The sequence below is a fragment of the Micropterus salmoides genome, unplaced genomic scaffold (assembly GCF_014851395.1).
Source record: "Micropterus salmoides isolate LMB-PRFRI ecotype aquatic unplaced genomic scaffold, ASM1485139v1 Ms_hic_scaffold_9, whole genome shotgun sequence".
In the NCBI taxonomy this organism is placed as follows: domain Eukaryota; kingdom Metazoa; phylum Chordata; class Actinopteri; order Centrarchiformes; family Centrarchidae; genus Micropterus; species Micropterus salmoides.
The window spans coordinates 6,419,465-6,480,412 of record NW_024044681.1 but is presented as its reverse complement, the minus strand read 5'-3'; the positions used below and the strand labels follow the sequence as shown (position 1 = coordinate 6,480,412).

The following is a 60,948-nucleotide window of genomic DNA, read 5'->3' as shown; positions in this document are numbered from 1 at the left end:
GAAGCGTCATCACTGAGGGATTTGCTGTATCTGTGGCCTTGAATGTTTGGTACAAACAGTGAGTTGTGCAACATGGTTTAAGCCTGCAGACAACAAACAGGAGAGTTTGAGCTCCAGCTTTCACAGAGTTGGCATCATTTTCTACCACCAACCATTTAAGTGCTGCCTGGACTTGTCTGTATGTAGAGCTCATCAGAGCTCAGGAATGTTTTATACGAAGACTGCAGTTATTTTAATTAGCTCTTAACTTGTAATACGTCATCTGACTGTTTACGATCATAAGAAATCAGGTACAACAGAGCTTGGTTGAAGATACTCGAAGATGTTTTGTCTCTCATCCGAGAGGGTTCTTCATTTCTGACTGACTGGAAGGGAGTCCAGCTATTTAACCCCTGTGGGCTCACAGCGCTGCCAACTTTCAGTTTAGTTTGGAGTGAGATTCAGTATCACTGAGTTCTTCTAAGACAGCAACCCCCGCAGGGGTTTGGGTCATCACTCCTCAATCCTCAGGAATTTTGTTTAAAAAGTTCTGCAGTCAAATATATATATATATATAGCGTCTTTACACATAATTGCAGAGACAGAACAATAAAAAAAAAGTAATTTAGGGTTGAATGCTTTTTAAAAGAGGTGGGTTTTTAGAAGGTTTTTGAAGGTGTCCAGAGAGGGAGCATTTCGGAGGGTGGGGGCTGCGACGCTGAAGGCTCTGTCCCCAAAAGTCTGCAGTCTGGTGTGGCGGACAGAGAGCAGGCCCTTGTCGGAGGACCGCAGGTTCCGTGAGGGGGAGTAGGAGTGGAGATGGCCCAGTAGGTACTGGGGGGCAGTGGCATAGAGAGATTTATAGGTGAGGAGTAGGATTTTGTAGGTGATGTGGAATTTGACCGGGAGCCAGTGAAGCTGAGTGAGGATTGGGGTGATGTGCTGCCTCGACCTAGTGTGTGTGAGAACCCTGGAAGCCAAGTTCTGGACATATTGTAGTCTGTCCAGGACGTTGCTGGGTACCCCATACAGGACACCATTACAGTAGTCCAAACGGGAGGTGATGAAGGCGTGGATGAGAGACTCTGCCACAGAGTCTGAGAGTGATGGTCGAAGTCTGGAGATGTTTTTGAGGTGGTAGAAAGCAGATTTGGTAATAAGTTTGACATGTGACTGGAAGGAAAGGGTGGAATCCAAAATGACAGCAAGGTTGCGGACTTCTTGGGAAGGAGAGATGGAGCAATACTTTGAGGAGTAGATCACCTACCCTCAGGAGCAGCGGCGTGGGAGCCACTACCATTAGCTCTGTTTTGCTGCTGTTCAGCTTGATTAGATTGGATGACATCCAGGTTTTTATTTCAGTCAGACAGTTAACAAGTGACAGAGAGGGAAGCTGAGTGGATGGTTTGTCATCAGCATAACAGTGGGAAAAAAAGTGACAAACTGTTCCCTTTTGGAGAGATATGACTAAAACCAGGAGAGTGCTGAACACATTCAGATAGACGGTTGAGAAGGATGGTATGGGAAACTGTGTCAAAGGCTGCTGAGAGAAGAATGAGGATGCTGATATGTCCAGAATCAGCGGCGATGAGGAGGTCATTAGTGATTTTGATGAGGGCGGTCTCAGTGCTGTGATGTGCTCTGAAGCCAGATTGAGGGGTTCATAGAGATCATAGAGGGACATGTGTTGATGAAGTTGGGCAGCGCTTCCAGGATTTGCTTATGAAGGGAAGGTTAGAGATCAGACGGTAGTTGTTGAGGTCATCCGGGTCCAAACTGGGCTTTTTGAGGATAGAAATGAAAGAGCATAAATTTTGGACACATATAAAGTTGAGGGTCTGGGGGTTTAACATTTTGAGCATGCATTCTGGTGCCTTTTTTGTATCAATATATGGTCTTTATTTATTTATATAAAGGGAAACAAAAAATTCAGGTGGCAGGTGATGAATCTTGTCTGATCTCATTGTCTTTATAGCAATTATACAGAATCCCTCTTACCTTCATGTACTATACTTAACTTCAACATGTTCATTTATTCAATAATATATTGCAAAACACTACCAGCTACGTTACATAGCTGTCTGCGACTCACAGCGTCAGAGTGGGTCCACTTGTATACAGTGCTTGAAGTGGGCTGGAACGCCCCAGTACGCCGTACCGCCACCTTGACACTTTACTCTTTGGCGTACCGTGACATTTTCCTGTGTACCGGGACTTCTCCCAAGCTGCCGGTCCTCTCCTCTCCATATCAGCTTCTCTGGGCGCTACGTGACGCTCACCTGTTCCTGTTCTCTCTGCCTGCTAATCTCTGTTGGCGGAGAGAGACGGGGGAGAAGAGAAGCTCGGGGCCTGTGCTGAATGTACTGGCACCTGTTTTTGTGCACTTCATACTGTATACTACCATGGCGTATGCCGGTTTCACATGAGCTGGGCGAGTTGATTCACGCCACCAGTCGATGTTATCAGTTATACTTTGTTTTTCACTGTGTGAGAAAATTAATGTGTGGCGTAAGAGAGTGAGAGAGGAAAGTGTCAATTTGTGCGAGTCTCAGGCATAATTCATCCTGAGGTGAACATGAATTATGAAAGTGGTGCAGCGCCCGGCGCTGACTTCCACAGACCAAGAACCGAGGATGGCTGAAAACATCGGGAACATTACCGTTCAAAACTGCCAAAAGAACAACAGAGGACTTCATGGGAGAATGCTGAAACTGAAAAGCAGAAATATTCCTTATTTGCAGACTGCATGTCACTCTTCTGCCAGCCTCTGTCAGTTTTTTCTGTGCTTGTTTTTTCAGTCATGTACAGACATCAGAACAACTGTCAGCATTTCCACATTGAGATGAACTGCTTCCTGAAAACAAAAGCTTCTGTGTCTTGTCTATAACAGAATCTGCAAACAGCTGCATTATACCGTTGCTCCCATGCAAAAAGACGCTGGAGAAATTAGATTTATAGTTTTTTTCTGTCACGTGAGGAGAAACCACAAAAACTTCATCGGTGTATTCAGAGATTTATTGAAATTCACTCATCTGGCTTTAAGTTTCTTGGCTCAGTTTTAGATGTATAATCATTTCTCAGAAGGTGGAGCAAAAGAACCAGAACTACAGACATTTTCTGACAGTAGACTAAGAAGTCCAGTGAATAAAGAAAACAGAAAACCATAATTGGAGTTGGGCTCAAGTTAGCAAACTTAGTAGAAAAAAGTAGAACACAGAGGGTCTATGCTTCATAATAAAAATACATTTTCAATTGGCAACACTTCAGAGTCCTGAAGCGCCACAAAATACAGTTTTTTGGTTGTTCTCTTTTTTGTGCACAGGATGTGTCTTTCAGAACTTCGCAGCTGAGTTGCTCCAGTGGTGCTTTAGAAAACCAAATTTCATACAATACTGAAAAACAGTCAATCCCATCACATGTCATAAAATATAATAAACAAAGGAGACTGAAGTTAGTTTTCCCCGTGTGAAACAAAAAGTCAACATTGATCCTTTTAAGTGACATAGGTTATGTTACTTAACATTGTTATTTTAACCCGAACCGTAACCTTTCCCAAACATAACCAAATTTCAACCTTTTGCACAGTTAACCACAAGTTTTATTTTGAAAATCTACCCAGATGTTGCTTATTTATTCTTGCTAATTTAAACCACACGTGCAAATACAACGCTAAACTGTACCCAGGGCGTTAAAAAGCCAAACGTCCATATGAGATGCCCGGGATGACAACTGGTTGGGAGACTCGGACCACTAGGGGGGTCACATGACACAACCGATGGTGTCTGTAGGCTAGTTTTTGGTAGCCTTGTTAGCTTGTCTCCTTGTTCTAAAGAACAATGAAAAAGCACACAAGTGTCCTCTACAACATAAAGAAAAACAACCTGCTGCTTTATTCTTTCACCTTCTTTTAGTTTTGACCAATTATGATGATTGGGACGAGGATTGAGAAACAAATGCCTGCGTCAAAAACACGACATATTCATAATGAACATTCATGCACACAAAACTGCTACTTCCTCAGATTTTGAGAACCCTTCACAGTTCACAGTATTTTTAATAATGTGTGCACCTTTCTCCCAGAAAAAGACTACCACCGATGTAACAAACAAATAAATCAACATCTGCAAGCACGCAGTAAGTGTTGTCTAAAAGATCACCGAAGGACTCGCACATTGGTCAGTAGGTAAGAAACATGCTAGTAGGTTTGCTTGCTAGCAGCAGTGCTAACTCTACTACCTCCATAATTCTCAATTTGCAGGTCGTAGGTCGGTCGAGTCTCCCTGACCTGGCTCAGACCAGACCAAGGCACCCAGAGACCTTTAGATTTGTATTGGATGTCCTGGCTGAAAGGGTAGTTTCAGAGTAATTATGATTCTCAGATAAATTCATCCACTCACTCCCCGGCTCGTCACATGGACGCATGGTCAAGACCCATCGGTGTCGGTTTGTAACGCACTGGGGATCCCTATCGCATCATAGCTCAACCCCGTGGGGAAGCCCTGTAGGGTCAGATTTTGACGGTAAAGGCAGGTATATGATATTTAACACAAAAGACTGAGTAACGAGGTGGGGTGGATCGAGGGCCAGAACCCCGACTTTGAACCAGAAGGCCGGGGTTCGTGTCCCGTGTGAAACCGAAAGCTACATAAGTAAGTGACGTTAGTTAACTTAGTGTTAACTGACCTACATAGTTATTTTAACCCAAGCCATGATCTTTTCCTAACCTTCACCAAGTATTTTCTGTGCCTACACCTAACCAAACTGCAACGTTTCACTTTAATAACGTGCTGTTACAAAACGGCGATGTTTCGAAACGTTTTATTTTGAAAGTCTAACCGGACGTTGCATATTTGTGGTTGCTAAGCGTTGCTAACTCGACCGCGGAGCCTTAAACGTCTAAAAATTACGCTAAAGGGGTAGCCAGGGCGTTAAAAAGCGACGCCAAAGGGCTCTGACCAAGCGTCAGTATGTGAGTTGGGAGTGAGAACGTGTTGCCCAGAGGCCATCTTTGCTCATTGCTGGAGCCAGAAACCCTCAATTTGAAGCATAAAGAAGCTAAATGTAGGCTGCTAGCATTTCATAGGAGTTTCATTCACTTCAGTTCAGCCAGTATCTTCTTAGGTTTTTCTCAAAGGAACTGCAGCGTATCAAGTGTAAGCACCAAATTCAACATTTTAAAAGTGGAGGTGGTTGGTTTGGCTCACTGCATCATATAAAACAGCATTTTCACCATAAATGTCACAGTAAATAGATCGTCTTATGTACAAAAACACCAGTTATCCCTTTGGAAATGTTCAGTGGGGGAAAGTAACTGAGTACATTTCCTTCAATACTACTTAAGTGCAATGTTGAGGTATTTGCACTACTGAGTATATCCATTGTATACCACTTTATACTTCTACACCACCACATTTCAGAGGGACATATTGTACTTTTCACATTGTCTGACTGATTTAGTTACTGGTTACTTGCAGATTCAGATTATTGATACAAATTATCATCAAAAAATTGTGATGTGTCATTATTAAGATTAGCATTATGGTGATTATTATAGATGAAGCTACCCAGTAGTATATAAAGTAATTAAAATGTTTTCACATGAAAGCATGAAAAATAATAATCCCATAATAGCATATGTCGTTTTTTTTTTTTACTACACTGTGTTATTGCTACATTACTACTTCCACCACTGGAAATGTTAGCAGAGCATGGATATAAAAAAGTACAATATCAAAAAGTGTGTCAGCCTCATTATACAGGCTGACTGGTTCTTTCCACAGAGGGCAGCAGAACCACGCTGAGTAACTCGCGGCTTATGTAGCGTGGCAGCTTCCACGTTCCTTTCTGTCCATGTAAGCAAACTTTCAGAACTCTTCCTTTTTTCTCCTTCCTCAGCCTCTGCATCTTTCTTTCCCTTCTTCCCTTTGTTGGGTTTCTTCAGGTCTGCACTTTTTCTTTGGTTGAAACGATCTCGGGTGCTTTCTGCTCCTTCACCAGCTCGTACCCTCCTTTGCTCTCTGGCTGCGGTTCCTCCAGTCCGCCCCTCTTGCGCAGGACCACAATGGTCAGCAGGAAACAGAGCAGCCCCCCGCACACAAAAACCACCTGCAGACCCAGAAACCTGCACACACACAAACACAGATACAGCCGGTCATGGTCCAGGCTACCGAGGAAAACCCAGGACTTTCCAGAGTCGCGACCACACAACGAGCTGTTCCTTCAGCATGTTGTCACTATGACTCCACCATGTTTTCTACATGTTTCTCAGATGTAACACAGCGTCTTCAATGTCAACGGCAAACGGCTGCTGCTAGTTAACCTTTGCAATGAGAACAGTTCTCTTTAGAACACGCAGAGAGCTCCACTGGTACATTTTCATTTACAAGGCCATTCTTGGTTTGTTTCCTTCTGATATCTGTTCAAAGTTTTCTCCCATGCAGAGTACATGTAATTTAAGATCTGGTGCTAGACTGTGCAGAACGAAGCTTATCTGTTACGGCCCCTGGTCCTGGTACGAAGTTCAATCTAAGCTCAAGATTGGCGTACCAATCTGTTTAGAGGACATGTAACGGTCGCATGCACTTGTTTTTAAACTTGATCAATTTAACTTAAAATATCTACATTTAGTCTCTCTCATTTATATATTTATAACTCATTGGATGCTTGTCTCCATCTCGGCTGGCGGAGCGTGAAATCACCAGGGACAACGATGGGGATAAGTTCATCAAAAAGCAGAAAAAAACCCGTCTTTAAAACAGATACTGTACTTTCTGATTCACCACTGATGTACAAACGAGTTTCCAATAGTTTAAAAGTTACGCATCAGACACGACAGACCGCTGTCCGACTGGAGCTTTCGGTGTGTTTAGAGTCTGATTGGTGTGACAGACGGTCGGCCCACCTGTGGTCAGTGTCAGGATGTGAATCCATCTCCAAACAACTCACCTCTGTCTGAAGTTGTCCAGGTTGTAGTAGAGACAGGAAGTCTGCTTGCTGCACTTGTTACCCCACAGGATGCAGGTCTTGTCGATGACGCTGCCGTACAACACCGGGCCGGGCATGAACGCTGCACACAAACACACACACACACACACACACACACACACACACACGGGTTTAGGATGGATTAAAGGAAGATGGATATTTTCTGTAAGCAGCTGACACAAGACTTTTTCCACTAACTTTGTTTTCACTCTAGTTTTGGTCTGAGAGATTAAAAGAGGTTCTTCGTGATTTATACATCTGTGTCTGGTCTACGCACGTAGCCTGCATTTATACTTCTGCATAGGTGTCTCCTTCGCTCTGCCATTACACCCCCGAACACTAGTCAGCAGCAGCGCTACAGCGTCCACTGTGGTGACTTTTGCCGGCTGAGCAGGCTAACTTCTGGTTTAGCGCTCCGCTAACGTGAATGTGGGTAAAATTGTAAACGTGCGGCTGGTGTAGCCTTTTAAAATGTTACCGACCGAATGGTCTGATAGTGAAATGAGTCATTTTGCTCGGGTTGTGACCAGAGGACTCGAGTCCAACTTAAGTCGCACACACAGTGACTTCAGACTCGACTCGGACTCGAGGTGCGGGACTCGTGAACAATGTTTATTTTTAGGAAGCTTCTGATGAGCGTGCCGTTATTCCCTCCCTGCGTTACCTATAACCTGCCTACGTATCACGTAGCAACAAACACCGGCAGCTGCTGAGCCGTTCATCTTAAACTTTGGATTTAAAACTTGTCGAGACAACAAAGAAGCGCTGAATGCAAACAGGTTAGTAACCTGAGGTTAGTGAACATTCTTAGCTCAGCATTGACCATCTAACGTTAGCTTGTTTGTTGCTTCAGCTACGACCTACTGGAGGTTTACTCCCAGAGTCGTTTGTTATGAAAAGATGAATGAGCGTTTGTTTACTTGCCAAACTTGCGGTGGTCAATTAACGTAATCATTTCCGTCCAGCTGGCTTCCATCACGTTAATTATTACCGTTGGCTAGAAAGAGCTTACAGGTTTATTGTTGATCATGTGACCTTACAGATTTATTTAGTTAACTTTACACTGGGTTTGAGAGTCTGCGGTTGGTGTTGACTTACAGGAGTTAATAAGCTGTCAATAATTGCATTGCACATCACATGGTTGTGCTCTGTAAGTGAAAAACAGTTACAGTATTCCTTATAGCTACACAGTGTTATAAGCAGCCTGGACTGAACGCAGCAGCTGATACAACATTCATTATAACCACAAGTTACTTGAAACTTGACTTGGACTCTAGCTCAGAGACTTGTGAACATCTCTGGTTGTGACGCTCAAATATACCTGACTAGATCTAGATCACGCTACCTGGAGACAGCAAGTAATGGTTACAAGCTGTATAATGTGACATCAACTCTACAAGTCGTGTACCGAAACATTTGCAGACTTTCCGAGTTATTGTTGTGACTTCAGGGGGCGTTCAAGTTAAATTTCCCATCCAGGGACTCATTTTTCCGATTAATCTGACAGCACTTGAATGCAAGCTGTGTGTACAAACGTTTTTATCCCGATGATGAAACTAAAAGGTCAGAAAGTTCCGGGCAGACTCTGCCCGCAGCTGAGCAGTAACATTATACATTTCCACAGTCAGGCTTTCAAGTATGACATTCTCATACTTTCACTAACTTTGTTAACGTTTAACAAACTTGCTGCAACAAAATGAGCGAGCATTTCTTTGACTGTATATCCATCTGTCTAAACAATACAGATGATGATGATGATGATGATGATGATGAGAGTCCCCCATTATTACAACATTTTTAATGCATACTCAACATTTTAAACTGATGATGGAAGAGAAACAGAAGAATCAGGGCAGCACAGATGTGAGATCAGTGGACTCACCGAGCACTCTGAACAGCATGTACTGAACTCCCACCGCAAAAGACTTGTCCTCTACGGCCACCGTCCTGCAGCAGGGACACAAACATCACATTCACAATGAAAATGATGATGATGTTTATTTTCAGTGGGAGGATGTGCATCCATCCGTGTGTGTGTTTGGTTTGCTGACATGTTGAAACGCAGCAGCAGCAGCAGCAGGAATATGTCCCCGCTGTAATCCATCTGACGGCTGCTATGATAACAAGCAGGTAAAGGTTTATTTTGGTCCTATGTGGTTTGCATGGTGTTGCAACGACTCAGCTCGTGGAGGTCTGTAAGGTATCTTAAAACAAGAACTCCGTCACAGTCGTAACTCTGAACACACACGTGTGACACAGAAGACATCATTCATCAGGTTCAGAGACTCAGGGTGCTCAAGGGTTGCTCCACCCAGCGCCCCGGGCTTTTGTGAGGTGAAAACAGGTTTTAAACCTTGATTTAAAGATTTCAAGTGTGTGGTGTAAACAGGTCAGATGTAAACGATGGTGCAAGTCCATGCGAGGCCTTAGGACTTAAAAGAAGAAGATTAAAACCAGCTCTAGCTTGCACTGGTTACTGATACTGAGTGTTTATGTGGTCAAAGATTCCAGCTGCTGCGGTCTGAACAAGGCTTCAAGCAGCACAGCTAGCAGGGCCAGAGAAAAGTCTCTGAAACTCTCTATTTTCTCCATGTGTGTCCATCGACCACAAATGTTCATCAATCTGCTTAGAAATCTAAATCTAATTAAAGCTGCCAGCGGCGTTGGCGGGCCCATGTTGTGGGTGATGTGCAGCGGCAGGAGGTCGGAAGAAGCACATTCTGTGTCCCCTAGTGGCGCTAGACAACACCCGCTCATTATTTGTTGTGTAGCAGTAGGTGAAGTTGGCCCACGCTGTGAAAATGTCATGTAAATCACATGATTTGTCACAAAGGGCTTACTTCAAAATCAAAATGGCTGACTTCCTGTAGTAGTACAGGACAGGTAGACTTAAAAAATATCATGAATTCCAATTAAATAACGACGTCTGTCTCGTAATATTACGACTTTTTTCTCGACATGTCAGAGAACACAGATATTTGGGAGAGATTCTAAATGTGCAGAAAGTTTTTGAAGTCCAGGAGTTTCTAACCTGAATTAAAATCAACTTATTTGATGTGAAAAGCTGCTAACGGTTAATTCAGCATGATTTTATGCCTCTGTTCCGTCTGAGGTGTTTGGTTGCGTCAGCTCTGAACTTCAGTTTGAAGTCAGCTTTAATTTGAGGCGGTTACATCCGCATCAGATTAACAGTAGAACCATTAAATAAAACATTTAAGATTTGCTCTCAAATACTTCACAGTGAGTCGAGCTGCAATTAATCATAATTTCCATTATTGATTATTTTAGTTTAGGTACTTCTACATCAGAAACTTGACTTTCAGTCTGTCTCTTATCTGGCTGTCTTGTCTGTGTATCTAAAAGAGGTGGACTGACTCACACCTCACAGCTCAATTACTCATTGTTTCATTTGAAATCTGGTCTAACCTCACAGCTGGGAACATAAATGACAAACTGTGACTGCTGCTGAAACAGGAGGCTGATTATCAAATGAGGAACAGGTAAGACAGCAGGGTCAGGGGAGGCGGGGTCTGACAGAGTGTCTGAACTCTACCAAAATGAAGAGCCTTAAAATGCTCTCCTCAGCTCTAAATCTCAAAACCCTCCTTTCATTTTCATACAGCACTAAATCAATCTGCAGCTCTTTCCCAACCATCTGGAATTTGTTTAATGTGTTGCAGCTGTAAGCAGCTACTCATTCGTGCTTTGTGGTAAACAGAGTGCTTTTAGCGTGCAGGTCGGACACATCATTTAAGAGTTTCTTTTCTTTCTGTTTCGGCTGCGAGGAAACTGACCATCAGCCTTTTATCACAGCTCCTCACTGTGTGATCACAGAGATCATGTCATGCTGATATGGTCTCGGTGTCTAGAGAGAGTTCCCTGGTCCTCATGGCTCGGTTCTTGGTCTGATAAGAACTTAGAGCGTTTCCACACAGGTGCGGCTTTCTGAATCACGCCCAATCAACTCAACTTGCCACAGGTGGACTCTGATCGTGTTCTACAAAGAGAAATATCTCCAGAGTCATGAAATCAAAATGACAGAACACATTTTGTGGAGCAAATAAATAAATAAAAGGGTTAATTTACATATTTTATACACTTTTATTCTGGTGCTTTCCTACCTGAGTATCATCATGTAGGAGGGCGTCTGTGAGAAGGAGGCGACGAAGCTGGTGAGGCCGAGCAGAGCCACGAAGGGGAGGAGGAGGTGGGAGCATCCGCTGCCGCAGGTCCCGGGGGAGGCGGAGCCGAGACCGCCGACACACCGACACTGAGTGTAGTTCTACACAAACAGACACATTATCAGGAGGTCAGAGTCCAGGCGTGGAGAGCGCCCCCCACAGGCTGTCATTTATACTGAGCCGGCGGTCGATGTCTTTAAACACTTTAGTTTAGAGAGAACGTTGCTGCTGTTTCACCGCTGAACAAATACGCAAGACCACAAATTTATAAATATTTGTAAATTTTAGACGCATGATGCTTTTAAAGTCAACGGAAAAATAAGACGAGCAAGATTGAAACAACTTACACAAAACGTTTCATTACTTTTATTAATCCCCAGGTTTTATGAATCCACTGGAGCTGAAACAATTAGTCAATTAATCGATTAGTCGACTTGCTGAAAATTCATCTGCAGCTGTTTCGATAATCAGATAATTGTTTTTTAAGCAAAATGCTCAAACTTTATGTTTTCAGGTCCTTAAGTTTGAGGATATAAAGTTGGACAAACAATCTGAAGAAGTCATGTTGTTGACTGATTAATCGGTTAAGCCTTGCCGTTAGGGTTAATCTGAAGTATAATCGATAATGAAACGTGAGAGCGGAGAGGTAGTAGTTTATACTAAACGCTGTCAGAGCGGCGGCTCCGGGGATCTCACAGAATCTCATGTGATCAAACGTGACTTCAGACAGAAACAAACATGGTCAGCCGGTCGACCTTGAGTGTTGATGTGTTTTGCGCACAAAAACCAGAGGATCAAACTGTGGATGAACTCGCTGAGCTCGCTCTCATTGGCTGCTGAGGGTTCCTGATCAGGGAGCCTCTGATCCAGCCATCAGTCTGTAAACCCGTCACACTGCAGGATCATTTGAGCCGATAACCTGTTCCGACCAGCCTCGACTGCCGGGCGGGAGAAATGGGCCCAGTTATCCTCTAGTGTGCGGCCATCCTATGAGAAACACCGGAGGGCCGTTCTGTTCGTGTTAGATAGGCAGAATTCAGCTGTGGTTTCTTTGAAGCAGCAATAAAATGAAGAATTTAAAAATAAAAGTTTGTGATGAACCTGCAGGAGCTGTGTGAAAAGTCCGGCTCACGTCACGGTTTGTGACAAAGCAGATACTGAGAAGTGACACACTCCTCGTGTGTCACTTCTCAGTATCTGCTTTTCTTTTTCCCTCCTGGTTTACCCAGACTTCACTCTGGGATTTTTATTTATTTCCAGGAAAGCTGAATGTGGTGACTGAAACAGTTGCTTTCAGTTAGAGGAAACGTGTTGGAGAGAGAGAGAAAGTGAAAACATCATCCTGGTCTCTGTCCAGTTACCAACTGTTCCTCTGACTCTAAAAAGCTCCTCACCAGTGAAGCTTTAGATCCAACATGATGTCACTTCCTGCACATCTGGACAGTTATTCAAAGACTAAAATCAAATGTAAAAAAGTAACATCCGATAGAGATACATAGAGAAATAATTTTGGGAGTCATGTGAAAATGAAACTGTGAGAGGAAGAAACTTTACAGGTTAATTTTCAGAGAATGTCCTAAATCTGAAACTTAAATCAGACAGAAACTCCCCTGCTGACTGGGAGAAATGCCCGAAAGCCAAATCACTGCAGCAAAATGTTTCTCCTTGTACCACGAAGTGTAATATTATCATATTATTTACTTAAACATTCATGCCTACCATGCACCGGTAAATCTATAAATAAAGAGTCAGACTTTGGGGCTCGTTGTTTCTGTTAAATGAACTGAACTACTGAATTGCGGAGAATCTAACCGATCTAACGATGTGCAGCAACGATCTGAGCAGCTTAGTAGCAGCTAAAGCGGCGACCCCGTGGGGTTTAAGAGGTTTTATACATCCAGAGAACTTCTATATAAACCAGACCAGGCGTTTAATGGAGACCTGCACTTATTGTCAGAATGTCCCACAGCAGGCCAGGAAACGCAGCTAGTTATAGAGTTATACTGTAGATCCAAATGATTTAATGGACCCCAAATCTTTCCCCTAGTGCTGGGCGTGAGTGAGTGGAATGTAATTATGGGTTTAACACAAAATAGCTCAGGAACCAGGGTAGAAACACGAAGCACAACAAAGCCTCTGCGATCTATCTATTGATCTATTGATCTATCTGAAATAGCACACTGTGAACTTCACCCCAGCTTCCACCAGCAGCTCCCAGTCCCTCGACTAACTGAGGGTTACAGAGAGAGCTCTGCATTAGTTCCACTGTCCTTATTAATGCTTTCTGTTTTCACTCATGACCACTTCCACAGAAACAGACGTTGGAGGAGTACACTGGAAAGCACACAAACTCAAGAGCAGGGTGTGGATGTCGGGGAGGCAGCGAATGAAGAGAGAGGACAGATTATATTTCATATCTGATGGAGCCAAATGATGAACACAGCAGCTCAGGATGACGCTAACGTACTTACTGTGGTTTTGTTGTTGGAATCTGTCTCTATTCCATTACAGCCGGCGTGGCAGGGAGACCGGAACTCCACGCCGTCCGAACCACAGACCGGGTTAAACGCCTCCTCAGGGCAGTGACAGCCTGCTCTGCACGACAACGCACTAGTCCTGAAAACACACACACACACACACTATTGAACTTTTATGTTTTAAAGTAGGAAATTAGTTCTAACCTGTTGTTGTCTGCTTTTATGCACAAAATGACATGCAGGTTCATCACATAGTGAATTCATCATTGTGCCGGTTTACGTTGTTCTTGTTGCAGAAAAGTAGTAAAGAACAAATGTTTTGTTCAGTTCAGCTCAGTTTCACTCAAATGCCGGGAGAAGGGCCCCCAGGAACAAAAAACAAGAACTACAAGTTCATTCTGTGCTGCAGACTGACTGCACCTGGTGAAAAATGATTTCCCTATAAACAATTTTCAGTCTGACGGGAAACTAGTTCCCTGATAATAGTGAACTGAGGACAACCAGTGGAAACTCAGAGTAGACTGATAAATATATAAGTTTGTTATTTTAGTACTTGTTCCTTTATGTGTTTTTTTATTTATTTCACATCTGATGCTGATTTTTAATTGTTTATTTATTTATTTTTGTCCATTAACACACACACGTTTACTTATTATTACTTATTATTATTTATTTTATTTTTAAATATTTATTTTTACTTCATTTTTATATATATATATATATATATATAATTTAATTCTTTAACGCATACAAACACACACTTTTACAGTTTTATTTACTTTATTTAATGAAATGAATTGTTCTTTTGTAATTTATTTGTAGCTTTGACAATATTGTTGTTTTACATTCATGCTAATAAAGCTGAATTGAATAGTTCTGTTTGTGGTGAAATTAGTTCCCTGTTAGTAAATGGCCACATTGATATAGAACTTTTGACCAAAGAGCATTACAACCTTTTTGCCACTCATGTGCAAATTATGTAGGAAGGTAAGTGCGACTTCATTTGTCAGTGCTGCAGACTGACTTTTTGCATTGGTTGCACTGCTGAGCCTAATTTTTCACAGCACCTTTTAGCACCATAACAGTAAATTCTAACCTTCTCAGAACGTAAAAGGTGCTTTTTAGTTCATTTTATGGTTCAGAAAACATGTAGAGGTGTTTTTTTCCTTTTTACAAATCTATACAAGGGTGTGCTGTTTTGTTGTGCAATTGTTGACTCCCTAATGTTGTACAGGAAATAATGTGGTGAGATTGGACATATTTTATATTGCATTGTTTTTTTTGATTGATTTATTCTTTTTCTTTCTCCCACCCCTATTGGCTACTGGGGTTCTTGCCTGCCTGTTACAGTCGTGGCGTCTCCCACTCTCACTAACAACTACATTCTTTAACAGGCTTATACGAACACACATGTACACACACACACACAGACACACACAGTCTCACACATAGACACAAACAAATGTAGGTTGTCCCTGGTAGAATTATTCCTGATGCTTTTCTTTCAGTTACTTATTTAAATTAATTATTATTCCAGCTCTCGTGGCTGTGTTGTGTTGCTTATTTAGTGTGTGTGACTGTTTCTTTTTCATTTTTCTCTTAGTTGTCTTACTATGTCAGCTGTTTATTGCTGCTATTCGGCTGGTCTTTTACTATTATTATATTTTTATTATTTGTTTGTTTGTTATTGTTTTTGTTTGTTTGTTGGTTGGGCACAGCAAGAAGGTTGCTGGTTCAAACCCCGGCCTTTCTGCGTAGCGTTTACATGTTCTCCCCGTGTCCGATGGAGTTATGCAAATGAAATGAAGTTAACTGACCAATGTAGTTATTTTAACCCAAACCATGATCTAACATAACCAAGTATTTTTTGTGCCTAAATAAAAGTTTCACGACTTGTTTCGAAACGCTTGTGTTTTATTTTGAAACGTAACCAGACGTTGCATATTTGTTGTTACTAAGCGTTGCTAACTTGACTGCGGAGCGTTAAACGTCTAAAAATGATGCGAAAGAGGCGTTAAAAAGCGACCAAGCGTCAGTCTGTGACGAGTCGGGAGGGAGAATGTGTTGGAGGAGGTGGCGATCAGCCTGTTCTATCTCCTGATGCGAAATTATTTCCCTGTCAATAGTGAAATTAGTGCCCCAGGCCTGCGTATCTACCTGTGAGGATAGACCTCTGCGACCTTCTGGGTGGAGCAGCCAATGAGCAGCAGCGGTGTGGCGGAGAACACGCAGATCAGGATGACAGCGGTGCACAACTTGCTGGCACCTCTGACGGAAATGTTGAACCTCCGCATCAGAGCTCCACCCAGGACGGTGCCCAGCACTGCCAGCGGGATACAAACTCCTCCTGAAAGAAAGACGTCGGGAGGACATTTGATTTGATCCCAGCTGGACCTGCTGCAACACATATGATGAATTCATTCACGCTCTGGGGGGGTGATCTCCACAAACCCTCGTGCACTCTCACCTATCATCATGGTGGAAAAGGGGACAGTCTGGCTGAACTGTCTCTCAATGAACTTGGCCATAAAGGTGGCGAGGCCTGACAGCAGCGCCGCCAGGTTGATCTGCGCCAGAACCACCAGCAGGAAGACGGGGCTCCGCAGTGTTCGCAGAGCGGTACGAGGAAAACCTGAGGGACGGTAGACAGTAAAGATGATGAGGTCTGATGGGTGGAAACATTTATCCTTAAAGGCTCAGTTCATACAAATTAGATCCAGCACTCCTGGGCATTTACAGCGGCCAATCTACAGATCTCACTGTGAACTCACTGGGGCTACGCTGTAAGAAACAGCTCTTGTGTAATCACAGTGACCCCTGTTCACTGTCGGTGCACATTAGCTGCCTCTGCTGCTGCCTGACAGGAAACAGAAGAGGAAAAGAAGGCTCTTACTTTTGAGGAACTGAAGGAGAGAGTCTTCCTGCGGCTGGTTTGTCTGCTGCTGCTTAATGTCCGGTCTGGACTCGACATCGGCTGCGTCGTCCTGGACAAATATGGAAGCAGAACATCACATGAATGTTTTTTTTTTACTTCCGGTTTCAAAACAGTCTGCAGGCGCTGCTACTTTCAGGGAGTCTGCTGGGCCCCTGCAAGCTAGAGAGGTTTACACTCACAGCCCTGTGAGATACTTCAGATGATGTCCTCCCAATGCCACGTGAGTGAATGTGCAGCAGACCAAGCACACTGCAGATCCAGACATGCATCATTGTAGTGTTAAGGGTAAGGGTCCTGGAAAAAGGGAGGCCATGTTGCAGACGGGACATCAGCATTTATTTAGTTTAAAACAGGGGTTTTCAAAGTTTGAGACTAAGGGCCCCCCTCAGACAAAGCTTGGAAAAAGGCGCCCTCTCGTCTCCTCTTAGTTTACTTGCTTAGTTTGACTCAAGTGCTGGAAACCTATAGGATCATGATAAACAATAAAGTCAAAATAGCTCAAAATCACCGTTTATATGTTTATGTAATATGGCAGTTATTAGTTTCTGACTCTGGGAAAGTGGCACAGTACACCTTTTCTCTTCAATTCACTGAGCCTGCAGAGCTTGGCCCGCCTCCCACTTTGAAAACCACTCTCAGTTCGACAAAGGCTGAGAAACATGCTTAGATTTTAAAGTTGACTGAGGACATGAGATAAATAGGTGGATAGTAATCAACATATTTAGACAAAGCCATGAGCGTGGAGGTGAATCTCTTTATTTATCAGTCGATCTACATTCCAACCCTAGCCTGTTTTGGGAGAAAACAGATCCAGCTGCAGGAGACGATCCCCACTGCCAACATTGATAACTGACTCATAATAATAACAATTTAAGGCCCCGTCCACTCTGCTCCGCTTTAGTTTAAAAACGAATCCGATCTCCGTCCACAGCAGCTGCGTATCAGAGTTGATCTCCGTCTGTACTAAAACGACTGAAAACGCGCAGCTGGTGGCCGTTCAGGTACGCTGGGCGTTACTGAATGTAACACGGGAGTTGAAAGCTCAAAAGTTTTTTCTGCATCTGAACGAGTTACCAAACTACCGAGCTGCAGATAAAATCATTATTTTATGATCACAACATTGTCAGACAAAATTAAAGTCAATGACAGCTGCTGAGCCACAAAGCTTCTGGTAGCATCTAAAAGAGCTGCAAATGTGTATTTATGCTTGTAAACAACATCTTTAAACTATATTATAGATACTATATCATACTAAAAATGTACCAAAACATACTAACCAATTGCTTTTAAATTAGCAGAAGTCAGTAAGCATCAAGGTGATAAGACAATGTTTAACATTAGGTTTTCTGGGTCACAACGTTGGGATTAAAAACTCTGCAGATGTCCTTTACAAACTGAGTGAAAGAAGTTGCTTTAGATGTTACAGTGACTCAACCCTAGAGAGAAACTGTCTCAAAGAAGTGAAGTGCCTGCCAGCAGGTTGCTCAACCCAGTATTTGATCTGATAAGTCTGGTGGAAACAAACTCAGCAGCCAAATTAATCAGCATGGCCAAAGTCCAGCGGAGTGAAACTTACTTTCGATTTTAAAAACCACAAGATTCAGTACTCTACCATCCAAATAACACAAACATGTTTCACCAAGGTCCATTTAACACTGTTTGGGCACCATGTGGATCATTACATGGGTTTGTAAAATGAAAGCAAGTAAAGCACATTCAACCCCTTTGGGACAAGAAAAAAAACAGACAGAGACAAAGTGGAATGAAACATTTATGGAATTTGGAGACAATAGCTATTGTGCTGAGTTATCTGAATCAGTTCCCGCCATTGATGAGGTTTGCACACAAACACATTGCTGCTTGCTTCAGCCACAGCATTAACAAAATGAACTATTTTAACTTGCATGTTGTTGTAGCCGTTGTGTCCATTCTCCTTAATGGTAAATGAAGCTGCTGTTGTTCAGACAAACATTTTCTGCTGCTCTTTTCACATTTGAGGTGTTGTGAAATCAGGAAGATTAGTGACCTGGTTTGATTTGAGGAAAACTTTATGCTTGTTGTTGCGCCTTATCAGTTATTTATTAGGTATGAGGCTGTTAGGAGCTCATTTTTGCTGCCAGTTTTACTGTGACACACCTTCACAGTTCTGCATTTTGTAAACTTAAATTTGGCACGTGTACATAACCCATTGACCGTGACTATTCACATCCAATAAATCTTTATTTTCCAACACAGGAGTTTCCAACACAGTTTGCAGAGACCCTTTGGTGTTGCTATTTCACTCCTTGGATACCCTTTAGCTTTGCTTTTTATTAGTGTAGGGCTCCACAGTCAAGCGAGCAGGAATAAATATGCAACAAACTTCTACTGTAAAGTAAAACTAGTGGTTAATGTTGTGAAACATTGCAGTTTGGTTAGTTTAAGCACCAGAACTACTTTTGGGTTTGGGACAAGGTTGTGGTCTGGGTTAAAATACCAAAGTGATTTAACTTACTTACTTACAAAAGTTACGTTAATGTCACTAAAATTAATCAATGTTGAATTTTTGGTTTGTAGAGAAACGAATACCAGTCTCCCGTGAAATTCCGTTTTTTGTCCCACCCCAACCACCTCCTTACGGACTTTTCTGTCGTTTATACTAAGCCTATTTTTAGCATTGAACAATGGCGCTAAAGGGTGCCATGCCAGACGCCGAAAGACGTGACAAAGCGTACGTATTTGACGCTCTGGGAATGAGAACGAACTGCATTTTCAACAGTCCTGGTTATTCTGATAAAAAAAAAAAAGTGCAATACATCTATACATGAAGCTGATGATAGAGGATGATGACTGGAAGACAAAAGCTTTTGGCCTTGTTTTGCATTTTGATTTAAATAATTTTATCATCTCCAGGTCTCAGTTCTTATTTTTGCCCATCTTGATACAACATATAGGAGTATATGTACATATAGTAGATATATATTTGTTTGTGAAAATAATACCCATGTAGCATCAATACAAGTATCACAAAAAGTAGAGCTTGTGTGGTCTGAAAGGTGAATACTGCAAAAACTCCAAGTTCCATATATTTAAAGGTTCAAACCCGAGTATACAGAGGCAACAGGACACACAAAGACAAACCATCAGCGGCATGAATCTCTGATGTACTGAAACTTTAACATTCTTCTTGAGAGAGGGAAACTTATCTGTAAATATTTGGTGTTTAAAACTGAAAGTGCGGAAGTTCTAATTTTGATGGAACTCCGTTGAGCAATCACTGGTTAAACAACATCTGAACTATGACTTTGTTTTGGGGACTGAGCCAAAACCACTGAAGCTGATTCCTGTTAGAGGTTGAGGTGACAAGAGGTCAGTTCATGAGCATTCTTTACATTTTGCATCCTGGTAATCTTAATTATTTTTGCCAGCTTTCTTATTCTGGCTCTGTTTTTTGTTTGTTTTCTGTTTTATCTTATACGTCTTGTTGCTAAGAAACAGGAATGACATTTGGTTTTGCAACTTATCAGCTCATGTACGGCGGCTGCTGCTGGAAAGACAGGAAATGTGCCCTAAAACAAAAAGAAGCTTAAAAGACTTTGAGGAGCTGCAGAGCTGTTGATGATTTCTCTCTGAGTTTGTTACTACAAGCGACACCTTTCACACACGTTGTTAACCTTTGCTAATATAAAAATACTGATTTTAGTCACTTTACTTTAAGTTCTTCACCTGCTTCCTTATGTCTTTATCCAGCTCTTGTGCTGCAGTCACATGAATTCACCCTTTTGTGGATCAATAAAGTTTTATCATTCTGATGCAAACTAACATTTTCTGTCATAAAAATAAAAACAGAATTGTGCACGTCTGCTAGCTCTGCCTGTGAAAGATATTTTTAAATCAGCTGAGCCAAACCTCTCATTTCCAAACATCAGAGAAAACCCTCCTTCCTCCTTCCTCCTGTTTCTGCCATCATAAAATCATCTGCAAACTGCAGCTATACTCCGCTGATCATTATCACATTGGTATGTTTAAGATAAGTTGTCGTCACGAAAGACTGCTGCCACCGGATGACATGAACACTCCAGAGGAAAACCACAAAGAGCAGAGAGAGTTAACAGCTTCCAATGATTAATTCATCTGGCGCGAGTTAAGCAGTAACGTGTCATGCTGGAGACATAATTAAAGAGTTAAGTAGTAACGTGTCATGCTGGAGACATAATTTACGAACTTGAGTTGAAGAGGCGCCAACTGTATTCAAGACAGCATCATCCGCATAAAAATGGATATAATAAGCCCATGTTAATTTCACTGTGTTAAATTAAACCCATAAGATTAATAATATATATAATATATCTTGATAACAGCTTGGATAACAGAACTGATGGTGCATTCAGGTTCATAAAGTTGACTAATACAGCTTGAAGTTTCCCAGCAGGAAGTTTCTATTTCAAAGAGTTGCTAAATGATGACGCTGGCCCTGAACACATGATTTACAGCTGTCAGTGAGTGCTGCAGGTTTAAATGTGTCTATATATCTTCCCTCAGTGTGTCTCCTAATGTATCCCCAATGGATCTTGGACAAATCAAATTTCAAGGTTTCTCAACTGATTATTTTTTGTCAGCACCTGTCCTTGGTTTAATTTGTCACAGCATGGAAATTGTTTCATAGGGTTGGGACGAGATCTTGTGTGATTAAAACGTGATAATATTTCTTGTTGAGGTGAAAAGTTGTCTCAAGATATCAACAAGACTATTTCAAAATGCACTTGCATTGTACTGCATAATGTTTTGTACACGTTTGATTTTGATGTCATTTTGATTGTTGGATGCAAAGTTAATTTAGTCACTTACTGTATGAAGTGCAAGTACATTATTGACTGCACGTAATTTATATGAATATAGACCCCTGGTAGAGTATGGGGATCCTAATTCTAAATCCAAATAAACAGTTTGACCCATGAAATCAAATCCTGACTACCTGCCTGTACGATGTGTAATACCTGAACACCATAGGGGCGGCTGTGGCTCAGGAGGTAGAGCGGGTTGGCCGTTAATCGGAAGGTCGGCGGTTCAATCCCTGGCTCCCCCTGGTTGCGTGTCGAAGTGTCCTTGGGCAAGATACTGAACCCCGATTTGCCCCTGGCGGCTATTCCGAATGAATGTGTGTGAATGTGAATGCAGATGTAGTGCTTTGAGTGGAAAAGACTATAGGATTACATAGCATTTACATATGAATGATGGCTTGATGACCGGACATGGCTGCGGAATATAACTAAAAAACAGGACTTTTCTGCTCACCTCTTTGGGCATGTTTCTGGGGAAGAAGAGGTAAGGCAACGCAGCGAGGAAGAGGAGGCAGGACGCCACCAGGAAGCCGAGCCACCAGGCTCCCACCCAGCGCAGGTCCTCATGGTTCAACTCGATTTGGTCTGGGAAAAGAAGTTCAAGTCAGTCATGAAACAAAAACTAAACTCTTGTTATTACGGGACCAACAAAACTGTGAAGAAGTTTCTCTTTTCACGTTGACTGTCTATCAATCATCTATTAACTTTACTTGTACACATTTCATGCATAGAACTGTGTGCCAAAGAAGGTTGTCAAAGAGTTATCAACAGTTATCAACCGGGAACAGCACAAAGATTAAATCTTCTTCATGTACACAAACAACTCCACCTGCATTAGCAACGGACCGACACTTTTAAGTATGCTGATGACATGGCCTTGGTGGCCTGCTTGACAGACACCGTGGTAGACTGGTTCCAGAGCTGTATTGCAGCATTACCTCTCTGCACCCCTCAGGCTGGAGGGGCAGGTAGTGAAACACGTCGAGAGCTTTAAATACCTGGGCTGAGATCAGATACCACCTCCTGTCCTTCACACAATATACAGATCAGGGTCTGAAAAAAGGCCCAACAACCCATGTCCCTCACGAGAAGGCTGAAAGGTATTAACATCAGACAGGACATTCAGCATCCAGTTCACTTTTGAGTCAGTTCCCACATTCAACATCACATCCTGGTAGAATGTCCTCACAGAGAAAAAAAGAAGAAACTCACCAGAATCATCAAACATGCAACAAAAATCCCCACTCAAACCCGACTTTCTGACTTTTACAGCCTGACTTTTAAAAGATTCTTTTATTCACACTGCAATCTCCATTTAAACAAAGAAAAACAGGCTGACACTACTTTTTCATACAGCGGTACACATGCTTCTTTTTATTCATTTGTGGGATTAGTGATGTTGTAATTTAGTTTTAATATCATTTTATGTGACTCTCATGTGTGTGGGATTTTTTTGCTGTATGTGAGTCCTGAACTAAAGTTTCTGTCATAATGTGATGGATGGAATTGAATTGAAAGTCAACAAGGATCTGTTATTCTGACCATTTTCTGATCCAACCTCAATGTTTACGCCAACTAATAATACTACTTTTTATTGTGAAATCACCTCTGTGGTTAATACAAACCAGGAGTTTCAGACTGTAGATCTCACAGAGTTAGATGGCACAGGGTTGGGTACCAGCCCAAAAGAACTTGGCATGCAAGGCCCTAATTACTGAAAATAAAAGGAACAAGCAGCATGAACTCCTGCCCAACAGAGCATTAAACATCAGCTTTACTCAATACATAATACTTGTACTGTTATATAAAACCTCTGACAGGTACAGCTCATCAATTACTGCATTCACATTTATTACTGCTCTCCTGTAACATTTTCAGACTCACCATAGACCAAAACTCATACAGCAGAACCACACATTCTTCTTCCCAGTTAAAACCTGGCATTACATTACATTTCCTCATTTTAGCTGACATCGCTTTTCCCACAATGCAACTGAGCTGTCAACAATATTGATGTAGCCTGGCGCCTCAATCTGCAGCAGAGATGAGGAGCAGGCTACAGAGGTTTGGTAAGCTACAACAACCCTCTGAGGAACCGTAGAGGACAGTTTTCAGACTTCACACAGCTCCCTCTGGAGACACATAGTACTTTATACACACATGCAGTAGTACTACCCAACACCTGGAAACACACTTGGTATGGAAAGTCTGTGAAGTTTCCATTTAAAACTGCAGTAACTGAGTTTTTGGCCACTTGGGGGCAAGAGTTGTGATACAAAACATTTCATCACTTTGTATTTGACATGTTGAACTATGTTGGCAGAGTCCACTGTTCTCTCTCTGTTAGCTCTGTGTTTGGTCTCCACCAGCTCCTGTTTGCTGCTGAGCAGCTCGGCGGCTTTTTAAAGCTTCTTCTCTGGAAACTACACCATTTCTCTTCACCTTGATAAGTTAATTTTAATTTTAACATGTTGAAAAATTCCAAGGCACACCTGACCAGGTCTGACAACATTGTGTCACTAAGTTTAGTTCAGATTTAGGGCTGGGCGATAAGGCCAAAAATGTTATCATGATAAAAGCATTTCATAGCACTCGAGATTGATGCTTTTCAGGATAAATGTCAAAACATTTTTTCTTTTAACTTTAAAGGCTGATTTTTGAGTGAGATGGTCAACTTTGGTTTAAACTTTTCTTTCTGGTCAGAACAAACACTTGAAGCCAAACAGTGGATCACTTCATAAATCTGAGGCAGAACATTCAGAACTATTCTGATAAAATCTGTTTTCAATTAATTAGTAAGATTAGTAAATCTTTTTTCAGTCCCTTTTCTTCAACAAAATAAATATCTTAATAGAAAAAAATAAATATTTAAATGTATATATAAATATATATTTAAAAAGTGCTAATTTGTTCCTGATTCAAATGAATTAAATCAAACATTTATTGATGATTTATTGAACATTTGTAATATTGCAATAATTATCATTACTGTTTTATTGCCTGAGCAATAGGCTGTAGGTTATTAATCAATATTAATTGTTTTCTTGGTTAATTAATTAATAGTTTTAGTCTATTAAATGTCAGATCCCAAAGATATTAGAACCTCAGCGTTTAAGCTTTAACAGTGATGAGAAATCTGAACATCTACAATTCCTCAATAACTGGCAACCTCCATCTGCTGATGAATGTCATGTAATCTAATCGAAAGCTCCAGCTTGAACCTTGTAGTGAGAATCTTATGAACTATAATATTCAGGTAAAAAGCAGCAAATCCTCACAATTTAGGAGCTGGAAATAGTAAATATTTGAAAAAGATCAAATTTCTTTTTTTTATTATAATTATGTTGTTTTGTCAATTGACAAAGCAATTAATGGAATAATTTGAAAATCCGGTTTAATTTAAAGATTTGGCTGTTGTTTTGTGTGTGTGTGCGCACGACAAAAGTTTCAAAAAACAATTTGAAAGCTGTGAACAGAAGATTATAAAGAAATAAATGCATCTGCTCCAGTCAGTGTGGAGATGAGTCATTCTTCTCTTAACATATTTTAGGTCTTGCTTGGTTGGAAATCTTCAGCAAAAGCTCAACATCAACCAATTAAACAACATGCTGACTGTCCGTGAGTCACATAACACCAACAGCAATAAAATCCTGGTTTACATCCAGAATGAATAGCAGAGTGACTCAATGATCCTTCAATTAGTTATGGATTCTCAAGCATGCTCATCCACCAACGTCGTCAACGTCTGTACCCCGACGAACTTTTCACACATTTTAACTTAAAAATAAAATAACAAACAAGTAAAGTGAAATGAGACTAATCTGAACCTAAACCTAATTGTGTTCATCAACCCTAAAACCAAACATTAATCCTCAAACAGCCATTTGAAGGAGATCAAACAACGTCCTCCCTTTCAACGTCGAGGTTTTGGATCCTGTATCCACACACACGCTTTATAATGAAATTTGACATTTGTTTGCATCATATTAAATAAAAACTCTTGCATATACAAGTACATTCTCTTAAACATACATACATACATGCAAAACTCCTGCCTGCGCACACACAAGCTCACTTACACAATCACCTCCTCCCTCCCTCCCTCCCTCCCTCCCTCCCTCCCACACCCAGCATGGTAAAAGGAAATGGGGTTTTGTTTGAACAAGCCTTTAAAGAAAGTTGAGCTCCATTAATCTTAGCAGCACAAACAACTGGAGCGTTCTCTCTGAGTATCAACATACTCTCCCACCGTGGAGTCCTGGAACAGATCCCAGAATATGAGCAGAAGTGACGGACAAGATGAAATGCTCCGCTAAAACACTTTGTTTGGACAGTCGGCCTACAGATGACTAGTTGTAGTAATTCAACTGTTTCACAAATAAAACTATTTTCTGGGATTAGGCATTAGGAATCGCCACAGATAATCTACTGACAATCTATTAAAGATCTACAGACAGTTAAAATGGTACAAATACTATAAACTATCTGTAGGCGCACTATCCAGATAAAGTGTCTTGGCATATTGACCCTTGGCTTTATAATGACTTGTGACCTAGAATTACATTACAGCCTCATCCAAACAGTTGTTGCTAGCTGTGAGCTTCTGTTACAGTAGTAGTAGTAGTTTTATTTAGTCTGTCTATAAAGCTGAGAAATATTCCTGAGTGAGACTGTCCTCACCAGAAAAACAACAATATAGGTTGTTTGTGCAGCACGTTATTACGAGCCGTATTTACGTATATTGTGGCAGCAGCTGTAGCAAAGGAACAAGTTGGGCGATGGATTACAAATAGGCAGAAAGTCCAGATAAGGAGGTAGGACTGGGGGGTCGGAGGGGTCAAACACTCAGGAGAATGGCGTTCGAGTCCCGTGTGAAACCAAGTAAATGTTGAGCTATTTTGAGTCTTAAGTTAAATATCATTACTGAATACCGTCACATGACTTACATAATTTACTAACTTTAACCCAAACCATGACATTTTCCTGAACCTAACCAAGTGGTTTTTGCTGCAGCTCCACTAGAGTTGGGCGAACTCCCAAAAATCGGACGATGTCTACAATGAAATATCGGGATGTATGGGGGGGGGGCAGCAGTCGTCTTACGTGCATGTGTTCTCGCACAGACTTCACTCGGTAAAAAAAAATTGGTAGACTATTAACTTACATTACAAGTTGCACAGAGCAGGTAAAGCGGCATTGAACACACAGGGTGGAAATATACAGACTTTATAAAACATACTGCTGATGGCGAAAATGGAGCAGATGGGGGGGGGGGGGGAGGCGGGGTGTTTACCTGAGGTGTAGGTGTGTGCGAGTGTGTCAGAGTGTGGGGAGAGGCAGGTGCAAAGTATACTTAAAAACAATAAGAAGAATGTTTGTGCTTTCACAGGGTGGCATAATGTCAAACTTTCTAAGATGACTTTTAGCTGCTGAACTAGACTGCAAGGTCATACAGAAGAATACTGTTAGAATCCAGCCACAGCTCCCGTTACTTTTGTGTTTGATTTTCAAGCTCCTGAGTTACAGAAAGAGGGTTTTAACTGTGTCAATAATACACAGCAAAAGATGAAAATACAGTTGAGTTTGAGGAGATGGGCAGAGGTCAACACAGAATGACTGCTTCTTGAATAATTCCATAAAGATTTAGTCAAATTTCAATTTCACTTAATTTTCCAAAATTGTCTTGAGACGGTTTATTTAAAGACGTCATCGGTAGGTGGTCTGACAGGGGAACTGGAACAGGTTGAGTTTACGAGCTTCATGCAACAAGTCCTGGCAAACCCAGACCCTGTAAGCTATCGTTCAGATTCCTAGCTAGAAAGCTCAGTTTGAGTAACAGATTCATCAGACGCCTGTTTGTCATTGATAGAGTGTGTTATTTGGCGTTTGAAAAGTTAATAGTCTTACTGCCAGCATTGTTTGCTCACGATTAAAATGAAAAGCTGTTGTTTTAAATTGTTACCTTGTTGCAGAGTTGTCACTCAGCGTGAACACCCTGAGGGTTGAGAGCTGCACGTTTGTTTCCCACGTGAACAAAAGGAGGGCAGCAGGGTGTGAAGCTAACTGTTGGCTTTAAGGAAACCTGTTAAACAAACACACAGCAGCCTCTGAACCAAACTGACTCGCTGAGCTTTAAGTCTTTCTGATCGCTTCATACCTGCCTCAAACAGCAACACAGACACCAGTCTTTTTAATAATCACATCCTCTCTTATTACACCAAGATACAGGGCCGTAACATCATTAGGGATTTCATTTTGTCCGTTTTGGCGTCTATGATCGGTGACTCCGGCGTCTCTCCAATTCCTCTTTCACTTCCATTACATTGCTGTAGGTTTGAGTTTCCAGTGAATCAGCATCCTGGTAAACGGTGTCTGGAATAAGATGCCTTTCTCCCATCAAGACTCTTTTAGCGGCGTCATACTCCTTCCTCTTTTGGACGATGTGTCACTTCCCTCCTGAGCCCAGTTTTCTATCCATTTTTCCCACCTGAGTGATGTGAGTCTATGATTGATTTATTGTCTCAGATTATCAAAGTCTTTTCTCGTGTCGCTCCACAAATGAAAATCATTTTATATCGGCCTGTATTTTCTTCTTCAGGCTCGCCGACGACAAATCTCTTCCATTTTGCCATTTATTCGTTTTGCGAGCCTTCTGACCCTTTCTGCCTCTCCTCCACGTTTATTTCAGCTCTTTTGTTTTCCTGTGGTTTCTTTGCGTGAGACTATCGAGAACTCTGATGCTGCACAGACTCCTTCACCACAGAATAACCAGAAGTCAATGTGTGGAAATATATGAGATTGTCATACTTAGTTTGTAATAATAATAATATTAACCCTGTTGGACCCAGTGTTTGACTCAGGCTTGACATGTAAAGTCTCCAAGTTTCCACAAATCACACGTCAAATAACTAAGTAACACCAGATGTGCGAAAAGGTTAAGGGAGTGGAAACCTTTCATAGCTACTGTACGCCACAATACATAAGCAAGACAGAGACAGCATAAATATGTTATTTCCTTGTAGCTTTAAGACCTTGCCAGTAATCTGTCTTCTTTTGTAGTGCAGCAGCTCTGTTGTTATAGTTGGTATTGAGGAAATGACCTACACTAATCATCTTTTCACTTGTCACACTTAGACGGACAGTAAGTGACTGCCACACGCAGGAAGTCCTTCCCTTCCATAAGTGTTACAAATGAGCTCGACTTTACTCGAGTTATGACAGCGTATTTCAGACCAGCTGTGAAGCATCAGTGCAGTGTGTCTCCTCACCTTTGGATAACTTGTCAAAGTCGACATAAAAGCGCAGCATTAAGGAGCCGGTGATGAAGCCAAACGCCGGGCCGATGGAGGTCACGGCGAGGAGGATGCCTGAAAAACACGACCAAGAAAAACCTCAGAACACCAACAGAAACAGAGAAATGAAATGCCTCATGTTTGTCTAGTTTGTTTAGTGTAGTTTGTCAGCTGGAACCACCTTCAATCTTTAATGTTTTTCCACACTGTGTGACAGTAGTATCTGTACAATGTGCAGTCACATGATTCATCACACATGGTGACCTTAAATCATATGATCCTTTCTAAAATCAGTCAGTTAAATGAACCGTAGAATGCGTTTTTGAGGGGCTTTGAATACCCGTCGGGACAGGCGAAAATCTTCCTGAGATTTGGGGGGATCATTGCTGTCATCATAAAGAACACACTTCGGCTTCGTTTTAGAGATTTTACCCAACTGGAAGTCAGCCATTTTGGATGTCCTGTGTAAATTGCAATTTTTTAAAACACATGTTTGAGGCTTTTAGGATGCCCATAGCTGAACTGGTAAATACTTTGATTTGATGTCTCTTTTTGTGGTTGGGGTTGGCACGCTGGCTCTATAGCACTCCCAGTGAGTTTATAGCTTTCAAACACCTAGGGGTGGTCAAAAACTGCGTCAGAAGGAAGTGTTGTAGCGCCCCCTAAAAGTTTTTAACAAAGCAGGAAAATTTGAGAGGCAGATGTATTTTCTCCGGGCTTAAAAAACTCGGAGCATTGCCCTAAACCCAACAGCAACCATTTTGAGTTGAGTGTGTTTCAACATTTATATATATATGTTATGAAACTCTCCTGTAAAGATCATAAAAGCGGACGTTTTGAAACCTCACAACAGATGATTTTATCACAGACATTGTAAACCACAGTTACTGATGAGTTAATTTTTAGCTCGTTTGAACTTGTGCTTGTATAACAGTAGCTATCACGGCTCGCTAGGGTTAATTACACAATGTTTGTTAGAACGAATGAATGTTATTAGTAACTTGAAGTTTAGAGATGACAGCAATCATGGCCGAAGTTTTATTATATAGAAATCTGAGATTAAATCTGTTTTGTATTTTTTATTTACAATTTGCTGAGCATTTTAGTAATGGGGGCAAATCTGTGGCTGAAGCTGACATGCTTTATATTTTGTTTTGATTTGAGTTGTAAAAAGAGATTTAAATCTCTCTGTTAAACATCTTTGATTTGACTAAATGTTTCAAATTAAAGCTTGTTGCTGAATTGTCTTTCTCAAATATCTGTTATCATAACCTAATTCGATAATTAATACATTTATTTTGTGTATTAAAACAATAAGACTAAACTTTTAAAAGAAAATCCTTTGGTTTTCAGAGCTCACAAAATATTTGTATATATTATATTATATATATATATATATATATATATATATATATATATATATATATATATATATATATATATTTGTATTTTGTATAATAAAAAAGTGACCTGGTGTCATAATTCCAACTTTTTCTCTGCAGATTAGGTTCAACCTCAGACTGGTTCCAGGAAACCAATAAAAACAGGTTATGTGAGCAGAGAGCCAGCAGATGCAACAGGTGTAATGTAAGACGTGCAGACGCTCTGTGGAGGCTGCAACATTCCCAACATTGACCTGTAGACATGCAGAAAAGCCTGCTCTCCCTTTCATGCAGATATGTCAGTCATATTGTCCAATCAGATGAGAGCTTGATGTGAGTCTGAACTTTGCTCTGAAATTGAACTGATCACATGACATTATGGCTGCTCACATTTCTTTTTCTAATATAAAAGCTGGCGTCTGTAATGTGAGCACAGTGTGGACCTGCCAGCATAAAAAATGTAGCATGAAATAATAAATGTTCACATTGAAGGGGAGTTTCCATCTTCCAATTAAACAATAACATTCATACCAACCTCTATTTCAATTTCAATTCAATTCAATTCAATTTTATTTATATAGCGCCAAATCACAACAACAGTTATCTCACAGCGCTTTTCATAAAGAGCAGGTCTAGACCGTACTCTGTGATGATATTTACAGAAGCCCAACAGTTCCCACCAAGAGCAGCACTAGGAGACAGAGGCAAGGAAAAACTTCCTTTAAGAGGCAGAAACCTCAAACTGGTAATTATGACCAGGAAGGAGTTTTTAACAGCAGCTGTAAAGCAGAGGGTGATAAAAGAGATGAGAAGTGTTTGAGGAGCATAAAGTACAAAGATTTAATGCTGTTTTAATAAAAAAAGGTTTAGGGGAGTCATATAGCATTAGCATCTACTGAACAGAGTAACACACCTACATCAGGAAGGAAAACTCAGCTTGGCCATGTGGATCAGTACAAACATACCGCAAACCACCGCAGTGATCTCATCCATGTTTGAGTTAGCTTTGCACTTCATCTCAAGTGTCTCAGATAAAATCCTGATGAACTTGTCCTATCCTAAAACAAACACATGGATGAATCGTATTCATAAATTACAAGCGAGACCAAAGTATTATCATCTTCTCTTCTCCCCCATCTTCCTATCTTATCCCAGGTTAATCCTAAATACTCAATCCAACATCGTGTATCAACTTTTTTGTCTGTTACCTGATGCTACTTCTTCTTCTCTCGCTGAACTAAACTAATTACAACATACTGAAACAACTGGAGCAAAAACAACAACAGACACTGAACTTCAAAACAAATGAGTTATGATAACATCTGTTGAGAAATCCAGCTCTTGCATCTAAATAGCAGAAGAAAACCAGTGGTGGCCCCGTCACCGCCCCCGGGCAGAAACCTGTACTGTGTGTCCCCTGTGGAAAGTGAATGATGATGGTAATAAAGGCTGCAGGCTAACGTTGTCATGTTTTTCATAGTTTTCTTGTCTTTACCGATCTCCTATCATAGACTTGCATTAGGATACTTTTGTTACAAATAGCCTTTACATTATGTTACATAGTCATGAAACATTATCTTGTGTTACATAGTCTACAGCTTTCTACTAACAAGTGTTTGTCACCAAACCGCAAGTGTCATAAGCCTCTCAATGATTGAAGTTCTACCTGTTGCAAAAAGAGGAGCCATATGGAAACATTTAGCAAATAGTGGACAAGTTAAAGTTAGTACAGCTTAATGGTTATCCTAAAGTTAGTTAAGGGAGTTTATTTAAGTTAGGATGCTTGTGTAATACACTTTTCCTATCTTAAGTTAGGAAAGGGACATTGACTTAGGAACTGTTATTACTATCACTATTTTCCTGTCAGTGGCGGTTATTTTATTGCGTTTTATTTGAGTTTAACTTCAGCTCCCATTATCGCCTTTTTAATATGTGCTCTTCAGCATCTGAATGAAATGCCTCAAGGTATAGAAAGCTTGTGTTTTAGGTTGAAATAAGTACATTACGTGGTGGCAGACGGCAGAGTTACTTGAAGGCCCAGGGTGTCTCACACTGACACTGAAGGGTACCTTGTGCATCAAATACAGACGCTTTGTTGGGTTTTCTCAAAGGGTCGGTAGGCTATAGACCGGGCTCCTTGGAGAGGCAGACTGCCTCCAGACGTCGCATGAGTTTTGAATCCGTCTTGAATGTTTTTTGGTTGCATTTACGTTTAGCTTTTTTGAGACTGGATAACTATCCCATCCCCCCAAGACACGGTAGGTAATACTCTGCTTACGTTCATTTTGCATGGAAATTGTGCAAAAATGGGCCTCCTTTTCCCTTTTTATGGGATATATTCTATAAATCATTTATTTTTACTAGAACCCATATCCTAGTGCAAACCATGTAATCACTAATCAGGACTGGAGCGTTTAGATAAAATATGATTCACTTTTCCCTCAGCAGGCATACCAAGGTAGAGCGGTGAGTTCTTCTTGCTGGCGTAGTCATCGATGTAAGAGATGCCGAAGGGCTGGATAGGGACGGCTCCGATACCCAGCAGCAGCTGACCCAGCAGCAGCAGAGGGTACACCACCTGCTGGGCGGGGCTCTCCTGCAGGCTGCAGCTCTGATTGGATAATGAGGTGTTAAGCGTTCTCTCTGATTGGCAGAGTCCAGTGCTGTTATCAATGGAGGCTGTTGTTGAAAAGACAGGAATTCAGTCGTTAGATTTTGAGGTATCCTGACATGATCTGAAGTGCATACAAAAGATGAATGAGGACCACCAAAGTTATTAGAATTTTTATATGGGGAACATGAATTTCTGAAGCTAATTTAATGAAAATCTATCCGATAGCTGTTGAGAAGTTTAGAAACATTGTTGAGAAGAAATCCTCTCAGTAGTGGGTTGGCTTGATGCTGAAAGGGGACAATTAGACAAGTTTGTGTTTGATCTCACAGCTGATGCGGTCAGTGTACTCGTACTGTCCGCTCAGGAAGTGCGGCATCGCCATCAGAAGTGAGGCCAGACAGGCCAGCAGAGCTCCGCCTCCGATGAACCGCGGCCGGTGGACTCGACTCCCGAGGAAACTCACAAAGACGATGAGGACCGTGTTCCCCACCTGGACAGACAAACACACACACAGGAGAGAGGCATCGTAAATGACTCTTTGCTTCGAAAGTATTTTTATTTTAAACACAGACCTATGGATTTGTGGTAAGAGTTGGTCTGAACAGAAGTAAATACAAAAAAAAAGTGTTGTTATTATTATTATTATTATTATTATTATTATTATTATTATTATTATTATTATTATCATCATTACACCTTTATTTTACCAGGCAAGTTAACTGAGAACACTTGCAGGAGACAAAGGCCTCCTGTGGGAAAAGGTTACTGGGATTAAATAAAATAACATAGACAATAGACAGAGGATGAAGTGCAACAACACAGTCCCGACAACAAACTTTAAAAACCAGGCACAAAGACACAAAGAGACCAGATGAGACAGATAAAAAAACATGATAACAGACTAGACATAAGACAATCTACAGAGAGTAGACAAGACAACAAATGGTACAATAATTGAATGATAAAAACAATCGAGATAGCAGCAAAGCAACATATAACAACACATAGCATCACATGAAGCAATTACAGGTTTCTGTAAATGAGTTGGTGATTTTGCCTTTAAAAGTGGCAGCGGTGAGAGTGGAGAGTTTCATTGTTTTTTGTAGTTGGTTCCAATCATTGGGTGCAGCAAACTGAAAGGCAGTGCGACCTAATTATGTGTTAGCTGTAGGGATTTGTAACCGGATGTGACTAGAGGAGCAGGTGCTGTAGGTGACGGAAGAAGGATGAAGTTGACATCCCAAATACGGAGGGGTTAGGCTTAAGAGAGTTTTGTGAATAACTATAAACCAGTGGATCTTACATCGAGTATGAAGTGATGTCCAGTTTATGGAGGTGCACAGATTGCAGTAGTGTCCTTTAAGGAGCACTGGTGGCAAATCTGATAGATATGTGATAAAGAACATGTAGCCGCTCGGGAAGCCCCTTGCCTGCAGACATGTAATTTGCATAACCAAAGTCTAGCATGGGTAATATAGTCATCTGAATCAGGGTGAGTTTAGCAGACTGGGTAAATGATGACCGATTACGGTAGAGAAACTCCAATCTGGCCTATGTATGTACTTCCTCAAATTCAACACCTTCAACTGTGGTATTTACACCAGGTGGGAGTGTTTTTCATACCAAACTACATTAACTTTGTTTTTGAGATATTAAGGATGAGGTGAAGGGCAGAGAAAGCTTGCTGGACAAAATGGAAAGATTGTTGTAGAGTTCTTAGAACCTGTTCCAGGGAGGACCCAACTAAATATAAAAAGGTATCATCTGCATATAAGTGGATAATTGAGTGTTGAGCCTTCTGGTACTGCCTTGGTGACAGTGAGGGGCTTAGACAGCAGATGTTCTGACCTTACACTTTGGACTCTGGTCAATGAGGTAATTGGCAAACCAGGACTGACTGCCGCTGTCTTCCAAGCACTGGGAACTTCTGCACAATAAAACGACAAGTTGAATAGGTGAGCTATAGGCTCAGCGATGATAGGGAATGCGACTTTGATAAAGAAATGGTCTAAGCCATCTTTTTAGGGTCCAGATTAAGGAGCTCATCCAGCATCTGAGGCCGGAGGGTAAAACTGTGTAATGGGTATTGATGACTAGGGGGACGTTGATTTACTGAGAGAGAAGGGGACATTGGATTGGAAGGGAGGTGTAGTTAAGTCAAACAGAAAGCCAAATATAATGAAAAGGAGATTGAAGAGCTCTGTCATACAGCCTTTTTCTGTGACAATGAAATCATCAATGTTTAGGGACAATGGCAGCTGTAGGGAGGAGGGTCTACTTTCCATGCCCATAACTGTTTTCCAAAACCTATTGGGATTAGAACCACAGAGAGAGAACTGTTCCATATAATAATCTACACTTGTTCCTTATTTGGCGGAATAATAACCTGTTAGCCTGATTATTATTGAATCGAGCTTTTCACCAAATTATGTACAATATAAGAACACCTTACAAAATTGAGATAAAGGGAAAGTAGCAGATCTGAAGAAACCAGCAGCAGTGATGTAAGCAAGCAGAGACGAGAAAAAACTGCAGAAACCTTCCTGTACTGACCTCGTTGAAAGCAGCCAGCAGCCCCGACTTCTGGCTGGAGAGGCCGTAGCGTCGCTCGATGGTGGAGATGGAGCTCTTCATGTAGCCCGATACCAACAGCTGCGCCAGTTGCAGCAAACTGTGGCAAAACACAAAGAACTGCAGAGAGTCGAAGAAGAAGGTAGAGAAGAAGGAAGGTCAGTAAAAGAAGAAGGAAGACAGAAAGTTGGGTAAGGAGGAGTGATGCTTTTCCACATTATTTTTTTGCTTTAATTGCATTAAAGCTTGTTGAAATTCTCTTTACATCTCGACAGCAATCAATAAATCAAATGCTTTGACACAAAAATGAAAATGAAGCTATTTGTGGCTGTTGCAGGACTGTAACAAGTACGGCCAATTGTTTCATTCAGTCTAGCTGTCTGTCTAGTTTCTCCAACTGCACCTGCCACAGGTTTAAACAAACTCCTGATCATTAAATCTTAACCATAAAACTAAATTAATTTAGTAAAAGTGCAACAACAAGTACCAAAGATATGAGTGAAATTATAATCTCTATGATCTGAGACGAGCTGTAGAGAGGAAATATTGTGATTTGAGAGAACAATAGCAGGATGCGCTTCAGGAAGGAAAGTTTCTTTAGTGAGACAATGCAGACATCTGCTCAGCTGGACACAAACTTCTATGAAACTATGCTTCTATACAACTGAACCTCTGGAGTCCCAAAGATTACAGTGCTTTCAAGTTTATAGTAGAAAAAGCTAACTCTTATCTATCTCTTATTTCTTACAACAGGGTCCTCTGCTCCCAGAAAGCATCTACTGTCTGCCTGATTTAAATCATTAGGATGATTACATTTTTTGCTGTTGAAGGTTAAAACTCAACAAAGTAGATGCAGCAGTAGTTGCTTTTTCGTTCAGCTCATGAACCTTTAAATACTGGATGTGAAGCAGGGACAAACCTTGATGCTGTTGAAGGGACTCCGGTGCCGGGCAAGAGGTCGTGACCCTGCAGGAACAGCGTTCATGTTGTAGTTGTTGGCAACCATGATCTAATTTTTACTTCAGGGAGACTGAAGAACTGAACAGAACCTGTAAAATACAAACAGTTTGTCAAACCCACACTGATATCTAACGGCTGATACCACAAACAACCCCCTAAACAAGTAATATTACAGTCAGAACAGCAGAAAGCAAATTAGCACATCTAGAATCTCATCGTGTGTCTGCGCAGTTTTTGCTGTTGTAACTTTTATGGCATAAGGACCTGATTTTGAACACAAATGCTGCACACACTGCAATCCATGGTTTCACACACTCATGTCATACTAAAAGTGCAGTTTTCTAGAATCCCTAAGAGCATAAAGAACAATTGTGAATGTGCTATATGTTTACACAAAGAGAGGGAGAGTAAATAATGAAGGCTATTTGCTGTGCAATGTGCTTAGGGTGGACAAATGCCAAAAGTAAAATCACTGCAGGAGCAAAAACAAAATAGAGTGAGATAAAATATTTCGTGAGTGTTTAAGACAGAGAAACAATGACTAAACTGGACGCCAGTCAAACAAATAATGGGTGCAGGGTTGGTTTGGACTGAGCTCATCAGGCTTCTTGGCTGAGAGTGTTGGTTATGATCATTTTATAAAGTAATGTAATTTATATCTTTTCTGTGGGGTCTGAAATGAACAGCTTGTTCTTGGTTTTTTTAAGTAAAACATCTGCATCGGTTTCTCTGAAAAAAAAATATTCAGGGGGGAGGGGAACATGGACATCTGAACCAAGTTTCACAATAGTAACAGGGACATTGATAAAGAAAGAAAACAACAGGAAGAGAAAGATAAAATAAAAGAGGTGGGAATAATCCTCAGGGAAACAGGAAGGAAGAGGTTTCTTATCAGCAGAGGAAAGTCAACAGAATTCAAGCCGGTCTCTGATCCTGTGTTGGTTTATCTCCTCTGAGCTCAAACAAAACAAGCCGACAGAGGGCAACACTGAGCTAAAAGCTTCAAAACCTCGAACACACCTCAAGTCATGACACAACTCTATGAAAACTTGCATGAACTCACCACAAAAAAAGATAACACATACACCTTCGCCCAATTAAACAAGCCTTCACCCAGCCCCATCCCCACCAGAGAAAGGGCCGTATAGGTCGATGCAGAAACTTATTTTGACCCATGTTTAGGTTATTTCTCAGGCTGTGAAGTCAGGTGATGTAGTATAACAGCGACAAAGTGAAAGGAGGAGGTGGTGTGGAGTAAAAAATTTAACTCAGGACTTTCACCCAACTTACGTTGTGTACTTATTTTAACAAAACCCAAGATCTTTTCCTAAACCTAACAAAATAGTTTTGTTGCCTATACCTGACCAAACTTTAACCTTTTCACAATATTTAATACATGTTACATGCTGTATGACTTAGGTTGACTACACCAGCGATTTTAAAAGAGAAACTATACCCGGGATTTTAAAAGAGTAACAATTTCCAGAGATGCTCAAAAGTCTCTGAGCTAGAGTCCAAGTTAAGTCTCAAGTAACTCATGGTTACGATGAATGTTGCATCACCTGCTGCGTTCAGTCCAGGCCTTCTTATAAAACTTTATAGCTTTATGGAATTCTGTAACCTGTTTTTCACTTACAAAGCACAACCATGTAATGTGCAATGCAATTAATGACAGCTTATTAACTACTGTAAGTCAACACACCCTGCAGACTCTCAAACCATTATCTCATTAATGAAATCAACACTTTTCAGGGCAGAAGCTACCTTTCAGTCAATAAGTAGAGGCTGCAATCACTTTCTGACGAGTAGAAAACTGCATTTTATGGGTTGTTTGACAATTTAAAGGTATTTCCGGAGGTAAAAAGTAATATGTGAGTTATAATACAGTATAATCTGCTAAATATAACTCTCATTAATGAAATTAATGCCAATAAGTAGAGGCTCCAATCACTTTCTGCAAATGAAATACTGAATATTATGGGTTGCATTGGCCATTTAAAGGTATTTTAACAGGTAAAAAGGACTGGATTGGTTGGTACTCAGCAAGTAAATTAATGTAGAGTAATAATAATTGCAAAAGAGATCATGACTTTATTTTATATATAACTCAACAGTAACTCATGTTAATTATAAGCTACAGTCTGTTTTCCAAATATAAACAAGGATATTAGACATGGGCCTCCCAAACACATAATCATTGGCAGCAACAGGCTTCTATTATTGATAATCACGTAAATGTCATGCCTGGTTACACTATAAACTGCAAACACTTATTTAGCCACAATTGTGATTATTCTGTTAAAAGAAATGGTAAAGTTTCAGAAAGACATAGGCCTACCTTTGCTATTACCACGGACATGAAGTGCTGTACATTTGCACATTATGTCTGTCCCCATCTCTGACAATATCTGGGCCTTTAAAAGATTCACTACACCTGCGATATTAAAAGAGAAACTGCACACAGCTTTCAAAATAGTAACTACACCTAGGATTTTAAAAGAGAAACTACACACAGCTTTTAAAATAGTAACTACACCTTGGATTTTAAGAGAGTAACTATACACTGGATTTTAAAAGAGTAACTATACCCTGAATTTTAAAAGAATAACTATACCCTGGATTTTAAAAGAGTAACTATACCCTGAATTTTAAAAGAATAACTATACCCTGGATTTTAAAAGAGTAACTATACCCTGAATTTTAAAAGAATAACTATACCCTGAATTTTAAAAGAATAACTATACCCTGGATTTTAAAAGAGTAACTATACCCTGAATTTTAAAAGAATAACTATACCCTGGATTTTAAAAGAGTAACTATACCCTGTATTTTAAAAGAGTAAATATACCCTGAATTTTAAAAGAGTAACTATACCCTGAATTTTAAAAGAATAACTATACCCTGGATTTTAAAAGAGTAACTATACCCTGAATTTTAAAAGAATAACTATACCCTGGATTTTAAAAGAGTAACTATACCCTGAATTTTAAAAGAATAACTATACCCTGAATTTTAAAAGAATAACTATACCCTGGATTTTAAAAGATTAACTATACCCTGAATTTTAAAAGAATAACTATACCCTGGATTTTAAAAGAGTAACTATACCCTGGATTTTAAAAGAGTAACTATACCCTGGATTTTAAAAGAGTAACTAAACCCTGAATTTTAAAAGAGTAACTATACCCTGGATTTTAAAAGAGTAACTATACCCTGGATTTTAAAAGAGTAACTAAACCCTGGATTTTAAAAGAGTAACTATACCCTGGATTTTAAAAGAGTAACTATACCCTGGATTTTAAAAGAGTAACTATACCCTGGATTTTAAAAGAGTAACTATACCCTGGATTTTAAAAGAGTAACTATACCCGAGATTTTAAAATAGTAACAATACCCTGAATTTTAAAAGAGTAACTATACCCTGGATTTAAAAGATTAATTAAAAGAGTAACTATACCTGTGATTTTAAAATAGTAACTACACCTGGGATTTTAAAAGAGTAACTACAACCTAGATTTTAAAAGAGTAACTATACCTGGGATTTTAAAAGAGTAACTAAACCTTGGATTTTAAAAGAGTAACTATACCCTGAATTTTAAAAGAGTAACTATACACTGGATTTTAAAAGAGTAAATATACCTGGGATTTTAAAAGAGTAACTAAACCCTGGATTTTAAGAGTAAATATACCTGGGATTTTAAAAGAGTAACTAAACCCTGAATTTTAAAAGAATAACTATACCCTGGATTTTAAAAGAGTAACTATACCCTGAATTTTAAAAGAGTAAATATACCCTGAATTTTAAAAGAGTAACTATACCCTGAATTTTAAAAGAATAACTATACCCTGGATTTTAAAAGAGTAACTATACCCTGAATTTTAAAAGAATAACTATACCCTGGATTTTAAAAGAGTAACTATACCCTGAATTTTAAAAGAATAACTATACCCTGAATTTTAAAAGAATAACTATACCCTGGATTTTAAAAGATTAACTATACCCTGAATTTTAAAAGAATAACTATACCCTGGATTTTAAAAGAGTAACTATACCCTGAATTTTAAAAGAGTAACTATACCCTGGATTTTAAAAGAGTAACTAAACCCTGAATTTTAAAAGAGTAACTATACCCTGGATTTTAAAAGAGTAACTATACCCTGGATTTTAAAAGAGTAACTATACCCTGGATTTTAAAAGAGTAACTAAACCCTGAATTTTAAAAGAGTAACTATACCCTGGATTTTAAAAGAGTAACTATACCCTGGATTTTAAAAGAGTAACTATACCCTGGATTTTAAAAGAGTAACTATACCCGAGATTTTAAAATAGTAACAATACCCTGAATTTTAAAAGAGTAACTATACCCTGGATTTAAAAGATTAATTAAAAGAGTAACTATACCTGTGATTTTAAAATAGTAACTATACCTGGGATTTTAAAAGAGTAACTAAACCTTGGATTTTAAAAGAGTAACTATACCCTGAATTTTAAAAGAGTAACTATACACTGGATTTTAAAAGAGTAAATATACCTGGGATTTTAAAAGAGTAACTAAACCCTGGATTTTAAGAGTAAATATACCTGGGATTTTAAAAGAGTAACTAAACCTTGGATTTTAAAAGAGTAACTATACACTGGATTTTAAAAGAGTAAATATACCCTGGATTTTAAAAGACTAACTATACACTGGATTTTAAAAGAGTAACTATACCCTGGATTTTAAAAGACTAACTATACCCTGGATTTTAAAAGAGTAACTATACACTGGATTTTAAAAGAGTAAATATACCCGGGCTTTTAAAAGAGTAAATATACCCGGGCTTTTAAAAGAGTATCTACTCCCAGGCTTTTAATAGAGTAACTACACCCGGGCTTAAAGAGTAAAAATGAGCATGTATCATAGCTTCAGAGCTATGATTATGGCTGTTTTCTTTCACTATATTATACTTATGGAAACTGGATATTTTAAGCTTCAACTGGCAGCTTGTGGAAGTCACTCTGTTGGTTGGATGGTCTGCAAATGATTTCAGTTAACTGTCTCTATGGGAAACAGAATGAGTCTGACTCATGGACTGCATGAATCAGGTCCAACTGCAGCATCAGTGTGGTGATGGTGGTTTACACAGCAGAGCGCGTCTGATTTAAATTCAGCTCCAAGCGGTTGCAGTTACCGCTACAGCATACATCAATTAAAATTTTAAAGTATTGTCTTCCTTCTGTTTTAAACAGAACGTATTATGTTGAAGTTTTATAAATGAAATGCACAATTTTACTCTCTGAAAAGTAGCATGAAAAGGAAATGCTCAAGGGAAGTAAAACTACTTCAGTGTAAACTGTAATCAAGTATAGTACTTGGGTAAACTTAGTTATTTCCATGTGTCCATTTGGTAGTGCCAGCAAAAAAAAACACTGCAGCGCCATTCATCCATGCACCAGAACAGCATGACTGTCAGGCTTTAACAGAGCAGGAGAGCCAGCACATCTGATTACTTCACTCTTCATTTAAAAAATACATTGTTTGATTTTAGTTTGGAAAGTGAAAGAACCAGCAGCTCTCCAGCTTTTACAAACCAGTTCTAACAGAGCAGATGAGTCCTATTACTCCCAGTTAAAAGGTCCCAGACAGAAGAGCATGATTTAGTCAGACTCACTGTGAAAGCAGCAGGTCCCTTCAGTGTCGCTGTTTCTTAGTGTTACTGTGCTGCAGCTCTGATTCTTTCGGGTGTTTCGCTAAACCATCCAGTCCTCCCAGCAGCTGTCAGACCTCCAGCTCTAAGCTACACACTAGAGGCTGGGGGGAGGAACTGGAATTTGAACCCTAGTGTTAAAGGCAGGACTTGGGTTTGAGAAAGAGAAAAGGGAGGAGGAGGGTGAGGCGGAGGAATAGTCTTACAGCCTGAGAACAGAACAGGTTTAAAAAAAAAAAAAAAAAAGGCAGTTTCAGGAAGGTAACATATTCTTAAGGGACTCTCATTTTTAGGGACAAGTATGAAACAAAGCATGGATCAGGGGTTCTGACAAATTGTGTCCATTAGCACTAGCTGAATTAGGTGTAGCCACAGACAACTTTCACTGGTTAACTGTTATACTGAAGAAAACATGAAGCCTCTCAGGCAAGTTCTCCAGTTAGAGGGTTCAAAGCAGATTTGTGGACGTTGATGGACACTAAGCGTGGAGATAACTAGTTTCCACATGGTCAAGAATTTATTCAGAGAATAACATTTAAAAAAAGATCTAAATAAGAAGGTTGGTGTGTCTGTAAAGAGAAGAAGTGATGAAACCGTAAGGAAAAACATTTGTGGAATACAAAAAGGCTTCTTCTTCTGTAGATGAAGCATTTCTGTCAAACTTCCTCAAAAAAGACGTTACATAAAGTCCTTATTCTCTACAGTGAAGTAAATAAACTAATGATTATAATAGGGATTTAACTAACCATTATTTTCAATACTGATAAATCTACTGATTATTTTCCTGATTGATCGATCATCATTTGGTAAATGAAGGGTAAGAAAACAGTGAAAACTGCCCATCACAGTTTCCTACAAGGTGACATACTCAAATGTTTTGATAATTCAGACCATATAGTAATTTATTATATAAATTTATTTCACATCAAATCTGACAAGAAAAGCAGCAAATTCTCACATTTGAAAAAATGGGACCATCAAACATTTTAAAATAACTTAACTAAATAGCTGTAGAGACAAATGAATTAATAATCAGTCAAATAAATGCCAAATAAGGATGGAACGGAGTTAATGTCTCTTGTATCATCACATGACGGCAGCTGATGGAAAACACACACTTTTCATCTTATATGCTGACTTTTGTGGAAATATGCTCAAAACTAAAAAGTGGAAAGTGTGTCTGATATCCACACCACTGCTGTGCAGCCGTGTGACCAGCAGGGAGAGCCAGAGTCAATCAAATGCTCTTTAACCAGAGCTGGGCGGGTGATGCTGAAGCTCGTTCCCTGTGAAGTCACTGTTTCAGCACGTTGTGAAGCCCCAAGCAAAGTTTTACAGTTAACTCTGGGATTAGTGGGAGAAGAAGAGAGGAGAATAATAACATGGAGATGTTCACTAGAAAAAGACAATCACAAGTATCAGAACATCAGAATCAGAATCAGCTTTATCAGCAAGTAGTTTTGTGACATGGTGCCAGACATAAACCTATTTACATATGAATATGAATATAAGAATTAAACAAGATGTACAAGTTATAAAAGAATAAAAGGCACTATGTGCAATGTGGCACTTATTTACATGCATTGTTCAAACCCTTGCAGGGGGAGAAGGGGAGTGCAGGAGAGTCAGTGTCAGTGGGGGTCCCGGCCCTTGTTGATGTGGCCAGCTGCAGATGGGAAGAAGCTGTTCATGTGGTGTGAGGATTTTGTCCTGCGGGACCGCGGCCTCCTGCCAGAGGGGAGACTCTCAAACAATGGGGGCAAACATTTCCACCTGGGACCAAGTAATAATGGAACAAAAGTGACGAGCTAATGTAATGAATTTTACTTTTCAATCACGAGACTTGTTACATGAAGAGTAAACATGCATGAAGTCCCAGAAGGTACAATATTATTTCACTGTTATGTCTAGGCTTTTTGGATAATGCAGTTATTAATTATTTAACTGTAACATATTGCACAATAAAAGATTCAATAGTAACACGCAGGCTTATTTGACTTTAATGCACAGTTGAGACTAAAACATAAAAATCAGAGAGCTGTAGAGCTTCCTCTGCAGTTAGTCACCACATGTCCCTGTGTTTGCTGCCTTTCAAGCCCCGAAGCTTTAAATAGTTTTCCGGCACAAATCCAAAGAAAGGCCCAAAGCTTTAAAAGACCTTTTAACCTGCTGGAGCCCAATATTACTTTAAGTCACATATGTCATGTTTTTCTCCATATCTATAAGATAACTGATGATCAGCGGTGGAAAGTAACTAAGTACATTCAGCAGTTCACACAGTAGTAGTAGTTCACAATAGGAAGTTTATACTCCCACTCTGGAAGATATGCACTTGACTTGTCTATTTTGGATACCTAAAGCTTCATATGAGCTTCAGATAAACATTTAAATACATTTTCTATCACTTACAGTGAAAACACTGGAAGTAATCTCCAGTATGAACAGGAGGAGCTTACAGCAAGCAACTGATGTTCAGATGGACCACTGAAATCTGTAGTTTCAAGAAAGATGTGAACAATTGTGACCCAATCTTTAACTGCGGGACACAAGATACTTTCTTCTTTCAATGTAAATTCCATTTTCAGCGTGTTTGTGACTTGGAGACTTCAGGTTTCCACATCAAAACTAGTGAAGTCCTGCATGTAAGTCCAGATGTGAAACTGAGCAACTTTCCCCCTTCAGCAGATGAATGTGAACACAAACTCTGCACACATCATTCTGCACGGAAACGCTCAAAGGTCACAGAGAAGGAACAGGAAGTAAAACTCTTTTCTGACTAGAGCGAGAATTTAACTTCTAAGATCTGCTGTTACTGTGAAACAGGGCCGGACTCCTCCCAGGAAACATCAGTGGTAAAAGAAGAACTGTTGGATGCTTCAGACTGTCCCACTGGGTGTGAATATGGCACTAAAAAAGTTCTGGCTAAAAAAGTCATCTAAGATCTGTGAAACTCTCAGATCATCAGTGAATGTTTGAGACATTTTGCCAAACAGACAGAAATAAAATGAATTCCAGCTTCACTGGTGCAGGAGAAATTATGATTGTAAAGAATTCCGATGTTTTTGTACATACATGATCAAGTGTTTGACTCACATCTGTACCCTGGTGTTGTTTCCAGATGTCATCTGCTGAGGTAAAGACATCCCCAGCAGCAAATCAGCTTGTTCCTGTATTGATACCCACAGAGAGGATGCAGAGTAATTGATGGTTTGCTGTTTATGTCAACCAAAACATGACCCATGTTCAACATGAAGGAGAAACCAGAAGATTTAGTGGCTGTTCAGAATAAAAAGCTGAGGGTGTTTCTGCTGTTTACAACAGTTCCCAAAATCTCCCGGAGTACCTCGACAACGAAAACAAATGGGAGGTTTTTACTGACTGAAAATACTTTAACCACATCTGCTGAGACGTCTGAAAACTGCTGAGTGAAAACCAGAACGCCCTCAAATGTGCAGCACGGACTGAAAACTGCTGTTCTGATGTTTAGATGTAAGTGATTCAGATACCGCAGTAATCCTGCTGATAAAACATCCTGCTTCACCTCCTCATCTACTTGTTTGTTTAAAAACTTCACAGGAAGACGGAGGTGTCACCGGAACCGCTGGACGTTCAGTTTGGTATGCGACTTCCTTCACACAATTACACAAACAATCTAACTGACCGAGGCAGCGGTGGACGAGTAACTCCCGTGTTCTGCAAAGTAAAATTTAACGAGAGCGATATAGAGACTGTTTCTGGTGAAACCCAAAGGATCTAACTCTTTAAAAAAAGCTCTCTCTCTGTAGGGATCCTTCCCATCATGTTGTCAGACACTTTTAAAATCAGCGGCAAAAACAAGCTCTTTAGTGAACGTACTTTAATGGAAGGATTACGTTGAAGCTCTGTTTCGCTACCAGTGTTGGGCAATTACTGTAATATTAATACAAGGGATAACTATTTCCATTTATTACAGTTATCAGTCCAAGTAACGCTGTGTTACCAGAACACGTTTTGTTTGTTGGTACAGATATTTACAGTAGTGTTTATAATAACAATAGGACCAGCAACAATAGTCGTTGCAGCAGAGGGTGTCGAGCAGGAACACGGGGGCAGCAGGTGACCCGCAACCACAGATCCAGACTCCACAGCTCCAGAGCCAGAAAACCTGCAGGAAGTGATAGGAGGAGGAGAGAGGAGAGGGACGAGAAAGCACAAGACTACCAGAAAGGGGAGAAGTTGTGTTAGTAACATGCAATAATGGGATGAGGTTGCATACAGAGGGAGAGAAAGTAGAGGAGAGAGGAGCTCAGTGCATCATGGGAAATCCCCCGGCAGTCTAGGCCTATAGCAGCATAACTAAGGGATGGTTCAGGACTCACCTGAGCCAGCCCTAACTATAAGCTTTATCAAAGAGGAAAGTCTTAAGCCTACTCTTAAATGTGGAGATGGTGTCTGCCTCCTGAACCCAAACTGGAACCTGGTTCCACAGGAGAGGAGCTTGATAGCTGAACGCTCTGGCTCCTAGTCTACTTTTGGAGACTCTAGGAACCACAAGTAACCCTGCATTCTGGGAGCGCAGTGCTCTGGTGGGGTAGTAAGGTACTATGAGCTCTTTAAGATAAGATGGTGCCTGACCATTACCATTATTGTGTCACAGAAGAAGAAGATCATCCAGGCTGAAAAATACTGAACTTATTCTGAACCTTTAAGGTCTGGGAAAAAATATACACACAAAATGTTAAAGTTACTTGTGAAAAGTAGAATAAAACTTGTGCAAGTTCTCCATATTTATTCAGCATAGACCCTGAAGGAGCTCATTGTGTTTGTTTGTGGTTAGAAACTCAAAGTTTGTTTCAGCTGTTGCATGTTGGGAGCTCGGGGAACTCAGTCAGTTTCATCACTGTGTGTTCCAGTTGCCACAGCAGCCAGTAGCGAGTGTTCATGTTTCTGAAACAAAGGCGACCATTAATGAGGTCCACTGTGAGCTGCTTCCTAACAAAACATTTATCAACAGTTTCTGATGGTAATTAGCCCTCCGGGAGCAAAGAGAGAGGCCCAGTGATAGATGTTAATCAGAGCTCAGAGGATAACACTGATTACACGCTGCGTTAATGAAAGCTCCTGGGATCTACAGGGACCCCAGTTACAGCAAAAACTGTAGCTGTTGATTTTCTATCATCATCTTAGAGTGAAAAAGAGTTACAAACAAGTCAGTCTGATACAAATCACTAAAAGACCAGTGGGATTATTTAAACCGCCTCTAAGAATAACAGTGACAATGCTAACATGCCAGTGGTTGGCAGGTAAAATGTTCATCCACATGTTCATTTACATTTCAGAATGCTTACATTTGCTAATTAACAACACAAAGTACATCTGAGGCTGATGGGAATGTCAGAAGTTCTGCAGGCCATAAAGCAATGTGCTGGACACATTAACATGTTGAGGATCAGGATAAGTTATTACAGTTCACCCTGAGGGAAATGAATCCAAAGGATTTTAAAACATTTTACCCAAAGCCACAAATTGACAGGGTAATATGTAGGCGCTTTCTGTCTAATGTAAAGTCAGGCGAGACGATAACAGATAGCCGAGGTCTGAACTGACAGGTATTCTTTAGATGAAGCTAAACTAAACACGTCCTGGACAAACTGTTTCTCTGCTGCTGTACACACAGAGATGATGCAGAAAATACGCATGTGTAAGAAACACCAAAAATAAATCAGTGTGACACAATTGTGTGTCACAAACACACACTGCCGCAAGTTCAGAGAATGCGAAGGAGATACGATGGAGTGAATGTCAGATTAAAGACAGAAGGCCGGTCTGCAGGCTGGAGTTTCTCCGCAGAGGAGGAGCAGCTGTCCGTTGCTCCCTGAACGCCTCATTGCAGCTTTTAATTCTATTAACCTGCTGGTCACTGAGACACCTGGGAGCTCAGAGGCCTCCAGGACACTCACTACAGCCCGCTAACGACACAAGTACCGCAATACACACATATGGCAGCACGGCCTTTCACATGTCACTGTGCACATGGGGCCCCGTTTATTAAAATCATGCTTCACCCACCACCCTGACCTCCAGTCCTTCACTACACAAAGGACACGTTTGCGGAAATGTCCAGCATGAATGTATTTCCAAGGGATACTGGGCTGGAGTAATGGATTGATTTGCACCTCTTCAGTTTGGACTGGGCTCACTTCCTGTGAACAAACTGGAACCATCACTTATCACTCTGCTCAGCACTGATGGGAGGCTTTTTGTTTAGCCAAAGTTTTCTTTATAAAAACAGATAAGGGAACTTCCCCCCCCCCCGCACTCTGTAGCTTGTGTCACCACCAAGTTTCCATTAAGTATTAGTATAGTGAACTTTGATTAAACATAATTTTAATTTGGCAGAGAGTGAGAATGCAGAAAGATCCAGAATTATTACAACATAAACTGAAGGGAAAGAGGTTAGAAGAAAGTCTATAACGCTTAATACAAATGCAACTTCAACTATTGTGTCATTCAATGGTGTAAAAAATCATTAAGCTGTGGTGTGCACAAAATCTTAAGAAAAGTCACAATAAAAAAGTTGTATGATCTTTTGAGTGTTGATGTTGCCTAAAACCCTCTGGGGCCAAACTTTCCTTTTCAAAGAAGCAGGAGCTTGTTGATTCAGTTGTTGGGGTGGGAGGTCGGTGTTAGCTGAAGGATCCCTGCAGAGTTCCTTCGGCTAATGGTACTAATTAACAAATTGTCGCTGTAACAACAGCAAACAAACAAAGTGGTGGTGAAACAGTGAGGTCATATTTCCATGACATTAGCATGGGAGGCCTCATGGCTCAGACCACACTAAAGCAGCTTTCATTCAACAACATCTGACTTCTGTTCTTGATCCAAACCAAGTTCCTTTTCTGTTTCCACTATGTGAGATGCCGCATGAGCACGAAACTGTAGTTTCACATCCAGCGGCAAAAATCTTTCATCACAAGCACAAGATCTTTCAACCTTCTCTAAAAACTGTGCTTTACCTCGAGGTCATGCCCCCATATACAGTCCTATAAATGACCGGGTCACCCGAGGCTCTGTCTCTGGCCTCCTGGCCATTCAACAGGAACACCGTCTCAAGGGTTGCTGCAACAAATGATTGCAGCAACCCTTCACCCATTACCACATACTTCAAGTACTCTGCTAACACTGCAGTGAACAAAGCAACATGTAATTGCCAAAGCAGGTTTCTTGTGAAGTTCAAGGTCGACCATGGGTGAGTTTTGAACCACTTTGTTGAATGTTGTGACCACCACTTTTTAAAACTAAAAACATGGCCACAGAAATCAGGAAAACTCCCCACTCAACCTCTCAAACAATAATCAAGGGCTCACCTATTGAGACAGTGGAGTGTTACAAGTACCTAGGAACAGTTATTGACGAAAACGTTGACCTTAAAGTGCAATTTATTACGCTACTACGCAGAGGCTACGCCGTAGCCTGACGTGCACCTCCTCCAAAATGTAACTAAACGTCGAGTCGACGCGGACCATAAGCTCTGTGATTGGTCGGCTGGGGAGCCTCGCAACACCTCCGAGCCGACCGGAAGTACCTCGCGCTTTGAAACGGCAGCTCTAACACAGTGAATCGATATATTTGACCATCGCAACCTGAGCGAAATGACTAATTTTGTTATCAGAATGTGATCCATTCGGTTGGTAACATTTTAAAAGGCTACACCTTTTGCATGTTTACAATTTTACCCTCATTCACGTTAGCGGAACGCTAAACCGGAAGTTAGCCTGCTCAGCCGGCAAAAGTCACCACAGTGGACGCTGCAGCGCTGCTGCTGACTAGTGTTTGCGGGTTTGAATTGCAGAATGACGGACAAGTATAAATGCATGGCTACATGACGGACGTAGCGTAGGTACGCATGTAGATATATGTGTCTTAACACTTTTGCTGTCTACAAGAAGGGTCTTCAAAGGCTTCACTTTCTGTGCAGACTGAACACCTTTAATGTGGACAAAACTCTGATGACTCTATTTTATAAATCTTTAATTGAATAAACTGACCAACATTGTTAAGGTAGCCAGCACAATAACTGGCACTCAAGAGCTTTCCGTGGCAGACATCTGTAAAAAACTAGTTATATGTAAGGCTCGGCCTATCACAGCCCGCTCTGACCAGCCTCTTTTGAAGGAATTTGTTCTTCTCCCCTCTGGGCAAAGATACAGACTCCCCAGGATAAAAACTAACAGATACAAATTTTCCTTTGCACCCACGACAATTAATGCCCTACACTGGCACCAAATTAGCCTGAGCTGCTGCTCAGAAGCATTTTTTTTGAGGCAACCATTTCAAATTTTGAGTACTTTTAGATGAAGAAATAGATGTTTTTGGGGCTTTTCGCCAGGACATATGAGAGACAGACAAAGGGCACAACGTGCAGCAAAGGTTCGCGGGTCGGACTCGTACCCGGGACACTGCGGCAAGGGCTCGGCCTTTGTACATGGGGCGCTGTCTCTATAGTGTTAAGCTAACCGGCGCCATGACAACAACCTCTTTTACCCAAAAGAGCCAGAATATTTTCACTTCTAACTCAGTGGAACAGTGGGAAGACTTTAGTGTAGACTTTAGGTGAGAAGCTTGTTGATAGCTGTGCATGCCAGAAATAAACGCTGTGGACACAAGCCCTTACTCAACTACAATCACTCCCAACCTTCAGTAAGTCAAGCAGTGCTGCCTAACGTTCTGCCTGTCTGTTCACAGTTGCTATGGCTACCATCATAACAACTTTCATCAGCCATGACTAAACCTCTATATCAGAGACAGAGCTTATGGTCTTTTGGCTGAAGGTTGGCTGGTGGGTTTTTGATGGCTGGTGAGGGCACAGCAAGGGAAATAAATAGGTAATATTTAAAGGCTTTAATTATTTCCTAACTAAACTATTTCTAAGATATTATTGATTATTGTCGGAAAGCATATGCTGATTTTATCTTTTTTATTTTGCCTCTCGTGTATTTTATCATTCACTGTGGTATTTTATTATATATTTCTCTCTGTGAAGCACTTTGTACTTTGTTTTGATTTGCTCTATTAATACAGTTTATTTATCTACAGTATATTCCAAGTGTGCCTTTTTTTTTTTGCAACAACCAGTCTTTCTGTTTCTAATGATTTCTGAAATCTTTTTCATGAACTGCCTTCTGTAGTTAAATCAATACATTTACATTTGCAGAAACGATCATGATATAACATATAATTGGTCATGATATCTTGATAAGAAAGACCTAATGCAATTAACAACTCAGCTTTTGTTTCTTTTGTTTCAGGTTGATGGAAAACTACACCTACAACAGCCTTACCCTCCAGCTGGAGGGATTACAAGTCGCAGAAGTTTCCACGTACCCTGTCTTTTTCTTTTTCTTTTTCTCCTACCTAATTATTATACTAGCCAATGTAGGCATTATGGTCCTGGTTTTCATGGACAAAAACCTTCACCAGCCTATGTATTTCCTTTTTTGCAACCTGCCAGTGAACGACATTGTTGGAAATTCCATCATGGTGCCCCGTATGCTTGCAGATATCTTGAGGCCTCCCTCTGAGCGGCTCATCAGTTATTATGAGTGTGTGGTCCAAGCTTTCACCACACACATGTTCGCTACCACTTCCCACACTGTGCTCATGATTATGGCCTTTGACAGATATGTGGCCATCTGCTATCCCCTGCGCTATGCTGCCATAATGACCAACAAGATGTTGATCAAGCTGACAGTTTCTGCCTGGGGTGTGGCCTTTGTTCTGGTCGGGATTCTTCTCGGTCTGACCATACGGCTGAACCGATGCAGGACTCTGATCACTAACCCTTTCTGTGACAATGCCTCACTGTTTAAACTGTCCTGTGAAGATGTGTCTATTAATAACATCTATGGCCTCACTTTCACTGTGGTCCTGTTCACAGGTTCAATAGGCAGCATTGTTCTCACCTATGCTAAGATTACAGTAGTCTGTCTGACCAGTAAGAGCAAGTCTTTGAACAGTAAAGCCTTGAAGACCTGCAGCACTCACCTCTTTGTATATCTAATTATGTTATTATGTGGGATGCTCATCATCGTCCTGCATCGCTTTCCTCAGTACTCTGGCTACAGAAAAGTCTCTGCCATTCTGTTTAATATCATCCCTGCCAACCTCAACCCTATTATTTACGGGGTTCAGTCTAAAGAGATACGGAAGTTCCTGTCAAAATGGTTCCAGTCCAGAAGGGTTTTGCCATCATTTTGATGTAAATGCAAATGAGTTTCTTTTATTTAGTGCTTGTTTAGATTGGTCGATGTTTTATTACAGAAAGTGTATGAAACCAATGACCAAAATAGTAATTGTGTTACTTATGGATGGAATTATAGTGAGGGTCCTCACTTTGAGAACTAGTGAAGCCGAATGAGGATTGGGTGATGTGCTGCCATGGCCTAGTGTGAGTCTGAACCCTGGCAGTCACTTCTATACATATTGCAGCCCGGATGTGGAAAGTAACAAATTACAATTACTCATGTTACTGTAATTGAGTGTTTTTTTTGTACTTTTTAACCTAGTTATTTAAATTTGTAATTTTACTTGTACTTAGGTATGTGCTGTTTAAAGTACAATACTTTGCTACATTTTAAATCACGTCCGTTACTGAGTAAAAAAAAAGTACAAGGAAAAACTCGCAACCACTTTGGCTTCAAGTGCAAGAGAACAGCTTTATGATGCAGTGTATGTAAGATGGGAAAAACGCTGTATTAAGTTACTGCTAATGCAAACTGAACATTTCCTGCTGCTGCAGCTTCACATTAAAAGCATTTAACTGGAAAAACAAAAGTTGACTTTTATTTTGAAGTAGTCACAGGAAATGCAATCTGTTCAGATCAGCACTGACTGCTCCCATTCATCAAAAATAAGTCTACACGATAAGACAGCCGTCATTTCCTACATATTGCAGTGAGTAATGTAAAATTCAAGAGCAGTAGAGTGAGCTGTTAGATAAAGAGCTGCACACCTCCACCTTCTCAGCCAGGTAACCAACTCCTTTCACTTTCGCTGTTTGCAGACTCATGTTGTGTGCAGCATAAAGTCAGATCATGACTGCTCACATGGAAAATACCAATAACTGCCCCACAATAGTCTGTTTAGCTGCCAAAGACCTCTGTGCCCTGTGCTATTAAAAGACATCTGTTGTTACCACCAGTAACTACAGGTGTCTCATGTACAATAACGGCGCTGCTGCATAATAGCATCTAAACTGGTTGATTAATATATCACGCCAATCAGATTTTAACCATCACTCCACAGTGAGCAGCTTCATTGGCTGGTTAAGTAGACCGATGTAGCCTATGTACACTGAACAAAATTATAAATGCAGACTTTCTCTATGTACACAAAAGGCCTATTTCTCTCATATATTGTTCACAAATCTATCAAAATCTGTGTTAGTGAGCACTTCTCCTTTGCTGAGATAATCCATCCACCTCACAGGTGTGGCATATCAAGATGCTGATCAGACAGCATGGGGACTGCGCAGGTGTGCCTTAGGCTGGCCACAATAAAAGGCCTCAGGCTGGCCACAATAAAAGGCCACTCCAAAATGTACAGTTCCATCACACAGAACAATTGTTGTTGGAATGTGGTTTTGGGTTCCTGTTTTTCCTGTCTGTTTTCATAGGTTTGGTTTTGTGTTCTGTATGCTTTATTTGATTTTGTCATGTTTAGGGTTTTGTAGCTGAATTTAGTCTTTTGTTCATTCGCATGTTTATCCAACGAAGGTTACAGTCAAGGGCAACTGGACTTGGTTGAAGATACTGGAAGACGTTTCGTCCCTCATACACAGACTTCTTCAGTTCTGACTGACTGGCAGGGAAACTCAGCTATTTAACCTCAGTGGGGTCGTTGGCCCGGGTCATCGATACCGCTGGTTCGTTAGTGTTCCTGGTTGCTGTAACGACAGTCATTATGGTCGTTAAGACTACCTGTGGCCAAGACTGAACGACCATCGTTGGTGTCTTCACCTGAGGCCAATAGGTTACGTTTGTTGAGTTTCCTGGGAAGTGATGAAAGGACAGCATTGTAAGTGGGGGATAAGTGGTGGCGTAGACCCCCTCCCCTGTTCAAGGACGGCTTCTCCACCCTGGTGTAGATGCTTCCTTGACACCTCTTTCAAACCATCCATCTTCTCTGTCTAAAATGTGCACCTGGTGGTCCTCAAACGAGTGTCCTCTGTCCTTCAGATGTAAGTAGACTGCAGAGTCTTGACCTGAGGAGTTGGCCCTTCTGTGTTGAGCCATGCGTTTGTGTAGTGGTTGTTTAGTCTCCCCAATATACAGGTCTGTGCATTCCTCACTGCATTGGACTGCATTGGTCTTTGGGGTGTAAGTATCTGTCTTAGTGTGGTCTTGGGTTTAAAAAACACAGGGATGTTGTGTTTGTTGAAAATCCTCCTGAGTTTCTCTGATACTCCAGACACGTATGGAATCACAATGTTGTTGCATTTGATCTTATTTTCTTCATCCCCTGTAGTTTGGTTCTTCTTGGATCTTGTGGCTGTTTTCACAAAGGTCCATTTAGGGCAGTTGTTCTTAACCTTTCTGGCAGTGCGACCCCTTTTCTGAAATTGAAAATATTTCGCGACCCCCCCAGCGGATCACACAGAATGCGTTTCATGCCTTTTTAAAATTGTATTCTATTGGCAGTGAGCGTTCTGCACGCTGTTAATGTGCCCTGGGCGCCTCACATTTTGGCCACCTGCCGTGCCACGAGCGCACGGAGTTGAAAAAAATTAAACTCGTGCCCAACGTCATCCGCATTTTTCTCCATTGTCCAATCTAATGAATGGAGAGACCTCAGTTGCGCTGATGGAAGTTTACAGTTGCTTGGATTGTCCGGAGACTGCAACAGTCTGTCCCTGACTGACCGTCATCAAGATGAAGCCCCTGGATCAACTGGTGGGCTAATATCAGCGGTGTCTCCCCTTTCTGAGGGTCTCATGTGGCCACATATATCTCCCTTTCCCTGTCTCCTCCTCAGACACTCAAAAGAAAGCCAGAGCATGCACTCTCCACTCTTTTATTAAAGCAGATGTTTTTAGCAACAAAAGAGCAGCAAACAAAAGATTACAGATCACTGGCACTATAATCTTTGATAAGGCAGGACAGGACAGCTGTTTTGGTGGTTGCCTTGCAACATTAAAAAAAACGCAGCGCTTTGCTCTTTTGTAAATTCAACCAAAAAGGCATTGCTGTGAGCCTCGCATTTTCGAACCTGCAAAGCGTTTTCTGTTTGATCGTGGCCTGATTCTTCTTTGTCATTTTATAGCGGTTGGCATTACCGCCAACTACTGGACAGTGCAAAATATTTACAGTGTCCACCCAAAGTTATTCCATTCACATCTGTAGTCCGTCTAGTTATTTTTAAGTTATTATTATTATATTTTTGTGTCTGTATTAGCATTCTCGCGACCCCCTGGGGGGTGCCGACCCCCAGGTTAAGAACCACTGATTTAGGGTACCCACAGGCTGTAAGTGCCCCCTTCAGGTGGTTCTGTTCCTTCTCTCTGGCTTGGGCGCTTGTTGGTATGTTTTCCGCTCTGTGGTGCAGTGTTCTCATGACCCCTAGCTTGTGCTCCAGTGGGTGGTGGGAATCGAACAGTAGGTGTTGGTCTGTGTGTGTGGGTTTTCTGTAAACACCAATCTGCAGGCTCCTGTCCTCTTCAATGTGTACAGCGCAGTCCAGGAAGGCCAAACTGTAGTTGTGAACATCTTCTCGTGTGAACTTGATGTTACTGTCCACAGAGTGGATGTGTTCTGTGAAGGCTTGCACTTCCTGGCTTTTAATTCTGACCCAGGTGTCGTCCACATATCTGTACCAGTGGCTCGGTGCTGTTCCTCTGAAGGAGTTGAGGGCTTTGTTCTCAACTTCTTCCATGTAGATGTTTGCCACAATCAGGGATACCAGTGAGCCCATGGCACAGCCATGCTTCTGTCTGTAGAATCCTCCGTTGTACTGGAAGTAGGTGGTGTTTAGATAGAGGTCGAGTAATTTACAGATCTGGTCAGGGCTGAGTCTAGTTCTGTTGTCCAGGGTGTGGTCTTGTGTTAGCCGTTTCCTTACGGTTTCAACTGCTTCAAAGGTGGGGATGCAGGTGAACAAAGAAGTCACGTCATAGGATACCATGGTTTCATCTGGTTCCAGTTTTAGTCCTCGAACTTTGTTTTCTTAATATCTGTCTTGTCTCTTATCTTATTTCTTCGTTTAGTCCTGCGTTTTAGTTCTTTGCCTTAGTTCTTAGTCTTATGCTTTAGTTGGCAGTGTGTTGGCTGGTTTCTGGATGTTGGCTGACTGCTGGCAGGTGGAGGAGCAGTGTTTTGGCTGGTTTCTGGTAGGTGGAGGAGCAGTATTGATGACTCGTTGTGGATGTTGGATGACTGCTGGCAGGTGGAGGAGCAGTGTTTTGGCTGGTTGTTGGATTAGCAGTATTGATGGCTCGTTGCTGGTAGGTGATGGAGCAGTATTGTTGGCTAGTTGCTGGCTTTTGGCTGGCTGCTGGTAGGTGGAGGAGCAGTGTTTTGGCTGGTTGTTGGATGTTGGCTGGCTGCTGGTAATTGGAGGAGCAGTGTTTTGGCTGGTTGTTGGATTAGCAGTATTTTGGCTGGGTGCTGGCAGGTGGAGGAACAGTATTGATGGCTGGTTGCTGGTAGGCAGAGGAGCAGTATTTTGGCTGGGTGCTGGCAGGTGGAGGAACAGTATTGATGGCTGGCTGCTGGTAGGTGGAGGAGCAGTGTTTTGGCTGGTTGTTGGATTAGCAGTATTTTGTCTGGGTGCTGGCAGGTGGAGGAACAGTATTGATGGCTGGGTGCTGGTAGGCGGAGGAGCAGTATTTTAGGTGGTTGTTGGATTAGCAGTATTTTGGCTAGGTGCTGGTAGGTGGAGGAGTGGTGGTGTTGGTATGTTGGTTGGTTATTGGTAGTTGGAGGAGTAGTGTTGTTGGCTATTGCTGTAGGATAGGAGATCTACTCCTCAAAGTAGATTGCTCCATCTCCCCATCCTAAGAAGTATGAAACCTTGGTGTCATTTTGGACTCTACCCTCTCATTAAAGTCACATCTCATTACCAAGTCTGCCTTCTACCACCTCCAGAACATCTCCAGACTTCGACCTTCACTTTATGTCACCTCAGAGTCACTCTTACACTTTGTGAGTCATTCACACATGCCTTCATCACCTCCCACTTGGACTACTACAATGGTGTCCTGTACGGGTGTCCAGCAAGGTCCTGGACAGAAGTGAAAGTACGATTACTTTGATGAACTTTTACTTAAGTACAAGTAAAGTTACCAGTATAAACATCAAGTAAAAGTAAAAAATAGCTCCTTTAAAATTTACTAAAGTAAAAGTTACTTAGTTACTTTTTAACCTCCTAAAATAACTTTTTTCATATTGATTTTATATCTTACTTACTACTTTTGTTTTACCTATTTAATTAAATTGCAGTCTTTTGCGATTTGATAAGGGAACAGAGCCATATGGCGCTTTTGATTTTAATTTGACAGATACTTTGCCTAATCAATGGCGATAAACAGTGACTTTTCATGTTATAATGATCACTTCATTAGGAAACAGATTAGACTCTTGCGGGTCGCACTGGACTGTCAGAATGGGAAACACTGGCCTGTGTATGAAGTCATATTGCTATTTACATTCAAACAGGTGGTACTTTTATTGAGACATCATAAGCGTTAGTATAATAAATAACTAGTTCCCAGCAAGTTGCTAATGCCAACAAACATTGTCATGCACTGATGTCTTTTTGACTATTTGGAGCAAAGCATCTTACCAAAATATGAAAAATTATTTTTAACCACCAATGGAAGTACTGACCTCTACATCAGGGGTCCTCAACTACATTGTTCCTGGGTACCAGTTTTTATAAGCAGACACTGTGGGGGCCAGACTTTCAAAAATAATTGCCATATTACTGTTTAATATTTTCAACTTTCGCAAAATGAACGTTTTTATCAGTTTATATCAATGTGAACAGACTCCAGTAAAACATGGTAGGCTAAATCCATAATGATAAATCTACACAGGCCTACTTAACTCGAAAATGCTCTTAGACCGCAGCCAAGGAGTTCACCGAGGAGTGATGGTTAAAATCTGTAATTGTAAATGTAACTCTGATTGGCATTAATTAATCGGTTTTGATGCTATTATGCAGCTTTGCTGTTATTGGGCATGAGTCACCTGTAGTTACTGGTGGTAACAGATGCCTTTTAATATCACAGGGCACAGAAGTCTGGGGCAGCTAAACAAACTATTGTCTGGCAATATTGGTATTTTCCATAATTCTGTGAGCAGTCATGATCTGACTTTATGCTGCACACAACATGAATCTGCAAAAAGCGAAAGTGAAAGGAGTTGGTTACTTGGCTGAGAGGGTGGAGGTGAGCAGCTCTTTATCTAACAGCTCGCTGTGCTGCTCCTTACTGTTGCATTACTCACAGTAATATTTTATTCCGCTGTCAGAAAACTGTTAAAGGATGGTTGTCTTGTTGTGTAGACACATTTTTGATGAATGAGAGCGGTCATTGCTGACCTCGAGAAGGGTTCAGCAACAGTCCGCAGACAAATGTGACGGAAGTTGAACTTCCATAAATGGCTCGTCCCAGAAGCCACCGCGCACAAAACGTGATGACATTTATCTCGGGTGCTCGGGCCACGCAGAGCCGTTAACGGTTGTTAAATAAGGTAAATATTAACATAGTATTCAGTATACTTAAGTCTTTAGTTTTTATTTTTTCCCAAGTGATTTTAAATTTCACAAGCCAAGAATGTTCTGTACCCCACGAGCCAGATGTCTCTCGATTTAGGTTAAAACTTTACAACATTACTGAGAATTTAATGATTTAATGAATCTGGCACGAACAGCGGTACGAACATTAACAGTATCGTTCAGCTGTTGCTGGACACGTCTGCTGTGTTGGCTGCTGTGGCCTGTGTCACTGGGCCTGGGGGAGCTGACCAACAAGTTAGCTAGCTAACTATTCTTGACAGCCCCCCCGAAGCATATTACCCTTACCCTAGTCATCACAGGGCGTGTTCCGAAACTTAAAGCCTAAGGTTATTGATTGTATGCATGTCGATTGGTTAACTCTATCAGTCAGCATGTCGGCCATGAGGCCCGTGAATCTCTGGTGAACCCCATGCCCAAGAGGGTAAAGGCAGTGGTGGAAAATAATGGTGGCCACAAACGATATTGACAATCTGTGCCCTATTTGGACATTTTCACTTAAAGGTGTCCTCACTTTTGTTGCCAGCGGTTTAGACATTAACAGCTGTGTGATGTGTTATTTTGAGGGGACAGCAAATTTACACTGTTATACAAGCTGGACACTCACTACTTTACACTGTAGCAAAGTGTCATTTCTTCAGTGTTGAAACATGAAAAGATAGAATCAAATATTTACTAAAATGTGAGGGGTGTACTCACTTTTGTGAAATATTGCATTTAAATATACTCTTTATGCCAAGAGTTAGAAGATTTTAAATAAACCTACCGGAGATACACATGATGATGCTGGGTACTGAGCATCAACAGCTGCCAAGCAGCAGTTGACCTGTCAGCAGGTGATGCTGCAGCTGATGGCCACTTAGGGACCAAATAAAAAGCGGTTTCCCTTCTGGTCTGGGGTTGGAGGGAGGTTTGTGTCGCAGGAATGCTGACAGACACTGAAATATCCTCAGCCCCTGCCTCACTGGGTATTCCAGTCATTAGAAGCTGTGTTTATCTAAATGTAATTTAACTGTATGCTAAATAGAAGTTACGTTATGCTGTTGAGAAGAATATATCTTTAATTTGCTGCAGCAGCTTATAAAATACTTCTCACTTAAATGGAGGTTACCATGTGTTCAGAAAGAAATCGAATCTAATTTACTACTGAGCACAAAACTTTACACTTAATTATCTTCCAGCTTTTTAAAGAAAGGTGGTTCACCCAAATATTAATTTTATTTGCCATGTTTTGTGCTTTCACTCCAATACATTGGAGTTGAATGGAATTTGTGCTGCTCCCAGCACGGACAGCATTGTATCTGTCGGTCCTGGAAGACGGATCCTTCCTCTCTTTCTGAGGTTTCATCCATTTTCGTTCTGCAAAAAGGTTTTTAAGGTTTTTCTTTAGCTGAATCGAGGGTCTAAGGACAGAGGAAGTCTGTAGATGCTGTTAAGACTGTAACGCTTCTTGAGGCAAATTTCTGATGTTGGGCTATAAAAATTAAATTGACTTGACCTGTCCCTGTTACTCTGGATTGACAAACACTGTCTTCTTTTGTAGAAATTAATTCCAGTGAAAACGGTTCACAGCCTAACTGGGGACATTTTTGTAATGTTTTTTTATTCTAATATGTAATTCAGGCAAACCAACTCTTTAATCAATCAGGCTGAAATGGTACACAGTTGTTACTTCACTTGGATGCATGTCAACAAATTCAGAATAACAGTTCAGAGGAACTTCATTATGTTATTTATATAGAGTCGTTGTAAAATACCTGTCACATTTTTTAAAATTTCTTATTGCCATTTTAAGTGAAGAAATATTTTAATCACTGTTTAATTATATTAATTAGGCTGAAAACAAACACACGTGACTTCATATTTTGATGCCTGTGTATTAACTTCAGACTAACTAAAGTCTGTGTCAGATTACAACGTGTCATTATAATGTGGAATTATTTTAATTCACTATAACTTCATTAGGTTATTTATATAGATTCATTGTGAAATCTCGTTGCTTTTCTGTTACTGTAACTCTTTAACTATATCTGTGGGCAGCTCAGTTGTTATCCACACAGACATTTTCATTGCTACGTGACCGATGACAAATGGAAAACCAGACTTTCAGTGGGGATATTCTAATCCTGGAGGGGTTAATGGTCAGCGCCGACTCCTCCATTCCTGCATTTGTCTTCCTCCTCCTCATCTACATCTTCATTATGGTGTCCAACATCGGCCTGGTTATCCTGACCTTCATGGAGAGGAGCCTCCAGCAGCCCATGTATCTGCTGCTCTGCAACATGAGCATTAATG

General features: G+C 40.8%; 3 protein-coding genes across 3 annotated transcripts in view; 2 read left to right on the top strand and 1 right to left on the bottom strand.

Annotated features, from left to right (window-relative positions):
- Window positions 1-2,975: 2,975 nt before the first annotated feature.
- Window positions 2,976-42,002, bottom strand: slco2b1 (solute carrier organic anion transporter family, member 2B1). The gene is made up of 15 exons (XM_038708853.1): window positions 41,848-42,002; window positions 36,155-36,284; window positions 35,218-35,355; window positions 32,992-33,154; window positions 32,505-32,729; window positions 28,645-28,743; window positions 21,831-21,961; window positions 16,515-16,605; window positions 16,089-16,253; window positions 15,779-15,968; window positions 13,616-13,760; window positions 11,085-11,245; window positions 8,846-8,910; window positions 6,925-7,045; window positions 2,976-6,100 (listed from the first exon to the last, which is right to left on the bottom strand). Exons 2-15 carry the CDS (start codon window positions 36,239-36,241, stop codon window positions 5,917-5,919), a joined length of 1,965 nt encoding a protein of 654 aa, XP_038564781.1. The 5' UTR covers window positions 36,242-36,284; window positions 41,848-42,002; the 3' UTR covers window positions 2,976-5,916.
- Window positions 42,003-51,107: 9,105 nt separating this feature from the next.
- On the top strand, window positions 51,108-52,119 carry LOC119895639 (olfactory receptor 146-like). Its single transcript, XM_038708891.1, has one exon. The coding sequence runs from the start codon at window positions 51,175-51,177 to the stop codon at window positions 52,117-52,119; it is 945 nt and encodes a 314-aa protein (XP_038564819.1). The 5' UTR covers window positions 51,108-51,174.
- Window positions 52,120-60,743: 8,624 nt separating this feature from the next.
- LOC119895636 (olfactory receptor 5B17-like) overlaps window positions 60,744-60,948 on the top strand; it is a 1,154-nt gene continuing 949 nt past the window's right edge. Inside the window, exon 1 of the mRNA XM_038708888.1 lies at window positions 60,744-60,948. This exon is cut by the window's right edge and continues 949 nt beyond it. Within this exon, the coding sequence (XP_038564816.1) occupies window positions 60,744-60,948 (205 nt within the window).

What these genes read in the sequence shown, in the direction of transcription:
- slco2b1 (XM_038708853.1), bottom strand. Translation starts at nt 36,241, where the DNA reads ATGGTTGCCAACAACTACAACATGAACGCTGTTCCTGCAGGGTCACGA. An exon ending in CTTTGACAAGTTATCCAAAG is followed by an intron (nt 21,962 to 28,644) that starts GTGAGGAGACAC and finishes TTCTTTTCCCAG; the next exon opens with ACCAAATCGAGTTGAACCAT. An exon ending in ATTCCAACAACAAAACCACA is followed by an intron (nt 11,246 to 13,615) that starts GTAAGTACGTTA and finishes CTGTTTGTGTAG; the next exon opens with AACTACACTCAGTGTCGGTG.
- LOC119895639 (XM_038708891.1), top strand. Translation starts at nt 51,175, where the DNA reads ATGGAAAACTACACCTACAACAGCCTTACCCTCCAGCTGGAGGGATTA.